The 72,089-nt window shown below is 44.7% G+C and overlaps 3 protein-coding genes across 3 annotated transcripts; 1 reads left to right on the top strand and 2 right to left on the bottom strand.

Moving 5' to 3' along the window:
* Window positions 1–24,538: 24,538 nt before the first annotated feature.
* Window positions 24,539–28,564, bottom strand: LOC140069229 (protein kinase C delta type-like). The gene is made up of 3 exons (XM_072114689.1): window positions 28,401–28,564; window positions 27,540–27,623; window positions 24,539–25,988 (listed from the first exon to the last, which is right to left on the bottom strand). The coding sequence occupies exons 1-3, from the start codon at window positions 28,483–28,485 to the stop codon at window positions 24,802–24,804; spliced, it is 1,356 nt and encodes a 451-aa protein (XP_071970790.1). The 5' UTR covers window positions 28,486–28,564; the 3' UTR covers window positions 24,539–24,801.
* Window positions 28,565–32,145: 3,581 nt separating this feature from the next.
* On the bottom strand, window positions 32,146–39,268 carry LOC140069976 (protein kinase C delta type-like). The gene is made up of 5 exons (XM_072116305.1): window positions 39,199–39,268; window positions 38,816–38,899; window positions 38,458–38,499; window positions 34,709–36,066; window positions 32,146–32,614 (listed from the first exon to the last, which is right to left on the bottom strand). Exons 1-5 carry the CDS (start codon window positions 39,266–39,268, stop codon window positions 32,495–32,497), a joined length of 1,674 nt encoding a protein of 557 aa, XP_071972406.1. The 3' UTR covers window positions 32,146–32,494.
* Window positions 39,269–50,848: 11,580 nt separating this feature from the next.
* LOC140069245 (uncharacterized) lies at window positions 50,849–60,314 on the top strand. The gene is made up of 5 exons (XM_072114709.1): window positions 50,849–50,940; window positions 52,464–52,778; window positions 53,285–53,311; window positions 54,698–55,024; window positions 58,118–60,314. The coding sequence occupies exons 1-5, from the start codon at window positions 50,871–50,873 to the stop codon at window positions 58,240–58,242; spliced, it is 864 nt and encodes a 287-aa protein (XP_071970810.1). The 5' UTR covers window positions 50,849–50,870; the 3' UTR covers window positions 58,243–60,314.
* Window positions 60,315–72,089: the final 11,775 nt, after the last annotated feature.

The raw sequence follows: 72,089 nt of genomic DNA, 5'->3' as shown, positions 1-72,089 counted from the left end.
TAATGGTAGTGGTGTGTGGTATTATTCAGTCATGATGCAGTGGTAATAGTAGTGGTGTGGTGGTATTATTCAGTCATGATGCAGTGGTAATGGTAGTGGTGTGGTGGTATTATTCAGTCATGATGCAGTGGTAATGGTAGTGGTGTGGTGGTAATATTCAGTCATGATGCAGGGGTAATGGTAGTGGTGTGGTGGTATTATTCAGTCATGATGCAGTGGTAATGGTAGTGGTGTGGTGGTATTATTCAGTCATGATGCAGTGGTAATGGTAGTGGTGTGGTGGTATTTTTCAGTCATGATGCAGTGGTAATGGTAGTGGTGTGGTGGTATTATTCAGTCATGATGCAGTGGTAATGGTAGTGGTGTGGTTGTATTATTCAGTCATGATGCAGTGGTAATGGTAGTGGTGTGGTGGTATTATTTAGTCATGATGCAGTGGTAATGGTAGTGGTGTGGTGGCGTTTTTCAGTCATGATGCAGTGGTAATGGTAGTGGTGTGGTTGTATTATTCAGTCATGATACAGTGGTAATGGTAGTGGTGTGGTGGTATTATTCAGTCATGATGCAGTGGTAATAGTAGTGGTGTGGTGGTATTAATCAGTCACAATGCAGTGGTAATGGTAGTGGTGTGGTGGTATTATTCAGTCATGATGCAGTGGTAATAGTAGTGGTGTGGTGGTATTATTCAGTCATGATGCAGTGGTAATGGTAGTGGTGTGGTGGTATTATTCAGTCATGATGCAGTGGTAATGGTAGTGGTGTGGTGGTATTATTCAGTCATGATGCAGTGGTAATGGTATTGGTGTGTGGTATTATTCAGTCATGATGCAGTGGTAATGTTAGTGGTGTGGTGGTATTATTCAGACATGATGCAGGGGTAATAGTAGTGGTGTGATGGTATTATTCAGTCATGATGCAGTGGAAATGGTAGTGGTGTGGTGGTATTATTCAGTCATGATGCCGTGGTAATGGTAGTGGTGTGGTGGTATTATTCAGTCATGATGCAGTGGTAATGGTAGCGGTGTGGTGGTATTATTCAGTCATGATGCAGTAGTAATGGTACTGGTGTGGTGGTATTATTCAGTCATGATGCAGTGGTAATGGTAGTGGTGTGGTGGTATTATTCAGTCATGATGCAGTGGTAATGGTAGTGGTGTGGTGGTATTATTCAGTCATGATGCAGTGGTAATGGTAGTGGTGTGGTGGTATTATTCAGTCATGATGCAGTGGTAATGGTAGTGGTGTGGTGGTATTATTCAGTCATGATGCCGTGGTAATGGTAGTGGTGTGGTGGTATTATTCAGTCATGATGCAGTGGTAATGGTAGCGGTGTGGTGGTATTATTCAGTCATGATGCAGTAGTAATGGTACTGGTGTGGTGGTATTATTCAGTCATGATGCAGTGGTAATGGTAGTGGTGTGGTGGTATTATTCAGTCATGATGCAGTGGTAATGGTAGTGGTGTGGTGGTATTATTCAGTCATGATGCAGTGGTAATGGTAGTGGTGTGGTGGTATTATTCAGTCATGATGCAGTGGTAATGGTAGTGGTGTGGTGGTATTATTTAGTCATGATGCAGTGGTAATGGTAGTGGTGTGGTGGTATTATTCAGTCATGATGCAGTGGAAATGGTAGCGGTGTGGTGGTATTATTCAGACATGATGCAGTGGTAATGGTAGCGGTGTGGTGGTATTATTCCGACATGATGCAGTGGTAATGTTAGTGGTGTGGTGGTATTATTTAGTAATGATGCAGTGGTAATGGTAGCGGTGTGGTGGTGTTATTCAGTCATGATGCAGTGGTAATGGTAGTGGTGTGGTGGTATTATTCAGTCATGATGCAGTGGTAATGGTAGTGGTGTGTTGGTATTATTCAGTCATGATGCAGTGGTAATGGTAGAGGGGTGGTGGTATTATACAGTCATGATGCAGTGGTAATGGTAGAGGGGTGGTGGTATTATACAGTCATGATGCAGTGGTAGTGGTGTGGTGGTATTATTCAGTCATGATGCAGTGGTAAAGGTAGTGGTGTGGTGGTATTATTTAGTAATGATGCAGTGGTAATGTTAGTGGTGTGGTGGTGTTATTCAGACATGATGCAGTGGTAATAGTAGCGGTGTGGTGGTATTATTCAGTCATGATGCAGTGGTAATGGTAGCGGTGTGGTGGTATTATTCAGTCATGATGCAGTGGTAATGGTAGTGGTGTGGTGGTGTTATTCAGGCATGATGCAGTGGTAATGGTAGGTGGTGTGGTGGTATTATTCAGTCATGCTGCAGTGGTAATGGTAGTTGTGTGATTGTATTTTTCAGTCATCATACCGTGGTAATGGTAGTGGTGTGGTGGTATTATTCAGTCATGATGCAGTGGTAATGGTAGTGGTGTGGTGGTATTATTCAGTCATGATGCAGTGGTAATGGTAGTGGTGTGGTGGTATTATTCAGTCATGATGCAGGGGTAATGGTAGTGGTGTGGTGGCGTTATTCAGTCATGATGCAGTGGTAATGGTAGTGGTGTGGTTGTATTATTCAGTCATGATGCAGTGGTAATGGTAGTGGAGTGGTGGTATTATTCAGTCATGATGCAGTGGTAATAGTAGTGGTGTGGTGGTATTAATCAGTCACAATGCAGTGGTAATGGTAGTGGTGTGGTGGTATTATTCAGTCATGATGCATTGGTAATGGTAGTGGTGTGGTGGTATTATTCAGTCATGATGCAGTGGTAATGGTAGTGGTGTGGTGGTATTATTCAGTCATGATGCAGTGGTAATGGTAGTGGTGTGGTGGTATTATTCAGTCATGATGCACTGGTAATGGTAGCGGTGTGGTGGTATTTTTCAGTCATGATGCAGTAGTAATGGTAGTGGTGTGATGGTATTATTCAGTCATGATGCAGAGGTAATGGTAGTGGTGTGGTGGTATTTTTCAGTCATGATGCAGTGGTAATGGTAGTGGTGTGGTGGTATTTTTCAGTCATGATGCAGTGGTAATGGTAGTGGTGTGGTGGTATTTTTCAGTCATGATGCAGGGGTAATGGTAGTGGTGTGGTGGTATTATTCAGTCATGATGCAGTGGTAATTGTAGTGGTGTGGTGGTATTATTCAGTCATGATGCAGTAGTAATGGTAGTGGTGTGGTGGTATTATTCAGTCATGATGCATTGGTAATGGTAGTGGTGTGGTGGTATTATTCAGTCATGATGCAGTGGTAATGGTAGTGGTGTGGTGGTATTATTCAGTCATGATGCAGTGGTAATGGTAGTGGTGTGGTGGTATTTTTCAGTCATGATGCAGTAGTAATGGTAGTGGTGTGATGGTATTATTCAGTCATGATGCAGTGGTAATAGTAGTGGTGTGGTGGTATTAATCAGTCACAATGCAGTGGTAATGGTAGTGGTGTGGTGGTATTATTCAGTCATGATGCAGTGGTAATGGTAGTGGTGTGGTGGTATTATTCAGTCATGATGCAGTGGTAATGGTAGTGGTGTGGTGGTATTATTCAGTCATGATGCAGTGGTAATGGTAGTGGTGTGGTGGTATTTTTCAGTCATGATGCAGTGGTAATGGTAGTGGTGTGGTGGTATTATTCAGTCATGATGCAGTGGTAATGGTAGTGGTGTGGTGGTATTATTCAGTCATGATGCAGTGGTAATGGTAGTGGTGTGGTTGTATTATTCAGTCATGATGCAGTGGTAATGGTAGTGGTGTGGTGGTATTATTTAGTCATGATGCAGTGGTAATGGTAGTGGTGTGGTTGTATTATTCAGTCATGATGCAGTGGTAATGGTAGTGGTGTGGTGGTATTATTCAGTCATGATGCAGTGGTAATAGTAGTGGTGTGGTGGTATTAATCAGTCACAATGCAGTGGTAATGGTAGTGGTGTGTGGTATTATTCAGTCATGATGCAGTGGTAATAGTAGTGGTGTGGTGTTATTATTCAGTCATGATGCAGTGGTAATGGTAGTGGTGTGGTGGTATTATTCAGTCATGATGCAGTGGTAATGGTAGTGGTGTGGTGGTAATATTCAGTCATGATGCAGGGGTAATGGTAGTGGTGTGGTGGTATTATTCAGTCATGATGCAGTGGTAATGGTAGTGGTGTGGTGGTATTATTCAGTCATGATGCAGTGGTAATGGTAGTGGTGTGGTGGTATTATTCAGTCATGATGCAGGGGTAATGGTAGTGGTGTGGTGGTATTATTTAGTCATGATGCAGTGGTAATGGTAGTGGTGTGGTGGCGTTATTCAGTCATGATGCAGTGGTAATGGTAGTGGTGTGGTTGTATTATTCAGTCATGATGCAGTGGTAATGGTAGTGGTGTGGTGGTATTATTCAGTCATGATGCAGTGGTAATAGTAGTGGTGTGGTGGTATTAATCAGTCACAATGCAGTGGTAATGGTAGTGGTGTGGTGGTATTATTCAGTCATGATGCAGTGGTAATGTTAGTGGTGTGGTGGTATTATTCAGACATGATGCAGGGGTAATAGTAGTGGTGTGATGGTATTATTCAGTCATGATGCAGTGGAAATGGTAGTGGTGTGGTGGTATTATTCAGTCATGATGCCGTGGTAATGGTAGTGGTGTGGTGGTATTATTCAGTCATGATGCAGTGGTAATGGTAGCGGTGTGGTGGTATTATTCAGACATGATGCAGTAGTAATGGTACTGGTGTGGTGGTATTATTCAGTCATGATGCAGTGGTGATGGTAGTGGTGTGGTGGTATTATTCAGTCATGATGCAGTGGTAATGGTAGTGGTGTGGTGGTATTATTCAGTCATGATGCAGTGGTAATGGTAGTGGTGTGGTGGTATTATTCAGTCATGATGCAGTGGTAATGGTAGTGGTGTGGTGGTATTATTCAGTCATGATGCAGTGGAAATGGTAGCGGTGTGGTGGTATTATTCAGACATGATGCAGTGGTAATGGCAGCGGTGTGGTGGTATTATTCAGACATGATGCAGTGGTAATGTTAGTGGTGTGGTGGTATTATTTAGTAATGATGCAGTGGTAATGGTAGCGGTGTGGTGGTGTTATTCAGTCATGATGCAGTGGTAATGGTAGTGGTGTGGTGGTATTATTCAGTCATGATGCAGTGGTAATGGTAGTGGTGTGTTGGTATTATTCAGTCATGATGCAGTGGTAATGGTAGAGGGGTGGTGGTATTATACAGTCATGATGCAGTGGTAGTGGTGTGGTGGTATTATTCAGTCATGATGCAGTGGTAATGGTAGTGGTGTGGTGGTGTTATTCAGACATGATGCAGTGGTAATAGTAGCGGTGTGGTGGTATTATTCAGTCATGATGCAGTGGTAATGGTAGCGGTGTGGTGGTATTATTCAGTCATGATGCAGTGGTAATGGTAGTGGTGTGGTGGTGTTATTCAGACATGATGCAGTGGTAATAGTAGCGGTGTGGTGGTATTATTCAGTCATGATGCAGTGGTAATGGTAGCGGTGTGGTGGTATTATTCAGTCATGATGCAGTGGTAATGGTAGTGGTGTGGTGGTATTATTCAGATATGATGCAGTGGTATTGGTGTGGTGGTATTATTCAGTCATGATGCAGTGGTAATGGTAGTGGTGTAGTGGTATTATTCAGTCATGTTGCAGTGGTAATGGTAGTGGTGTGGTGGTATTATTCAGTCATGATGCAGTGGTAATGGTAGTGGTGTGGTGTTATTATTCAGATATGATGCAGTGGTATTGGTGTGGTGGTATTATTCAGTCATGATGCAGTGGTAATGGTAGTGGTGTGGTGGTGTTATTCAGTCATGATGCAGTGGTAATGGTAGTGGTGTGGTGGTTTTTTTCAGTCATGATGCAGTGGTAATGGTAGTGGTGTGGTGGTGATATTCAGTCATGATGCAGTGGTAATGGTAGTGGTGTGGTGGTGTTATTCAGTCATGATGCAGTGGTTGTGGTGTGGTGGTATTATTCAGTCATGATGCAGTGGTAATGGTAGTGGTGTGGTGGTATTATTCAGTCATGATGCAGTGGTAATGGTAGTGGTGTGGTGGTATTAGTCAGTCATGATGCAGTGGTAATGGTAGTGGTGTGGTGGTATTATTCAGTCATGATGCAGTGGTAATGGTAGTGGTGTGGTGGTATTATTCAGTCATGATGCAGTGGTAATGGTAGTGGTGTGGTGGTATTATTCAGTCATGATGCAGTGGTAATGGTAGTGGTGTGGTGGTGTTATTCAGTGATGATGCAGTGGTAATGGTAGTGGTGTGTTGGTATTATTCAGTCATGATGCAGTGGTAATGGTACTGGTGTGGTGGTGTTATTCAGTCATGATGCAGTGGTAATGGTAGTGGTGTGTTGGTATTAGTCAGTCATGATGCAGTGGTAATGGTAATGGTGTGGTAGTATTATTCAGTCATGATGCAGTAGTAATGCTAGTAGTGTGGTGGTATTATTCAGTCATGATGCAGTGGGAATGGTAGCGGTGTGGTAATATTATTCAGTCATAATGCAGTGGTAATGGTAGTGGTGTGGTGGTATTATTCAGTCATGATGCAGTGGTAATGGTAGTGGTGTGGTGGTGTTATTCAGTCATGATGCAGTGGTAATGGTAGTGGTGTGGTGGCGTTATTCAGTCATGATGCAGTGGGAATGGTAGTGGTGTGGTGGTATTATTCAGTCATGATGCAGTGGTAATGGTAGTGGTGTCGTGGCGTTATTCAGTCATGATGCAGTGGGAATGGTAGCGGTGTGGTGGTATTATTCAGTCATGATGCAGTGGTAATAGTAGTGGTGTGGAGGTGTTATTCAGTCATGATGCAATGGTAATGGTAGCGGTGTCATTCAGTCATGATGCAGTGGTAATGGTAGTGGTGTGGTGGTGTTATTCAGTCATGATGCAGTGGTAATGGTAGCGGTGTCATTCAGTCATGATGCAGTGGTAATGGTAGTGGTGTGGTGGTGTTATTCAGTCATGATGCAGTGGTAATGGTAGTGGTGTGGTGGTATTATTCAGTCATGATGCAGTGGTAATGGTAGTGGTGTGGTGGTATTATTCAGTCATGATGCGGTGGTAATAGTAGTGGTGTGGTGATTTTATTCAGTCATGATGCAGTGGTAATGGTAGTGGTGTGGTGGTGATATTCAGTCATGATGCAGTGGTAATGGTAGTGGTGTGGTGGTATTATTCAGTCATGATGCAGTGGTAATGGTAGTGGTGTGGTGGTATTATTCAGTCATGATGCAGTGGGAATGGTAGCGGTGTGGTGGTATTATTCAGTCATGATGCAGTGGTAATAGTAGTGGTGTGGTGGTGTTATTCAGTCATGATGCAATGGTAATAGTAGTGGTGTGGTGGTATTATTCAGTCATGATGCAGTGGTAATGGTAGTGGTGTGGTGGTGTTATTCAGTCATGATGCAGTGGTATTGGTGTGGTGGTGTTATTCAGTCATGATGCAGTGGTAATGGTAGTGGTGTGGTGGTATTATTCAGTCATGATGCAGTGGTAATGGTAGTGGTGTGGTGGTATTATTCAGTCATGATGCGGTGGTAATAGTAGTGGTGTGGTGGTGATATTCAGTCATGATGCAGTGGTAATGGTAGTGGTGTGGTGGTGATATTCAGTCATGATGCAGTGGTAATGGTAGTGGTGTGGTGGTATTATTCAGTCATGATGCAGTGGTAATGGTAGTGGAGTGTTGGTGTTATTCAGTCATGATGCAGTGGTAATGGTAGTGGTGTGGTGGTATTATTCAGTCATGATGCAGTGGTAATGGTATTGGTGTGGTGGTGTTATTCAGTGATGATGCAGTGGTAATGGTAATGGTGTGGTAGTATTATTCAGTCATGATGCAGTAGTAATGCTAGTAGTGTGGCGGTATTATTCAGTCATGATGCAGTGGGAATGGTAGTGGTGTGGTGATTTTATTCAGTCATGATGCAGTGGTAATGGTAGTGGTGTGGTGGTATTATTCAGTCATGATGCAGTGGTAATGGTAGTGGTGTGGTGGTGTTATTCAGTCATGATGCAGTGGTAATGGTAGCGGTGTGTTGGTGTTAGTCAGACATGATGCAGTGGTAATGGTAGTGGTGTGGTGGTATTATTCAGTCATGATGCAGTGGTAATGGTAGCGGTGTGTTGGTGTTAGTCAGACATGATGCAGTGGTAATGGTAGTGGTGTGGTGGTATTATTCAGTCATGATGCAGTGGTAATGGTAGTGGTGTGTGGTATTATTCAGTCATGATGCAGTGGAAATGGTAGCGGTGTGGTGGTATTATTCAGTCATGATGCAGTGGTAATGGTAGTGGTGTGGTGGTGTTATTCAGTGATGATGCAGGGGTAATGGTAGCGGTGTGGTGGTATTATTCAGTCATGGTGCAGTGGTAATAGTAGTGGTGTGGTGGTATTATTCAGTCATGATGCAGTGGGAATGGTAGTGGTGTGGTGATTTTATTCAGTCATGATGCAGTGGTAATGGTAGTGGTGTGGTGGTATTATTCAGTCATGATGCAGTGGTAATGGTAGTGGTGTGGTGGTATTATTCAGTCATGATGCTGTGGTAATGGTAGTGGTGTGGTGGTGTTATTCAGTGATGATGCAGGGGTAATGGTAGCGGTGTGGTGGTATTATTCAGTCATGATGCAGTGGTAATAGTAGTGGTGTGGTGGTATTATTCAGTCATGATGCAGTGGTAATAGTAGTGGTGTGGTGGTGTTATTCAGTCATGATGCAGTGGTAATGGTAGTGGTGTGGTGATATTATTCAGTCATGATGCAGTGGTAATGGTAGTGGTGTGGTGATTTTATTCAGTCATGATGCAGTGGTAATGGTAGTGGTGTGGTGGTGATATTCAGTCATGATGCAGTGGTAATGGTAGTGGTGTGGTGGTATTATACAGTCATGATGCATTGGTAATGGTAGTGGTGTGGTGGTGTTATTCAGTGATGATGCAGTGGTAATAGTAATGGTGTGGTAGTATTATTCAGTCATGATGCAGTAGTAATGCTAGTAGTGTGGCGGTATTATTCAGTCATGATGCAGTGGGAATGGTAGTGGTGTGGTGGTGTTATTCAGTCATGATGAAGTGGTAATGGTAGTGGTGTGGTGGTATTATTCAGTCATGATGCAGTGGTAATGGTAGTGGTGTGGTGGTATTATTCAGTCATGATGCAGTGGTAATGGTAGTGGTGTGGTGGTGTTATTTAGTCATGATGCAGTGGTAATTGTAGTGGTGTGGTGGTATTATTCAGTCATGATGCAGTGGTAATGGTAGTGGTGTGGTGGTATTATTCAGTTATGATGCAGTGGTAATGGTAGTGGTAGTGGTGGTATTATTCAGTCATGATGCACTGGTAATGGTAGTGGTGTGGTCATATTATTCAGTCATGATGCAGTGGTAATTGTAGTGGTGTGGTGGTATTATTCAGTCATGATGCAGTGGTAATGGTAGTGGTGTGGTGGCGTTATTCAGTCATGATGCAGTGGTAATGGTAGTGGTGTGGTGGTATTATTCAGTCATGATGCAGTGGTAATGGTAGTGGTGTGGTGGTATTATTCAGTCATGATGCAGTGGTAATGGTAGTGGTGTGGTGGTATTATTCAGTCATGATGCAGTGGTAATGGTAGTGGTGTGGTGGTATTATTCAGTCATGATGCAGTGGTAATGGTAGTGGTGTGGTGGTATTATTCAGTAATGATGCAGTGGTAATGGTAGTGGTGTGGTGGTGTTATTCAGTCATGATGCAGTGGTAGTGGTGTGGTGGTATTATTCAGTCATGATGCAGTGGTAATGGCAGTGGTGTGGTAGTATTATTCAGTCATGATGCAGTAGTAATGGTAATGGTGAGGTAGTTTTATTCAGTCATGATGCAGTAGTAATAGTAGTGGTGTGGTGGTGTTATTCAGTCATGATGCAGTGGGAATGGTAGCGGTGTGGTGGTATTATTCAGTCATGATGCAGTGGTAATGGTAGTGGTGTGGTGGTATTATTCAGTCATGATGCAGTGGGAATGGTAGCGGTGTGGTGGTATTATTCAGTCATGATGCAGTGGTAATGGTAGTGGTGTGGTGGTATTATTCAGTTATGATGCAGTGGTATTGGTAGTGGTGTAGTGGTATTATTCAGTCATGTTGCAGTGGTAATGGTAGTGGTGTGGTGGTATTATTCAGTCATGATGCAGTGGTAATCAGGGCCGGCTCCAGGTTTTAGTGGGCCCCTGGGCGACAGAGCCTTAGTGGGCCCCTCCGTGGACCGCCCTCCATTGGCACACTGCGCCCCCTCCCCCTGCGGACACACTGACCCTGGGGACACACTGATCCCTGCCCCCACCCCCCCGGCAGCACACTGAACCCCCCCTCCCCTGCGGAAACACTGAACCCCCCCTCCCCTGCGGACACACTGAGCCCGGACACACTGAAACCCCCCTGCCGACACAATGACCCCCTCCAGACACATTGAACCCCCCCCCCTTCCCCCTGTGGACACAATGACCCCCCCCTACTGACACACTAACACCCCCCCCCCTCTCCCCCTGTATACACACTGACCCCCCCGCCCCCCGTGGACACCCTCACTCCCCTCCGGAAAAGAAAAAAGAAAAAATTCACCTTTCCTGGTTCCCACGGAGCAGCGCCTGCAGCTGTCTCTGCCTGGGCCTCCCGTACGCGCCGGCTCTGAAGCCGGCACACGTGATCCGATGACGTCATCATGTGCGCCGGCTTCAAAGCCGTCGCATACCCTGCGGAGCGCTGCATCGTGGGAACCGGGAAAGGTGAGTTTTAGATTCTTCCTCAAGTTTTAGATTCTGCCTCTATGCTGCGCTCCCGACCAGCGCAGCATAGAGGCAGAAAAGCGATCGTTCCAGATGGTGATCAATTGTACCAGTGTCTTATAGCGACACTGGTACAATTGATCCGGGGGCCTGAGTGGGCCCCTCCAGTACCCCGGGGCCCCGGCACTTGCCCGGGTTGGCCGGGTGCTGGCGCCGGGCCTGGTGGTAATGGTAGTGGTGTGGTGGTATTATTCAGTCATGATGCAGTTTTAATGGTAGTGGTGTGGTGGTATTATACAGTCATGATGCAGTGATAATGGTAGTGGTGTGGTGGTGTTATTCAGTCATGATGCAGTGGTAATGGTAGTGGTGTGGTGGTATTATTCAGTCATGATGCAGTGGTAATGGTAGTGGTGTGGTGGTATTATTCAGTCATGATGCAGTGGTAATGGTAGTGGTGTGGTGGTATTATTCAGACATGATGCAGTGGTAATGATAGTGGTGTGGTGGTATTATTCAGACATGATGCAGTGGTAATGGTAGTGGTGTGGTGATATTATTCAGTCATGAAGCAGTGGTAATGGTAGCAATGTGGTGGTATTATTCAGTCATGTTGCAGTGGTAATGGTAGTGGTGTGGTGGTATTATTCAGTCATGATACAGTGGTAATGGTAGTGGTGTGGTGGTATTATTCAGTCATGATGCAGTGGTAATGGTAGTGGTGTGGTGGTATTATTCAGTCATGATGCAGTGGTAATGGTAGTGGTGTGGTGGTATTATTCAGTCATGTTGCAGTGGTAATGGTAGTGGTGTGGTGGTATTATTCAGTCATGATGCAGTGGTAATGGTAGTGGTGTGGTGGTATTATTTAGTCATGATGCAGTGGTAATGGTAGTGGTGTGGTGGTATTATTCAGTCATGTTGCAGTGGTAATGGTAGTGGTGTGGTGGTATTATTCAGTCATGATGCAGTGGTAATGGTAGTGGTGTGGTGGTATTATTCAGTCATGATGCAGTGGTAATGGTAGTGGTATGTGGTATTATTCAGTCATGATGCAGTGGTAATGGTAGTGGTGTGTTGGTATTATTCAGTCATGATGCAGTGGTAATGTTAGTGGTGTGGTGGTATTATTCAGACATGATGCAGGGGTAATGGTAGTGGTGTGGTGGTATTATTCAGTCATGATGCAGTGGTAATGGCAGTGGTGTGGTGGTATTATTCAGTCATGATGCAGTGGTAATGGAAGTGGTGTGGTGGTATTATTCAGTCATGATGCAGTGGTAATGGTAGTGGTGTGGTGGTATTATTCAGTCATGATGCAGTGGTAATAGTAGTGGTGTGGTGGTATTAATCAGTCACAATGCAGTGGTAATGGTAGTGGTGTGTGGTATTATTCAGTCATGATGCAGTGGTAATAGTAGTGGTGTGGTGGTATTATTCAGTCATGATGCAGTGGTAATGGTAGTGGTGTGGTGGTATTATTCAGTCATGATGCAGTGGTAATGGTAGTGGTGTGGTGGTAATATTCAGTCATGATGCAGGGGTAATGGTAGTGGTGTGGTGGTATTATTCAGTCATGATGCAGTGGTAATGGTAGTGGTGTGGTGGTATTATTCAGTCATGATGCAGTGGTAATGGTAGTGGTGTGGTGGTATTTTTCAGTCATGATGCAGTGGTAATGGTAGTGGTGTGGTGGTATTATTCAGTCATGATGCAGTGGTAATGGTAGTGGTGTGGTTGTATTATTCAGTCATGATGCAGTGGTAATGGTAGTGGTGTGGTGGTATTATTTAGTCATGATGCAGTGGTAATGGTAGTGGTGTGGTGGCGTTTTTCAGTCATGATGCAGTGGTAATGGTAGTGGTGTGGTTGTATTATTCAGTCATGATACAGTGGTAATGGTAGTGGTGTGGTGGTATTATTCAGTCATGATGCAGTGGTAATAGTAGTGGTGTGGTGGTATTAATCAGTCACAATGCAGTGGTAATGGTAGTGGTGTGGTGGTATTATTCAGTCATGATGCAGTGGTAATAGTAGTGGTGTGGTGGTATTATTCAGTCATGATGCAGTGGTAATGGTAGTGGTGTGGTGGTATTATTCAGTCATGATGCAGTGGTAATGGTAGTGGTGTGGTGGTATTATTCAGTCATGATGCAGTGGTAATGGTAGTGGTGTGTGGTATTATTCAGTCATGATGCAGTGGTAATGTTAGTGGTGTGGTGGTATTATTCAGACATGATGCAGGGGTAATAGTAGTGGTGTGATGGTATTATTCAGTCATGATGCAGTGGAAATGGTAGTGGTGTGGTGGTATTATTCAGTCATGATGCCGTGGTAATGGTAGTGGTGTGGTGGTATTATTCAGTCATGATGCAGTGGTAATGGTAGCGGTGTGGTGGTATTATTCAGTCATGATGCAGTAGTAATGGTACTGGTGTGGTGGTATTATTCAGTCATGATGCAGTGGTAATGGTAGTGGTGTGGTGGTATTATTCAGTCATGATGCAGTGGTAATGGTAGTGGTGTGGTGGTATTATTCAGTCATGATGCAGTGGTAATGGTAGTGGTGTGGTGGTATTATTCAGTCATGATGCAGTGGTAATGGTAGTGGTGTGGTGGTATTATTCAGTCATGATGCAGTGGTAATGGTAGTGGTGTGGTGGTATTATTCAGTCATGATGCAGTGGAAATGGTAGCGGTGTGGTGGTATTATTCAGACATGATGCAGTGGTAATGGTAGCGGTGTGGTGGTATTATTCAGACATGATGCAGTGGTAATGTTAGTGGTGTGGTGGTATTATTTAGTAATGATGCAGTGGTAATGGTAGCGGTGTGGTGGTGTTATTCAGTCATGATGCAGTGGTAATGGTAGTGGTGTGGTGGTATTATTCAGTCATGATGCAGTGGTAATGGTAGTGGTGTGTTGGTATTATTCAGTCATGATGCAGTGGTAATGGTAGAGGGGTGGTGGTATTATACAGTCATGATGCAGTGGTAGTGGTGTGGTGGTATTATTCAGTCATGATGCAGTGGTAAAGGTAGTGGTGTGGTGGTATTATTTAGTAATGATGCAGTGGTAATGTTAGTGGTGTGGTGGTATTATTTAGTAATGATGCAGTGGTAATGTTAGTGGTGTGGTGGTGTTATTCAGACATGATGCAGTGGTAATAGTAGCGGTGTGGTGGTATTATTCAGTCATGATGCAGTGGTAATGGTAGCGGTGTGGTGGTATTATTCAGTCATGATGCAGTGGTAATGGTAGTGGTGTGGTGGTGTTATTCAGGCATGATGCAGTGGTAATGGTAGGTGGTGTGGTGGTATTATTCAGTCATGATGCAGTGGTAATGGTAGTGGTGTGATTGTATTTTTCAGTCATCATACTGTGGTAATGGTAGCGGTGTGGTGGTATTATTCAGTCATGATGCAGTGGTAATGGTAGTGGTGTGGTGGTGTTATTCAGGCATGATGCAGTGGTAATGGTAGGTGGTGTGGTGGTATTATTCAGTCATGCTGCAGTGGTAATGGTAGTTGTGTGATTGTATTTTTCAGTCATCATACCGTGGTAATGGTAGTGGTGTGGTGGTATTATTCAGTCATGATGCAGTGGTAATGGTAGTGGTGTGGTGGTATTATTCAGTCATGATGCAGTGGTAATGGTAGTGGTGTGGTGGTATTATTCAGTCATGATGCAGGGGTAATGGTAGTGGTGTGGTGGCGTTATTCAGTCATGATGCAGTGGTAATGGTAGTGGTGTGGTTGTATTATTCAGTCATGATGCAGTGGTAATGGTAGTGGAGTGGTGGTATTATTCAGTCATGATGCAGTGGTAATAGTAGTGGTGTGGTGGTATTAATCAGTCACAATGCAGTGGTAATGGTAGTGGTGTGGTGGTATTATTCAGTCATGATGCATTGGTAATGGTAGTGGTGTGGTGGTATTATTCAGTCATGATGCAGTGGTAATGGTAGTGGTGTGGTGGTATTATTCAGTCATGATGCAGTGGTAATGGTAGTGGTGTGGTGGTATTATTCAGTCATGATGCACTGGTAATGGTAGCGGTGTGGTGGTATTTTTCAGTCATGATGCAGTAGTAATGGTAGTGGTGTGATGGTATTATTCAGTCATGATGCAGAGGTAATGGTAGTGGTGTGGTGGTATTTTTCAGTCATGATGCAGTGGTAATGGTAGTGGTGTGGTGGTATTTTTCAGTCATGATGCAGTGGTAATGGTAGTGGTGTGGTGGTATTTTTCAGTCATGATGCAGGGGTAATGGTAGTGGTGTGGTGGTATTATTCAGTCATGATGCAGTGGTAATTGTAGTGGTGTGGTGGTATTATTCAGTCATGATGCAGTAGTAATGGTAGTGGTGTGGTGGTATTATTCAGTCATGATGCATTGGTAATGGTAGTGGTGTGGTGGTATTATTCAGTCATGATGCAGTGGTAATGGTAGTGGTGTGGTGGTATTATTCAGTCATGATGCAGTGGTAATGGTAGTGGTGTGGTGGTATTAATCAGTCACAATGCAGTGGTAATGGTAGTGGTGTGGTGGTATTATTCAGTCATGATGCAGTGGTAATAGTAGTGGTGTGGTGGTATTATTCAGTCATGATGCAGTGGTAATGGTAGTGGTGTGGTGGTATTATTCAGTCATGATGCAGTGGTAATGGTAGTGGTGTGGTGGTATTATTCAGTCATGATGCAGTGGTAATGGCAGTGGTGTGGTGGTATTAGTCAGACATGATGCAGTGGTAATGGTAGTGGTGTGGTGGTATTTTTCAGTCATGATGCAGTGGTAATGGTAGTGGTGTGGTGGTATTATTCAGTCATGATGCAGTGGTAATGGTAGTGGTGTGGTTGTATTATTCAGTCATGATGCAGTGGTAATGGTAGTGGTGTGGTGGTATTATTTAGTCATGATGCAGTGGTAATGGTAGTGGTGTGGTGGCGTTATTCAGTCATGATGCAGTGGTAATGGTAGTGGTGTGGTTGTATTATTCAGTCATGATGCAGTGGTAATGGTAGTGGTGTGGTGGTATTATTCAGTCATGATGCAGTGGTAATAGTAGTGGTGTGGTGGTATTAATCAGTCACAATGCAGTGGTAATGGTAGTGGTGTGTGGTATTATTCAGTCATGATGCAGTGGTAATAGTAGTGGTGTGGTGTTATTATTCAGTCATGATGCAGTGGTAATGGTAGTGGTGTGGTGGTATTATTCAGTCATGATGCAGTGGTAATGGTAGTGGTGTGGTGGTAATATTCAGTCATGATGCAGGGGTAATGGTAGTGGTGTGGTGGTATTATTCAGTCATGATGCAGTGGTAATGGTAGTGGTGTGGTGGTATTATTCAGTCATGATGCAGTGGTAATGGTAGTGGTGTGGTGGTATTATTCAGTCATGATGCAGGGGTAATGGTAGTGGTGTGGTGGTATTATTTAGTCATGATGCAGTGGTAATGGTAGTGGTGTGGTGGCGTTATTCAGTCATGATGCAGTGGTAATGGTAGTGGTGTGGTTGTATTATTCAGTCATGATGCAGTGGTAATGGTAGTGGTGTGGTGGTATTATTCAGTCATGATGCAGTGGTAATAGTAGTGGTGTGGTGGTATTAATCAGTCACAATGCAGTGGTAATGGTAGTGGTGTGGTGGTATTATTCAGTCATGATGCAGTGGTAATAGTAGTGGTGTGGTGGTATTATTCAGTCATGATGCAGTGGTAATGGTAGTGGTGTGGTGGTATTATTCAGTCATGATGCAGTGGTAATGGTAGTGGTGTGGTGGTATTATTCAGTCATGATGCAGTGGTAATGGTGGTGGTGTGTGGTATTATTCAGTCATGATGCAGTGGTAATGTTAGTGGTGTGGTGGTATTATTCAGACATGATGCAGGGGTAATAGTAGTGGTGTGATGGTATTATTCAGTCATGATGCAGTGGAAATGGTAGTGGTGTGGTGGTATTATTCAGTCATGATGCCGTGGTAATGGTAGTGGTGTGGTGGTATTATTCAGTCATGATGCAGTGGTAATGGTAGCGGTGTGGTGGTATTATTCAGTCATGATGCAGTAGTAATGGTACTGGTGTGGTGGTATTATTCAGTCATGATGCAGTGGTGATGGTAGTGGTGTGGTGGTATTATTCAGTCATGATGCAGTGGTAATGGTAGTGGTGTGGTGGTATTATTCAGTCATGATGCAGTGGTAATGGTAGTGGTGTGGTGGTATTATTCAGTCATGATGCAGTGGTAATGGTAGTGGTGTGGTGGTATTATTCAGTCATGATGCAGTGGAAATGGTAGCGGTGTGGTGGTATTATTCAGACATGATGCAGTGGTAATGGCAGCGGTGTGGTGGTATTATTCAGACATGATGCAGTGGTAATGTTAGTGGTGTGGTGGTATTATTTAGTAATGATGCAGTGGTAATGGTAGCGGTGTGGTGGTGTTATTCAGTCATGATGCAGTGGTAATGGTAGTGGTGTGGTGGTATTATTCAGTCATGATGCAGTGGTAATGGTAGTGGTGTGTTGGTATTATTCAGTCATGATGCAGTGGTAATGGTAGAGGGGTGGTGGTATTATACAGTCATGATGCAGTGGTAGTGGTGTGGTGGTATTATTCAGTCATGATGCAGTGGTAATGGTAGTGGTGTGGTGGTGTTATTCAGACATGATGCAGTGGTAATAGTAGCGGTGTGGTGGTATTATTCAGTCATGATGCAGTGGTAATGGTAGCGGTGTGGTGGTATTATTCAGTCATGATGCAGTGGTAATGGTAGTGGTGTGGTGGTGTTATTCAGACATGATGCAGTGGTAATAGTAGCGGTGTGGTGGTATTATTCAGTCATGATGCAGTGGTAATGGTAGCGGTGTGGTGGTATTATTCAGTCATGATGCAGTGGTAATGGTAGTGGTGTGGTGGTATTATTCAGTCATGATGCAGTGGTAATGGTAGGTGGTGTGGTGGTATTATTGAGTCATGATGCAGTGGCAATGGTAGTGGTGTGATTGTATTTTTCAGTCATCATACTGTGGTAATGGTAGCGGTGTGGTGGTATTATTCAGTCATGATGCAGTGGTAATGGTAGTGGTGTGGTGGTGTTATTCAGGCATGATGCAGTGGTAATGGTAGGTGGTGTGGTGGTATTATTCAGTCATGATGCAGTGGTAATGGTAGTGGTGTGGTGGTATTATTCAGACATGATGCAGTGGTAATGTTAGTGGTGTGGTGGTATTATTTAGTAATGATGCAGTGGTAATGGTAGCGGTGTGGTGGTGTTATTCAGTCATGATGCAGTGGTAATGGTAGTGGTGTGGTGGTATTATTCAGTCATGATGCAGTGGTAATGGTAGTGGTGTGTTGGTATTATTCAGTCATGATGCAGTGGTAATGGTAGAGGGGTGGTGGTATTATACAGTCATGATGCAGTGGTAGTGGTGTGGTGGTATTATTCAGTCATGATGCAGTGGTAATGGTAGTGGTGTGGTGGTGTTATTCAGACATGATGCAGTGGTAATAGTAGCGGTGTGGTGGTATTATTCAGTCATGATGCAGTGGTAATGGTAGCGGTGTGGTGGTATTATTCAGTCATGATGCAGTGGTAATGGTAGTGGTGTGGTGGTGTTATTCAGACATGATGCAGTGGTAATAGTAGCGGTGTGGTGGTATTATTCAGTCATGATGCAGTGGTAATGGTAGCGGTGTGGTGGTATTATTCAGTCATGATGCAGTGGTAATGGTAGTGGTGTGGTGGTATTATTCAGTCATGATGCAGTGGTAATGGTAGGTGGTGTGGTGGTATTATTGAGTCATGATGCAGTGGCAATGGTAGTGGTGTGATTGTATTTTTCAGTCATCATACTGTGGTAATGGTAGCGGTGTGGTGGTATTATTCAGTCATGATGCAGTGGTAATGGTAGTGGTGTGGTGGTGTTATTCAGGCATGATGCAGTGGTAATGGTAGGTGGTGTGGTGGTATTATTCAGTCATGATGCAGTGGTAATGGTAGTGGTGTGGTGGTATTATTCAGTCATGATGCAGTGGTAATGGTAGTGGTGTGATTGTATTTTTCAGTCATCATACCGTGGTAATGGTAGTGGTGTGGTGGTATTATTCAGTCATGATGCAGTTGTAAAGGTAGTGGTGTGGTGGTATTATTCAGTCAAGATGCAGTGGTAATGGTAGTGGTGTGGTGGTATTATTCAGTCATGATGCAGGGGTAATGGTAGTGGTGTGGTGGTATTATTCAGTCATGATGCAGTGGTAATGGTAGTGGTGTGGTGGTATTATTCAGTCATGATGCAGTGGTAATGGTAGTGGTGTGGTGGTATTATTCAGTCATGATGCAGTGGTAATGGTAGTGGTGTGGTGGTATTATTCAGTCATGATGCAGTGGTAATGGTAGTGGTGTGGTTGTATTATTCAGTCATGATGCAGTGGTAATGGTAGTGGTGTGGTAATATTATTAAGTCATGATGCAGTGGTAATGGTAGTGGTGTGGTGGCGTTATTCAGTCATGATGCAGTGGTAATGGTAGTGGTGTGGTTGTATTATTCAGTCATGATGCAGAGGTAATGGTAGTGGAGTGGTGGTATTATTCAGTCATGATGCAGTGGTAATAGTAGTGGTGTGGTGGTATTAATCAGTCACAATGCAGTGGTAATGGTAGTGGTGTGGTGGTATTATTCAGTCATGATGCATTGGTAATGGTAGTGGTGTGGTGGTATTATTCAGTCATGATGCAGTGGTAATGGTAGTGGTGTGGTGGTATTATTCAGTCATGATGCAGTGGTAATGGTAGTGGTGTGGTGGTATTATTCAGTCATGATGCACTGGTAATGGTAGCGGTGTGGTGGTATTTTTCAGTCATGATGCAGTAGTAATGGTAGTGGTGTGATGGTATTATTCAGTCATGATGCAGAGGTAATGGTAGTGGTGTGGTGGTATTTTTCAGTCATGATGCAGTGGTAATGGTAGTGGTGTGGTGGTATTTTTCAGTCATGATGCAGTGGTAATGGTAGTGGTGTGGTGGTATTTTTCAGTCATGATGCAGGGGTAATGGTAGTGGTGTGGTGGTATTATTCAGTCATGATGCAGTAGTAATGGTAGTGGTGTGGTGGTATTATTCAGTCATGATGCATTGGTAATGGTAGTGGTGTGGTGGTATTATTCAGTCATGATGCAGTGGTAATGGTAGTGGTGTGGTGGTATTATTCAGTCATGATGCAGTGGTAATGGTAGTGGTGTGGTGGTATTTTTCAGTCATGATGCAGTGGTAATGGTAGTGGTGTGGTGGTATTTTTCAGTCATGATGCAGTAGTAATGGTAGTGGTGTGATGGTATTATTCAGTCATGATGCAGTGGTAATGGTAGTGGTGTGGTGGTATTTTTCAGTCATGATGCAGTGGTAATGGTAGTGGTGTGGTGGTATTTTTCAGTCATGATGCAGTGGTAGTGGTAGTGGTGTGGTGGTGTTATTCAGTCATGATGCAGTGGTAATGGTAGTGGTGTGGTGGTATTATTCAGTCATGATGCAGGGGTAATGGTAGTGGTGTGGTGGTGTTATTCAGTCATGATGCAGTGGTAATGGTAGTGGTGTGGTGGTATTATTCAGTCATGATGCAGTGGTAATGGTAGTGGTGTGGTGGTATTATTCAGTCATGATTCAGTGGTAATAGTAGTGGTGTGGTGGTATTTTTCAGTCATGATGCAGTGGTAATGGTAGTGGTGGTATTTTTCAGTCATGATGCAGTGGTAATGGTAGTGGTGTGGTGGTATTTTTCAGTCATGATGCAGTGGTAGTGGTAGTGGTGTGGTGGTGTTATTCAGTCATGATGCAGTGGTAATGGTAGTGGTGTGGTGGTATTATTCAGTCATGATGCAGGGGTAATGGTAGTGGTGTGGTGGTGTTATTCAGTCATGATGCAGTGGTAATGGTAGTGGTGGTATTATTCAGTCATGATGCAGTGGTAAAGGTAGTGGTGTGGTGGTATTATTCAGTCATGATGCAGGGGTAATGTTAGTGGTGTGGTGGTATTATTTAGTAATGATGCAGTGGTAATGGTAGTGGTGTGGTGGTATTATTCATTCATGATGCAGTGGTAATGGTAGTGGTATGGTGGTATTATTCAGTCATGATGCAGTGGTAATGGTAGTGGTGTGGTGGTATTATTTAGTAATGATGCAGTGGTAATGGTAGTGGTGTGGTGGTATTATTCAGTCATGATGCAGTGGTAATGGTAGTGGTATGGTGGTGATATTCAGTCATGATGCGGTGGTAATAGTAGTGGTGTGGTGGTGTTATTCAGTCATGATGCAGTGGTAATGGTAGTGGTGTGGTGGGTATTCAGTTATGGTGGTGGTATTATTCAGTGTGGTCAGTTGTGGTCATCACGTGCATACCGGCACCTATTTGCCACAATCTGATCAAAAACCCGGGGCAATTCAGGGAAAATGGGTGCAAATCAGAAATATTCTGGTATCACGCCGTAAAAACACGATTCAGGCCCTTAGTAACTGACCCCCAATGTGTTTTTACATTTTTTTTTTAATTTTGTTTTTTTTATGGTCAAGTCCGGTAGATGTCTCTGGCTGCGAGGAGTGTGAAGCTGCCGTCAAACAGGCCATTTGCGGTAATGGCAGGCGCACAAGGCAACCTTCTCAAGTGTCTATGGGCTGCAAAGAGCACAAAGCTGCCATCAAGCAGGCCATTTGCGGTAATGGAAGGCGCTCAAGACAACCTTCTCAAGTGTCTATGGCTGCAAGGAGAGCAAAGCTGCCTTCAAGCACGCCATTTGCGGTAATGGAAGGCATTCAAGACAACCTTCTCAAGTGTCTATGGCTGCGAGGAGCAGAAAGCCGCAATCAAGCAGGCCATTTGCGGTAATGGAAGGCACACAAGACAACCTTTACAAGTTTCTATGGCTGCGAGGAGCGCAAAGCTGCCTTCAAGAAGGCCATTTGTGGTAATGGAAGGCGTTCAAGACAACCTTCACAAGTTTCTATGGCTGCAGGGAGCGCGAAGCTGCCATCAAGCAGGCCATTTGTGGTAATGGAAGGCTTTCAAGACAACCTTCTCAAGTGTCTATGGCTGCGAGGAGCAAGAAGCTGCCTTCAAGCAGGCCACTTGCGGTAATGAAAGGCGTTCAAAACAACCTTCACAAGTTTCTATGGCTGCGAGGAGCATGAAGCTGCCATCAAGAAGGCCATTTGCGGTTATGGAAGGCATTCAAGACAACCTTCTCAAGTGTCTATGGGCTGCAAAGAGCACAAAGCTGCCATCAAGCAGGCCATTTGTGGTAATGGAAGGTGTTCAAGACAACCTTTACAAGTGTCTATGGCTGCGAGGAGCGCGAAGCTGCCATCAAGCAGGCCATTTGTGGTAATGGAAGGTGTTCAAGACAACCTTTACAAGTGTCTATGGCTGCGAGGAGCGCAAAGCTGCCTTCATGCACGCCATTTGCGGTAATGGAAGGCATTCAAGACAACCTTCTCACGTGTCTATGGCTGCGAGGAGCAGAAAGCCGCAATCAAGCAGGCCATTTGCGGTAATGGAAGGCACACAAGACAACCTTCTTAAGTGTCTATGGGCTGCAAAGAGCACAAAGCTGCCATCAAGCAGACCATTTGTGGTAATGGAAGGCGTTCAAGACAACCTTTACAAGTGTCTATGGCTGCGAGGAGCGCAAAGCTGTCTTCAAGAAGGCCATTTGCGGTAATGGAAGGCGTTCAAGACAACCTTCACAAGTTTCTATGGCTGCGAGGAGCATGAAGCTGCCGTCAAGCAGGCCATTTGCGGTAATGGAAGGCTTTCAAGACAACCTTCACAAATGTCTATGGCTGTGAGGAACGTGAAGCTGCCGTCAAGAAGGACATTTGCGGTTATGGAAGGCGTTCAAGACAACCTTCTCAAGTGTCTATGGCTGTGAGGAGCGCGAAGCTGCCGTCAATCAGGTCATTTGCAGTATTGGAAGCCAGGCCATTTGCGGTAATGGAAGGTGCACAAGACAAAGTTCTCAAGTGTCTATGGGCTGCGAGGAGCACGAAGCTGCCGTCAAGCAGGCCATTTGCGGTAATGGAAGGCGCCCAAGACAACCTTCACAAGTGTCTATGGCTGCCAGGAGCACACGCTGCCTTCAAGCAGGCCATTTGCGGTAATGGAAGGCGTTCAAGACAACCTTTACAAGTGTCTATGGTTGCGAGGAGCGCAAAGCTGCCTTCAAGAAGGCCATTTGCGGTAATGGAAGGCGTTCAAGACAACCTTAATAAGTTTCTATGGCTGCAAAGAGCGTGAAGCTGCCGTCAAGCAGGCTATTTGCGGTAATGGAAGGTGTTCAAGAGAACCTTTACAAGTGTCTATGGCTGCGAGGAGCGCGAAGCTACCTTCAAGCAGGCCATTTGCGATAATGGAAGGCGCACAAGACAACCTTCACAAGAGTCTATGGCTGCGAGGAGCGCGAAGCTACCTTCAAGCAGGCCATTTGCGGTAATGGAAGGCATTCAAGACAACCTTTACAAGTGTCTATGGCTGCGAGGAGCGCAAAGCTGCCTTCAAGAAGGCCATTTGCGGTAATGGAAGGCACACAAGACAACCTTTACAAGTGTCTATGGCTGCGAGGAGCGAAAAGCTGCCTTCAAGAAGGCCATTTGCGGTAATAGAAGGCATTCAAGACAACCTTTACAAGTGTCTATGGCTGCGAGGAGCACAAAGCTGCCGTCAAGCAGGCCATTTGCGGTAATGGAAGGCACACAAGGCAACCTTTACAAGTGTCTATGGCTGCGAGGAGCATAAAGCCGCAATCAAGCAGGCCATTTGCGGTAATGGAAGGCACACAAGACAACCTTTACAAGTTTCTATGGCTGCGAGGGGCGCAAAGCTGCCTTCAAGAAGGCCATTTGCGGTAATGGAAGGCGTTCAAGACAACCTTCACAAGTTTCTATGGCTGCGAGGAGCACAAAGCTGCCGTCAAGCAGGCCATTTGCGGTAATGGAAGGCGCACAAGGCAACCTTCACAAGTGTCTATGGCTGCAGGGAGCGCGAAGCTGCCATCAAGCAGGCCATTTGTGGTAATGGAAGGCTTTCAAGACAACCTTCTCAAGTGTCTATGGCTGCGAGGAGCAAGAAGCTGCCTTCAAGCAGGCCATTTGCGGTAATGAAAGGCGTTCAAAACAACCTTCACAAGTTTCTATGGCTGCGAGGAGCATGAAGCTGCCATCAAGAAGGCCATTTGCGGTTATGGAAGGCATTCAAGACAACCTTCTCAAGTGTCTTTGGCTGCAAGGAGCATGAAGTTGCCGTCAAGCAGGCCATTTGCGGTAATGGAAGGCGTTCAAGACAACCTTCTCAAGTGTCTATGGCTGCGAGGAGAGCGAAGCTGCCGTCAATCAGGTCATTTGCAGTATTGGAAGCCAGGCCATTTGCGGTAATGGAAGGCGCACAAGACAATGTTCTCAAGTGTCTATGGGCTGCGAGGAGCACGAAGCTGCCGTCAAGCAGGCCATTTGCGGTAATGGAAGGCTTTCAAGACAACCTTCACAAGTGTCTATGACTGCGAAGAGAGCGAAGCTGCCTTCAAGAAGGCTGTTTGCAGTAATGGAAGGCGTTCAAGACAACCTTCTCAAGTGTCTATGGCTGCGAGGAGCGTGAAGCTGCCGTCAAGCAGGCCATTTGCGGTAATAGAAGGCGTTCAAGACAACCTTCTCAAGTGTCTATGGCTGCGAGGAGCGCGAAGCTGCCTTCAAACAGGCCATTTGCGGTAATGGAAGGCGTTCAAGACAACCTTCTCAAGTGTCTATGGCTGTGAGGAGCGCGAAGCTGCCTTCAAACAGGCCATTTGCGGTAATGGAAGGCGTTCAAGACAACCTTCTCAAGTGTCTATGGCTGCGAGGAGCGCGAAGCTGCCTTCAAACAGGCCATTTGCGGTAATGGAAGGCGTTCAAGACAACCTTCTCAACAGTCTATGGCTGCGGGGAGCGTGGGGCTATCTTCAAGCAGGCCATTAGCATTGATGGAAGACACACTGGGAACCTTCTCAAGTGTCTATGGCTGCGAGGAGCAAAAAGCCGCAATCAAGCAGGCCATTTGCGGTTATGGAAGACGCACAGACAACCTTCTGGTGGTTCTATTCTCCCGGCATCTGCATCTTCCCAGTCTATAAAGGAGAAGTATGGATGTCTCCGTAAGCTTTGCTTGACTCCCAGGCGTTGGTATTGGTCTTTACACAGCAGGCCTTCTAAGACGCTGACTTGGTTGAATGTCAGAAACTTTGGTAAGAGCGGAGTGTGGTTTAGGACAGCTTGCTCACATTCACCAGGATTTTCTCCGGGAAAAGCCATTTCCAAAGTCATCAGTCTGTAGAGAATAGCGCCGATGGAAAAGAAGTCAGCTCCTCTCCCATGGGACAAGCCACGGACTATTTCGGCGGCTGCATATCCAGGGATACCTTGGCAAAAGCTTATGGATTGGGGATATAAGCTGGTCATAGCATGGCCAAAGTCTGCAATTTTGATGTGGCCTTTAGAGGTCAGTAAGATGTTTTTTGGTGTCAGATCACGATGGAGGATACCTTGTTTGTGTAGGTACTGAGCGCCACACACCATTTCTACCGCTATGAATTTTTCAGCCTCCCTGTCAGGGCTATGCAAGGTATTTTGGATGAAAGTTTCCAAGTCCCCTCTATTGGCTAGCTCCATAACATAGTACACATAGCCGTTAGTGTGGAAAGCGGCCAGTCCATGGATTAGGTATGGGCTTCCATAGGAGTTCTGGAGGATTTGGCGCTCTACAAAACTGTAGCCACGTGACTTATACAGCAGTTTGTCCATGACTTTGACGGCGACTTGCTCTTTTCTGCGGATGTCTGTTGCCTGGTAGACTTGCCCGAAGCTTCCTTTAGCAATCTCCCGATGGAAGGTGAAGCATGAGTGCGATAGTGGCATTGGTGTTACTAATCGTCCGAAAGCCATGGTGTCTTCCTGCGCCGGTGCACTTTCAGCAGCTGATGATGCTGGACTCTCAAGCTCTTGTGGTTGGGTTATGTCCAGAGAGCTCGGATCAATGGAGATGGTGCTGTGGCTGCTGAGCTGATACAGAACAAAACTGTTTAGCACCTCTCGTCGATGGCTGCTGCTCCACTGACATGATGGTAGATATGACGGAGGAAGAATCTCTGCTGGGTTTGGGGCCAAAGAGAATTGCATGCGGAGGCCATGGCATCTTCTCTTTCGTTCGGCCTCTAGATCCCTGAAGCTGTGTCCTGTATTAGGGTGAAGAGAGAGCAGGTTAATATATCGCGTCAATGGAGAGGGTCAAGGCATATTATAGCGGGACAAAAACAATAGCAACAATCATTCTTTGCTGACCAATCACAGCTTAGCTGTCATTTTCCCAAGGTATTTTTACCCCTTTATGGCATATGATGCGTGTGTCCATCAGATTTCTATTCAGGGTGTATGGAGGGGGCTCAGTGGTTGCGCCCGCTCTATGCTCGGTCGGCATTGGATGCCTTATGCACCTATCACCTACAGCTGACAATCAGTTGAACTACACTCAAATACCCATCCAGGTCATGGAATACCTGAATAAATCTCTCCTGACCAAACACCTTAGCGAGAAAGGGATTCAACAGATTCATCAAATTTCCCCAGAAGGGAACACCCTGCCAATAACAGATATGATACCACATTCCAAGTACCAGATAACATGTAAAACCTTGTATCTCAACTAAGGAAAACTATTATAGACATGGCAGGATTAAGGTTGGTGGGGGCCCCTGGGCGCAAAATCTGGTGGGGACCCCGATTGAATTTAGTCCAGACAGGGAAAAGCCCCAAGTAATTACTATGTGCATCCTCCTCAGCAATAACTATATACAGCTGCCCAGTATTCACTATGTACAGCGTCCAGTAATCACTATATACAGCCCCTCAGCAATCACTATATACACTCCCCCAGTAATCACTATATACAGCTTCCAGTAATCACTATATACAGCCCCTCAGCAATCACTATATACACTCCCCCAGTAATCACTATATACAGCTTCCAGTAATCACTATATACAGCCCCTCAGCAATCACTATATACACTCCCCTTTGAAAATGGCTACATTGAGATAGCTGAAACGTTGTACTCTTCCCACTGGTGAAATAAAACATTTTCACGGAGTGCTGCTTCCTTGTTTTGGATTTTGGATTATATACAGCTTCCCTATATATCGCCCCAGTAATCACTATATAGAGCCCGAAGTAATCCCTATATACAGGCCCCAGTAATCACTCTATACAGCCCCCCAGAAATCACTGAATACAGCCCCAAGTAATCACTATATACAGCCCTCCAATAATTTCTATATACACCTTCCAGTAATCACTATATTCAAACTCCAGTAATCACTATATACAGCCACCCAGCAATTACTATATATAGCTCCCCAGTAATCACTATATATAGCTCCCCAGTAATCACTATATACAGCCCCCCAGCAATCACTGTATACAGCTCCCCAGCAATCACTATATACAGCTCTGCAGTAATCACTATATACAGCTTCCCAGCAATAATTATATAAAGTTCCACAGCATTACCTATATACATACAGCCCCTATAATAACTATATACACAGCCTCCCTATAACTATATATACAGCCCCCCTATAACTATTTATAGTCTCCCCATAATAACTATATATACAGCCTTTCTATAAATATATACAGCCCCCTATAATAGCTATATACACCCCAGTGACGTAACTGAGTGACATTATAGAAGCTCAGCACATAGAATACGTTTTATTCGACTGACTTACCACTGATACTTTGATGGGGTCTTTCTCCTTCCCTGTCAGGTCTTCCAGACTGCTTCTTCCGGTCATCACTCTCTGTAGGGCGAGCTAAACAGACACACTTGTTATTATCATAGTTTATCCATCAAACCCTTTATGTGCCTTTCAGAATAATAATCCCATGTTATTCCCTGCTGCCTCCGCCCTCTTGGTAATGTATAACACCCCCTGCTTTCCCTATCACATATGTTTTGCCCTTATGTTTCCTCTCTTAGGGTGCGGTCACAAGGCGCGTTCTTGGACAGTTCTTGGACTGGTTTTTATATGTTTCCTTATGTTTGGCGGCTTTGGATCCGTTTAAAATCTGCTTACACTTTCAGAAATGAAGAAAAACCGATCAAACCAGCCAAACGCATTGCATTTAAAAAACGGTTCAAGAACGTCATAAAAAGTAATGAAAAGGTCGTACAGTCCCCAAAGTGGTATCAATAAAAACCAAAATGAAAACCTGGCACCTTACACACTGAGCCATGAAAACGTTACTGGCCTCAGAATACGGCAAAACTAAGAATTTTTTTCAGGGACAAAACATTAAGACATTTTTTAGAACTGTAAGATCTACAAATAAAACCTATATAAATTTGGTATCTCCGTGACCGTACAGACCAGGAATAAAGGGGAGAAATGATTTATACATCAGAGGAAAAGATGTAAAAACTAAACAATTTGTCCGTCAGATAATAAGACTCATAAATAAAATAATAAAGATCCGGCTTGTGGGAGGAGGGGAGCAGAGAACAGAAACTCAAAAATAGAAAAAAGACCAATAAGTGGCTAAAAAAATCAGAAGATAGATTGATCTCCGAAATAAAGGCGACCTCTTACCTCTGGGAGGGCGGAGACAAGAAATCCATTGGGATGCGATGTCTATGGGCTGCGAGGAGCGCGAAGCTGCCGTCAAACAGGCCATTTGCGGTAATGGAAGGCGCACAAGGCAACCTTCTCAAGTGTCTATGGCTGCGAGGAGCGCGAAGCTGCCGTCAAGCAGGCCATTTGCGGTAATGGAAGGCGCACAAGACAACCTTCTCAAGTGTCTATGGCTGCGAGGAGCGCAAAGCTGCCGTCAAGCAGGCCATTTGCGGTAATGGAAGGTGCACAAGGCAACCTTCTCGAGTGTCTATGGCTGCGAGGAGCGCGAAGCTGCCGTCAAGCAGGCCATTTGCGGTAATGGAAGGTGCACAAGGCAACCTTCACAAGAGTCTATGGCTGCGAGGAGCGCGAAGCTGCCTTCAAGCAGGCCATTTGCGGTAAAGGAAGGCGTTCAAGACAACCTTCACAAGTGTCTATGGCTGCGAGGAGCGCGAAGCTGCCGTCAAGCAGGCCATTTGCGGTAATGGAAGGCGCAAAAGACAACCTTCACAAGTGTCTATGACTGCGAGGAGCGCGAAGCTGCCTTCAAGCAGGCCATTTGCGGTAATGGAAGGCGCACAGGGCAACCTTCTCAAGTGTCTATGGCTGCGAGGAGCACGAAGCTGCCTTCAAGCAGGCCATTTGCGGTAATGGAAGGCGCACAAGGCAACCTTCACAAGTGTCTATGGCTGCGAGGAGCATGAAGCTGCCTTCAAGCAGGCCATTTGCGGTAATGGAAGGCGTTCAAGACAACAACCTTCACAAGTGTCTATGGCTGCGAGGAGCGCAAAGCTGCCGTCAAGCAGGCCATTTGCGGTAATGGAAGGCGCACAAGAAAACCTTCACAAGAGTCTATGGCTGCGAGGAGCACGAAGCTGCCTTCAAGCAGGCCATTTGCGGTAATAGAAGGCGCACAAGGCAACCTTCTCAAGTGTCTATGGCTGGGAGGAGCGTGGGGCTATCTTCGAGCAGGCCATTAGCATTGATGAAAGACACACTGGGAACCTTCTCAAGTGTCTTTGGATGTGAGAAGCACGGGGCTACCTTCGAGCGGACCATTTGTGGCGATGGAAGATGCACAGGGCAATCTTCTCCACAGGTGATGCAGTAGTCACGTATTACGGTGCTTAGTCTTTCCATCAATCTGCTGGTGCAGGATATGTTCCTGACAGGATGATAATGCTCTGACCACTCCGCACACACAAAGCTGAAATCTAGAAACTTCTTCTGATCTACAAATCTACAATTGAAGAATGGTTCTTTGAAGTGCAGGGTCTCTTCAGTGTTTGGGTCAGCAGCATCTGTCTTCATGATAGCTGGTGGTTCTATTCTCCCGGCATCTGCATCTTCCCAGTCTATAAAGGAGAAGTATGGATGTCTCCATAGGCTTTGCTTGACTCCCAGACGCTGGTATTGGTCTTTACACAGCAGGCCTTCTAAGACGCTGACTTGGTTAAACGTCAGAAACTTTGGGAAGAGCGGAGTGTGGTTTAGGACAGCTTGCTCACATTCACCAGGATTTTCTCCGGGAAAAGCCATTTCCAAAGTCATCAGTCTGTAGAGAATAGCGCCGATGGAAAAGAAGTCAGCTCCTCTCCCATGGGACAAGCCACGGACTATTTCAGGGGCTGCATATCCAGGGGTACCTTGGCAAAAGCTTATGGATTGGGGATATAAGCTGGTCATAGCGTGGCCAAAGTCTGTGATTTTGATGTGGCCTTTAGAGGTCAGTAAGATGTTTTTTGGCGCCAGATCACGATGGAGGATACCTTGTTTGTGTAGGTACTGAGCGCCACACACCATTTCTACCGCTATGAATTTTTCAGCCTCCCTGTCAGGGCTATGCAAGGTATTTTGGATGAAAGTATCCAAGTCCCCTCTATTGGCTAGCTCCATAACATAGTACACATAGCCGTTAGTGTGGAAAGCGGCCAGTCCATGGATTAGGTATGGGCTTCCATAGGAGTTCCGGAGGATTTGGCGCTCTACAAAACTGTAGCCATGTGACTTATACAGCAGTTTGTCCATGACTTTGATGGCGACTTGCTCTTTGCGGCGGATGTCTGTTGCCTGGTAGACTTGCCCGAAGCTTCCTTTAGCAAGCTCCCGATGGAAGGTGAAGCATGAGAGCGATAGTGGCATTGGTGTTACTAATCGTCCTAAAGCCATGGTGTCTTCCTGCGCCGGTGCACTTTCAGCAGCTGATGACGCCAAACTCTCAAGCTCTTGTGGTTGGGTTATGTCCAAAGAACTCGGATCAGTGGAGATGGTGCTGTGGCTGCTGAGCTGATACAGAACAAAACTGTTTAGCACCTCTCGTCGATGGCTGCTGCTCCGCTGACATGATGGTAGATATGACGGAGGAAGAATCTCTGCTGGGTTTGGGGCCAAAGAGAATTGCATGCGGAGGCCATGGCATCTTCTCTTTCGTTCGGCCTCTAGATCCCTGAAGCTGTGTCCTGTATTAGGGTGAAGAGAGAGCAGGTTAATATATCACGTCAATGGAGAGGGTCAAGGCATATTATAGCGGGACAAAAACAATAGAAACAATCATTCTTTGCTGCCCAATCACAGCTTAGCTGTCATTTTTCCAAGGTGTTTTTACCCGTTAATGGCATATGATGCGTGTGTACATCAGATTTCTATTCAGGGTGTATGGAGGGGGCTCAGAGGTTGCGCCCGCTCTATGCTCGGTCGGCATTGGATGCCTTATGCACCTATCACCTACAGCTGACAATCAGTTGAACTACACTCAAATACCCATCCAGGTCATGAAATACCTGAATAAATCTCTCCTGACCAAACACCTTAGCGAGAAAGGGATTCAACAGATTCATCAAATTTCCCCAGAAGGGAACACCCTGCCAATAACAGATATGATACCACATTCCAAGTACCAGATAACATGTAAAACCTTGTATCTCAACTAAGGAAAACTATTATAGACATGGCAGGATTAAGGTTGGTGGGGGCCCCTGGGCGCAAAATCTGGTGGGGACCCCGATTGAATTTAGTCCAGACAGGGAAAAGCCCCAAATAATTACTATGTGCATCCTCCTCAGCAATAACTATATACAGCTGCCCAGTATTCACTATGTACAGCGTCCAGTAATCACTATATACAGCCCCTCAGCAATCACTATATACTGCTCCCCAGCAATAACTATATACACCCCCCCCAGTTATCACTATATACAGCTTCCCGTAATCACTATATACAGCCCCTCAGCAATCACTATATACACTCCCCCAGTAATCACTATATACCGCTTCCAGTAATCACTATATACAGCCCCTCAGCAATCACTATATACACTCCCCCAGTAATCACTATATACAGCTTCCAGTAATCACTATATACAGCCCCTCAGCAATCACTATATACACTCCCCTTTGAAAATGGCTACATTGAGATAGCTGAAACGTTGTACTCTTCCCACTGGTGAAATAAAACATTTTCACGGAGTGCTGCTTCCTTGTTTTGGATTTTGGATTATATACAGCTTCCCTATATATCGCCCCAGTAATCACTATATAGAGCCCGAAGTAATCCCTATATACAGGCCCCAGTAATCACTCTATACAGCCCCCCAGAAATCACTGAATACAGTCCCAAGTAATCACTATATACAGCCCTCCAATAATTTCTATATACACCTTCCAGTAATCACTATATTCAAACTCCAGTAATCACTATATACAGCCACCCAGCAATTACTATATATAGCTCCCCAGTAATCACTATATATAGCTCCCCAGTAATCACTATATACAGCCCCCCAGCAATCACTGTATACAGCTCCCCAGCAATCACTATATACAGCTCTGCAGTAATCACTATATACAGCTTCCCAGCAATAATTATATAAAGTTCCACAGCATTACCTATATACATACAGCCCCTATAATAACTATATACACAGCCTCCCTATAACTATATATACAGCCCCCCTATAACTATTTATAGTCTCCCCATAATAACTATATATACAGCCTTTCTATAAATATATACAGCCCCCTATAATAGCTATATACACCCCAGTGACGTAACTGAGTGACATTATAGAAGCTCAGCACATAGAATACGTTTTATTCGACTGACTTACCACTGATACTTTGATGGGGTCTTTCTCCTGCCCTGTCAGGTCTTCCAGACTGCTTCTTCCGGTCATCACTCTCTGTAGGGCGAGCTAAACAGACACACTTGTTATTATCCTAGTTTATCCATCAAACCCTTTATGTGCCTTTCAGAATAATAATCCCATGTTATTCCCTGCTGCCTCCGCCCTCTTGGTAATGTATAACACCCCCTGCTTTCCCTATCACATATGTTTTGCCCTTATGTTTCCTCTCTTAGGGTGCGGTCACAAGGCGCGTTCTTGGACAGTTCTTGGACTGGTTTTTATATGTTTCCTTATGTTTGGCGGCTTTGGATCCGTTTAAAATCTGCTTACACTTTCAGAAATGAAGAAAAACAGATCAAACCAGCCAAACGCATTGCATTTAAAAAACGGTTCAAGAACGTCATAAAAAGTAATGAAAAGGTCGTACAGTCCCCAAAGTGGTATCAATAAAAACCAAAATGAAAACCTGGCACCTTACACACTGAGCCATGAAAACGTTACTGGCCTCAGAATACGGCAAAACTAAGAATTTTTTTCAGGGACAAAACATTAAGACATTTTTTAGAACTGTAAGATCTACAAATAAAACCTATATAAATTTGGTATCTCCGTGACCGTACAGACCAGGAATAAAGGGGAGAAATGATTTATACATCAGAGGAAAAGATGTAAAAACTAAACAATTTGTCCGTCAGATAATAAGACTCATAAATAAAATAATAAAGATCCGGCTTGGGGAAGGAGGGGAGCAGAGAACAGAAACTCAAAAATAGAAAAAAGACCAATAAGTGGCTAAAAAAATCAGAAGATAGATTGATCTCCGAAATAAAGGCGACCTCTTACCTCTGGGAGGGCGGAGACAAGAAATCCATTGGGATGCGATGTCTATGGGCTGCGAGGAGCGCGAAGCTGCCGTCAAACAGGCCATTTGCGGTAATGGAAGGCGCACAAGGCAACCTTCTCAAGTGTCTATGGCTGCGAGGAGCGCGAAGCTGCCGTCAAGCAGGCCATTTGCGGTAATGGAAGGTGCACAAGGCAACCTTCTCGAGTGTCTATGGCTGCGAGGAGCGCGAAACTGCCGTCAAGCAGGCCATTTGCGGTAATGGAAGGTGCACAAGGCAACCTTCACAAGAGTCTATGGCTGCGAGGAGCGCGAAGCTGCCGTCAAGCAGGCCATTTGCGGTAATGGAAGGCGTTCAAGACAACCTTCACAAGTGTCTATGGCTGCGAGGAGCGCGAAGCTGCCGTCAAGCAGGCCATTTGCGGTAAAGGAAGGCGTTCAAGACAACCTTCACAAGTGTCTATGGCTGCGAGGAGCGCGAAGCTGCCGTCAAGCAGGCCATTTGCGGTAATGGAAGGCGCAAAAGACAACCTTCACAAGTGTCTATGACTGCGAGGAGCGCGAAGCTGCCTTCAAGCAGGCCATTTGCGGTAAAGGAAGGCGTTCAAGACAACCTTCACAAGTGTCTATGGCTGCGAGGAGCGCGAAGCTGCCGTCAAGCAGGCCATTTGCGGTAATGGAAGGCGCAAAAGACAACCTTCACAAGTGTCTATGACTGCGAGGAGCGCGAAGCTGCCTTCAAGCAGGCCATTTGCGGTAATGGAAGGCGCACAGGGCAACCTTCTCAAGTGTCTATGGCTGCGAGGAGCACGAAGCTGCCTTCAAGCAGGCCATTTGCGGTAATGGAAGGCGCACAAGGCAACCTTCACAAGTGTCTATGGCTGCGAGGAGCATGAAGCTGCCTTCAAGCAGGCCATTTGCGGTAATGGAAGGCGTTCAAGACAACAACCTTCACAAGTGTCTATGGCTGCGAGGAGCGCAAAGCTGCCGTCAAGCAGGCCATTTGCGGTAATGGAAGGCGCACAAGGAAACCTTCACAAGAGTCTATGGCTGCGAGGAGCACGAAGCTGCCTTCAAGCAGGCCATTTGCGGTAATAGAAGGCGCACAAGGCAACCTTCTCAAGTGTCTATGGCTGCGAGGAGCGCGAAGCTGCCTTCAAGCAGGCCATTTGCGGTAATAGAAGGCGCACAAGGCAACCTTCTCAAGTGTCTATGGCTGGGAGGAGCGTGGGGCTATCTTCGAGCAGGCCATTAGCATTGATGAAAGACACACTGGGAACCTTCTCAAGTGTCTTTGGATGTGAGAAGCACGGGGCTACCTTCGAGCGGACCATTTGTGGCGATGGAAGATGCACAGGGCAATCTTCTCCACAGGTGATGCAGTAGTCACGTATTACGGTGCTTAGTCTTTCCATCAATCTGCTGGTGCAGGATATGTTCCTGACAGGATGATAATGCTCTGACCACTCCGCACACACAAAGCTGAAATCTAGAAACTTCTTCTGATCTACAAATCTACAATTGAAGAATGGTTCTTTGAAGTGCAGGGTCTCTTCAGTGTTTGGGTCAGCAGCATCTGTCTTCATGATAGCTGGTGGTTCTATTCTCCCGGCATCTGCATCTTCCCAGTCTATAAAGGCGAAGTATGGATGTCTCCGTAGGCTTTTCTTGACTCCCAGACGCTGGTATTGGTCTTTACACAGCAGGCCTTCTAAGACGCTGACTTGGTTGAACGTCAGAAACTTTGGGAAGAGCGGAGTGTGGTTTAGGACAGCTTGCTCACATTCACCAGGATTTTCTCCGGGAAAAGCCATTTCCAAAGTCATCAGTCTGTAGAGAATAGCGCCGATGGAAAAGAAGTCAGCTCCTCTCCCATGGGACAAGCCACGGACTATTTCAGGGGCTGCATATCCAGGGGTACCTTGGCAAAAGCTTATGGATTGGGGATATAAGCTGGTCATAGCGTGGCCAAAGTCTGTGATTTTGATGTGGCCTTTAGAGGTCAGTAAGATGTTTTTTGGCGCCAGATCACGATGGAGGATACCTTGTTTGTGTAGGTACTGAGCGCCACACACCATTTCTACCGCTATGAATTTTTCAGCCTCCCTGTCAGGGCTATGCAAGGTATTTTGGATGAAAGTATCCAAGTCCCCTCTATTGGCCAGCTCCATAACATAGTACACATAGCCGTTAGTGTGGAAAGCGGCCAGTCCATGGATTAGGTATGGGCTTCCATAGGAGTTCCGGAGGATTTGGCGCTCTACAAAACTGTAGCCACGTGACTTATACAGCAGTTTGTCCATGACTTTGATGGCGACTTGCTCTTTGCGGCGGATGTCTGTTGCCTGGTAGACTTGCCCGAAGCTTCCTTTAGCAAGCTCCCGATGGAAGGTGAAGCATGAGAGCGATAGTGGCATTGGTGTTACTAATCGTCCTACCGGCTCTTGTGGTTGGGTTATGTCCAAAGAACTCGGATCAGTGGAGATGGTGCTGTGGCTGCTGAGCTGATACAGAGCAAAACTGTTTAGCACCTTTCGTCGATGGCTGCTGCTCCGCTGACATGATGGTAGATATGACGGAGGAAGAATCTCTGCTAGGTTTGGGTCCAAAGACAATTGCATGCGGAGGCCATGGCATCTTCTCTTTCGTTCGGCCTCTAGATCCCTGAAGCTGTGTCCTGTATTAGGGTGAAGAGAGCGGAGGTTAATATATCACGTCAATGGAGAGGGTCAAGGCATATTATAGCAGGACAAAAACAATAGCAACAATCATTCTTTGCTGCCCAATCACAGCTTAGCTGTCATTTTTCCAAGGTATTTTTACCCGTTAATGGCATATGATGCGTGTGTACATCAGATTTCTATTCAGGGTGTATGGAGGGGGCTCAGAGGCTGCGCCCGCTCTATACACGATTGGCATTGGATGCCTTATGCACCTATCACCTACAGCTGACACTCAGTTGAACTACACTCAAATACCCATCCAGGTCATGAAATACCTGAATAAATCTCATCCGACCAAACACCTTAGCGAGAAAGGGATTCAACAGATTCATCAAATTTCCCCAGAAGGGAACACCCTGCCAATAACAGATATGATTCCACATTCCAAGTACCAGATAACATGTAAAATCTTGTATCTCAACTAAGGAAAACTATTACAGACATGGCAGGATTAAGGTTGGTGGGGGCCCCTGGGCGCAAAAAAAGCCCCAAGTAATTACTATATGCAGTCCCCCCCCAGCAATCACTATATACAGCCCCCAGTATTCACTATGTACATCATCCAGTAATCATTATATACAGCCCCCAGTATTCAATAAATACTGCTCCCCATTAATAACTATAATACAGACTCCCCAGTAATCAGTATATACAGCCCCCAGCAATCACTATATACAGCCCCCAGTGTTCACTATATACCACATCCAGTAATCACTATTTACTGCTCACTAGCAATAACTATATACAGTGTCCCCAGCAATCACTATATACAGCTCCCCCAGCAATCACTGTATACAGTTCCCCAGCAAGCACTATATACAGCTCCCCAGTGATCACTATATACAGCTCCCCCAGCAATCACTATATACAGCTCCCCCAGCAATCACTGTATACAGTTCCCCAGCAAGCACTATATACAGCTCCCCCAGCAATCACTGTATACAGTTCCCCAGCAAGCACTATATACAGCTCCCCAGTGATCACTATATACAGCTCCCCCAGCAATCACTATATACAGTTCCCCAGCAAGCACTATATACAGCTCCCCCAGCAATCACTGTATACAGTTCCCCAGCAAGCACTATATACAGCTCCCCCAGCAATCACTGTATACAGTTCCCCAGCAAGCACTATATACAGCTCCCCAGTGATCACTATATATAGATTCCCCAAGTAATCACTATATACAGATCCCCCAGCAAGCACTATATACAGCTCCCCAGTGATCACTATATACAGCTCCCCCAGCAATCACTATATACAGTTCCCCAGCAATCACTATATACAGCTCCCCCAGCAATCACTGTATACAGTTCCCCAGCAAGCACTATATACAGCTCCCCCAGCAATCACTGTATACAGTTCCCCAGCAAGCACTATATACAGCTCCCCAGTGATCACTATATATAGATTCCCCAAGTAATCACTATATACAGATCCCCCAGCAATCACTATATACAGCTCCCCCGGCAATAACTTTATAGTACTCCACAGCAATAACTATATACAGTCCCCTTTTATAACTATATACAGCTCCTATAATAAATATATATACAGCCTCCGTATAACTATATACACCCCCCCCCCCCATAATTACTATATACAGCCCCCCTATAATAACTTTATATAGTTCCCAATAGCAGTAATGGTGAACCTTTTAGGGACTGAGTGCCAAAACTACAAGCAAAAGCCACATATTTTTCACAAAGTGCCAAATGCCAATTTAAAGTAATTTACAGGTTTCAAACATATCGGTTCCCTGAGGACACCAATACAGGAGTAAGGAGGAAAAATTTGGATTATTATTGTAGTTTCCTTCCAAAGTCTCCTTAACAGGTTGACTGGGTCAGGATCAAGGGTCCGGAGAAGGGGCTACAATGATAATCAAGTTCTTTCCACACCTCCTTGATTTAGGTCTTGAGTCCTGAATGGTGGGTGACCATTGGCTGGTTGATAGCCCGGGTGCCCACAGACAGGGCTCTGAGTGCCTCCAAATAAAGCCCCCCCTATAACTTTATATAGCCCCCTTTAATAACTATATACAGCCTCCCTATAATAATTATATATACTGCCCCCTAAAATACCTATATATAGCCCCCTATAATAACTATATACAGCCTTCCTATAATAACTATATAACGCACCCCTATAACTATATATATATAGTCCCCCTATAATAACAATAACAACTATAATAACCAGTGGGGTAACTAGTGTCCTCTGAGGCACGGGGCAAAATTCCTAGTGGGGCCCCACCAACCATTACCACCATTACTGCAACAAAAATGACTGAGTGACATTGTAGCAGCTCAGCGCATAGAATACAACTTATTCCACTGACTTACCACTGTCAGGTCTTCCAGACTGGTTCTTCCGGTCATCACTCTCTGTAGGGGGAGCAAAACAGACACATTTGTTATTATCCTAGTAATCACTATATACAGCTTCCCAGCAATAATTATATAAAGTTCCACAGCATTACCTATATACATACAGCCCCTATAATAACTATATACACAGCCTCCCTATAACTATATATACAGCCCCCCTATAACTATTTATAGTCTCCCCATAATAACTATATATACAGCCTTTCTATAAATATATACAGCCCCCTATAATAGCTATATACACCCCAGTGACGTAACTGAGTGACATTATAGAAGCTCAGCACATAGAATACGTTTTATTCGACTGACTTACCACTGATACTTTGATGGGGTCTTTCTCCTTCCCTGTCAGGTCTTCCAGACTGCTTCTTCTGGTCATCACTCTCTGTAGGGGGAGCTAAACAGACACATTTGTTATTATCCTAGTAATCACTATATACAGCTTCCCAGCAATAATTATATAAAGTTCCACAGCATTACCTATATACATACAGCCCCTATAATAACTATATACACAGCCTCCCTATAACTATATATACAGCCCCCTATAACTATTTATAGTCTCCCCATAATAACTATATATACAGCCTTTCTATAAATATATACAGCCCCCTATAATAGCTATATACACCCCAGTGACGTAACTGAGTGACATTATAGAAGCTCAGCACATAGAATACGTTTTATTCGACTGACTTACCACTGATACTTTGATGGGGTCTTTCTCCTTCCCTGTCAGGTCTTCCAGACTGCTTCTTCTGGTCATCACTCTCTGTAGGGGGAGCTAAACAGACACATTTGTTATTATCCTAGTAATCACTATATACAGCTTCCCAGCAATAATTATATAAAGTTCCACAGCATTACCTATATACATACAGCCCCTATAATAACTATATACACAGCCTCCCTATAACTATATATACAGCCCCCCTATAACTATTTATAGTCTCCCCATAATAACTATATATACAGCCTTTCTATAAATATATACAGCCCCCTATAATAGCTATATACACCCCAGTGACGTAACTGAGTGACATTATAGAAGCTCAGCACATAGAATACGTTTTATTCGACTGACTTACCACTGATACTTTGATGGGGTCTTTCTCCTTCCCTGTCAGGTCTTCCAGACTGCTTCTTCCGGTCATCACTCTCTGTAGGGGGAGCTAAACAGACACATTTGTTATTATCCTAGTAATCACTGTATACAGCTCCCCAGCAATCACTATATACAGCTCTGCAGTAATCACTATATACAGCTCCCCAGCAATAATTATATAAAGTTCCACAGCATTACCTATATACATACAGCCCCTATAATAACTATATACACAGCCTCCCTATAACTATATATACAGCCCCCCTATAACTATTTATAGTCTCCCCATAATAACTATATATACAGCCTTTCTATAAATATATACAGCCCCCTATAATAGCTATATACACCCCAGTGACGTAACTGAGTGACATTATAGAAGCTCAGCACATAGAATACGTTTTATTCGACTGACTTACCACTGATACTTTGATGGGGTCTTTCTCCTTCCCTGTCAGGTCTTCCAGACTGCTTCTTCCGGTCATCACTCTCTGTAGGGGGAGCTAAACAGACACACTTGTTATTATCATAGTTTATCCATCAAACCCTTTATGTGCCTTTCAGAATAATAATCCCATGTTATTCCCTGCTGCCTCCGCCCTCTTGGTAATGTATAACACCCCCTGCTTTCCCTATCACATATGTTTTGCCCTTATGTTTCCTCTCTTAGGGTGCGGTCACAAGGCGCGTTCTTGGACAGTTCCTGGACTGGTTTTTATATGTTTACCTTACGTTCCAAGAACGGCATAAAAAGTAATGAAAAGGTCGTACAGTCCCCAACGTGGTGTCAATAAAAACCAAAATGAAAACCTGGCACCTTACACACTGAGCCATGGAAACGTTACTGGCCTCAGAATACGGCAAAACTAAGAATTTCTTTAGGGACAAAACATTAAAACATTTTTTAGAACTGTAAGATCTACAAATAAAACCTATATAAATTTGGTATCTCCGTGACCGCACAGACCAGGAATAAAGGGGAGATATTATTTAGACGGCAGAGGAAAAGATGTAAAAACTAAACAATTTGTCCGTCAGATAATAAGACTCATAAATAAAATAATAAAGATCCGGCTTGTGGAAGGAGGGGAGCAGAGAACAGAAACTCAAAAATAGAAAAAACACCAATAAGTGGCTAAAAAAATCAAAGCTGAGCTGTGATTGGCTGCTATGTACAGATAGATTGATCTCCGAAATGAAGGCGACCTCTTACCTCTGGGAGGGCGGAGATAAGAAATCCATTTAGAGGGAGTGAGGAGCCAGGATAAGACTCGGCGCACTCTCCCTTTCTTAGTCTTCTTCTTCTTCTCTGGTTTTCCATCCATAGGATCCATGGTAGATGTTGTCACTACGATGTCTCCAGAGCAAATGAGGGGAAGGTGCTGCGCGCGCTGCCTTTTATACTCTGGCAAGTCCCGCCCCCCTGGCATTCTTGCTCCTGATTGGTCAGTTTTCTATTGTGACATCATCAGCCATGCTGGAGGTTCTATGTCATTGTGACATCATCAGCCATGCTGGAGGTTCTATGTCATTGTCACATCATCAGACATGCTGGAGGTTCTATGTCATTGTGACATCATCAGCCATGCTGGAGGTTCTGTGTCATTGTCACATCATCAGCCATGCTGGAGGTTCTATGTCATTGTCACATCATCAGACATGCTGGAGGTTCTATGTCATTGTCACATCATCAGCCATGCTGGAGGTTCTATGTCATTGTCACATCATCAGACATGCTGGAGGTTCTATGTCATTGTCACATCATCAGACATGCTGGAGGTTCTATGTCATTGTGACATCATCAGCCATGCTGGAGGTTCTGTGTCATTGTGACTTCATCAGCCATGCTGGAGGTTCTATGTCATTGTGACATCATCAGACATGACCAAAATATTACATTTACATCAATGTTATAAATTTTTTGTCATTATATATTTATTTATATATTTATCAGCTGTGCTGGTTACCGCAGATAAGGAAATACCTTGTAATCAAAGATTCATGGAGAGTTTGCACACAGCACTAAAATAACATTTACCCATAGGCCTAAGTATAAAAAGATCTTTGCAGAGATCCTTGTGCAGCTTGTTCAGGTATTTGTACATTGTAATGAGGTCTCCCCTCAGTCATCTTTTTTCTAAACTGAATAATCCCAAATTTAGTATCTAAATCATTGTATCATTGTATTCTACAGTAGTTCCCCCATTCCCCTGATAATCTTGGTTGCTCTTCCCTGCACCTGTTGCAGTTTTACTATGTTCTTTTATACACTGGTGCCCAATACTGTCCATCAATCTGGAGCTACAATTATATAATATACCAGTTCCAAATTACATACAAATTCAACTTAGGTACAAACCAAAAGAACCAATCTTGTACCCAACCAAGGGACTTCCTGTGTACCTGTATATGAAGGCGGTCGGATGGGGGATGAGCATCTTATAATTTGGGTGCAGTGCTGTATATATTAATGGGGTACACACTATATCATGATTTGGGGGCAGTGCTGTATATATTAATGGGGTACACACTATATCATGATTTGGGGGCAGTGCTGTATATATTAATGGGGTACACACTATATCATGATTTGGGGGCAGTGCTGTATATATTAATGGGGTACACACTATATCATGATTTGGGGGCAGTGCTGTATATATTAATGGGGTACACACTATATCATGATTTGGGGGCAGTGCTGTATATATTAATGGGGTACACACTATATCATGATTTGGGGGGAGTGCTGTATATATTAATGGGGTACACACTATATTATAATTTGGGGGCAGTGCTGTATATATTAATGGGGTACACACTATATCATGATTTGGGGGCAGTGCTGTATATATTAATGGGGTACACACTATATCATGATTTGGGGGCAGTGCTGTATATATTAATGGGGTACACACTATATCATGATTTGGGGGCAGTGCTGTATATATTAATGGGGTACACACTATATTATAATTTGGGGGCAGTGCTGTATATATTAATGGGGTACACACTATATCATGATTTGGGGGCAGTGCTGTATATATTAATGGGGTACACACTATATCATGATTTGGGGGGAGTGCTGTATATATTAATGGGGTACACACTATATCATGATTTGGTGGCAGTGCTGTATATATTAATGGGGTACACACTATATTATAATTTGGGGGCAGTGCTGTATATATTAATGGGGTACACACTATATCATGATTTGGGGGCAGTGCTGTATATATTAATGGGGTACACACTATATCATGATTTGGGGGCAGTGCTGTATATATTAATGGGGTACACACTATATCATGATTTGGGGGGAGTGCTGTATATATTAATGGGGTACACACTATATTATAATTTGGGGGCAGTGCTGTATATATTAATGGGGTACACACTATATCATGATTTGGGGGCAGTGCTGTATATATTAATGGGGTACACACTATATCATGATTTGGGGGCAGTGCTGTATATATTAATGGGGTACACACTATATCATGATTTGGGGGCAGTGCTGTATATATTAATGGGGTACACACTATATTATAATTTGGGGGCAGTGCTGTATATATTAATGGGGTACACACTATATCATGATTTGGGGGCAGTGCTGTATATATTAATGGGGTACACACTATATCATGATTTGGGGGCAGTGCTGTATATATTAATGGGGTACACACTATATCATGATTTGGGGGCAGTGCTGTATATATTAATGGGGTACACACTATATTATAATTTGGGGGCAGTGCTGTATATATTAATGGGGTACACACTATATCATGATTTGGGGGCAGTGCTGTATATATTAATGGGGTACACACTATATCATGATTTGGGGGGAGTGCTGTATATATTAATGGGGTACACACTATATCATGATTTGGGGGCAGTGCTGTATATATTAATAGGGTACACACTATATCATGATTTGGGGGCAGTGCTGTATATATTAATGGGGTACACACTATATCATGATTTGGGGGCAGTGCTGTATATATTAATAGGGTACACACTATATCATGATTTGGGGGCAGTGCTGTATATATTAATGGGGTACACACTATATCATGATTTGGGGGCAGTGCTGTATATATTAATGGGGTACACACTATATCATGATTTGGGGGCAGTGCTGTATATATTAATGGGGTACACACTATATCATGATTTGGGGGCAGTGCTGTATATATTAATAGGGTACACACTATATCATGATTTGGGGTCAGTGCTGTATATATTAATGGGGTACACACTATATCATGATTTGGGGGCAGTGCTGTATATATTAATGGGGTACACACTATATCATGATTTGGGGGGAGTGCTGTATATATTAATGGGATACACACTATATTATAATTTGGGTGCAGTGCTGTATATATTAATGGGGTACACACTATATTATAATTTGGGTGCAGTGCTGTATATATTAATGGGGTATACACTATATCATGATTTGGGGGCAGTGCTGTATATATTAATGGGGTACACACTATATCATGATTTGGGGGCAGTGCTGTATATATTAATGGGGTACACACTATATCATGATTTGGGGGCAGTGCTGTATATATTAATGGGGTACACACTATATCATGATTTGGGTGCAGTGCTGTATATATTAATGGGATACACACTATATTATAATTTGGGTGCAGTGCTGTATATATTAATGGGGTACACACTATATCATGATTTGGGTGCAGTGCTGTATATATTAATGGGATACACACTATATTATAATTTGGGGGCAGTGCTGTATATATTAGTGGGATACACAATATATCATGATTTGGGTGCAGTGCTGTATATTTTAATGGGATACACACTATATTATAATTTGGGTGCAGTGCTGTATATATTAATGGGATACACACTATATCATGATTTGGGGGCAGTGCTGTATATATTAATGGGGTACACACTATATCATGATTTGGGGGCAGTGCTGTATATATTAATGGGATACACACTATATCATGATTTGGGGGCAGTGCTGTATATATTAATGGGGTACACACTATATCATGATTTGGGGGCAGTGCTGTATATATTAATGGGGTACACACTATATTATAATTTGGGTGCAGTGCTGTATATATTAATGGGGTACACACTATATCATGATTTGGGGGCAGTGCTGTATATATTAATGGGGTACACACTATATTATAATTTGGGTGCAGTGCTGTATATATTAATGGGGTACACACTATATTATAATTTGGGTGCAGTGCTGTATATATTAATGGGGTACACACTATATCATGATTTGGGGGCAGTGCTGTATATATTAATGGGGTACACACTATATCATGATTTGGGGGCAGTGCTGTATATATTAATGGGATACACACTATATCATGATTTGGGGGCAGTGCTGTATATATTAATGGGGTACACACTATATTATAATTTGGGTGCAGTGCTGTATTTATTAATGGGGTACACACTATATCATGATTTGGGGGCAGTGCTGTATATATTAATGGGGTACACACTATATTATAATTTGGGTGCAGTGCTGTATATATTATAACAACAATGGTGGACACTAGAAAATAACATGGATTTGGTGAAAGTGCTCCGGGTTATGTGGCTGCATTTATAAACCAATTAGAGGGGGGGCTCTGCGTCAGGGCCGGCGCTATGGGTAGGCAAAGTGGGCAACTGCCCCCCTCCCTGAAAGGGATGATTCTCTTCTTTTAGATGAATCTTGAATTGTGTTTCTAGGTGCCATGGATCCAGAGATATTCAGGTTTAAAGTGAGAATATCAGGTGCCATTCTTATATATAAAAATCACTCCCGATGGACATTTAACAGTTATTATCTCCATTTTCCTGACACTTAGAAACATAGATTCATATAAAAGAGGAGAATCTCTTCTTTCATAGGAAAAAATAAGTGCGGTTCTATGCATCACAGAGCCAGAGATACAGTCCTCTGAAATATGCACCCCCCCCACAATCCAGATTCTTAGCCATCAGGCTGCAGGGAGAATTTGCTGCACACAGGAGCTGCTGCACCTCACAGATAATGGAAATATTCACTTTATATGTTACTACATTCTGAGAAGGGATAATATCACCTAATATTCATGTTTTTAACCCTTCTCTGTGCAGAACTATCTAAGCACAAGTAAATGACATAACATAGAAAAGCAAGTGCCATAAGATAACAGGGCACACATCAGTATACAAGCATCCGCTCAGAGAACTGACCATACCAATAAAGAGAGAACAGACTGAGCACTAATGGTAATAGTAATAAAACCGCAATTTTATTCAATGCAATTAAAAAATAGCGTATGACAAACAAGGTGATTCCATAGCAAGCATGTACAGGTGCCTGGCTATCTAAGAACTATCTGAGAACACGCTTTCTCTCTTATTGCCTTTTAGTTTTTTTTGTGAAAATTGACTGATACGATGAACATCCGATCCTCTTCGCCTGATGTCGCTATTATATATTAACACCACGACCCAGAACAATGTCCATAAAGTTATATGTAACACCAAATACACACACATGTTCTGGAATAAAGTTTTATTTCCCATCATCCCCCATTACTTACACCCATGTTATGACGTTCTCACTCTCATCCTTATGAAGCGCGGAGGGTTCTGTTATTGTGCGGATAATACATTGGCGCACATCTATAAGTGACTTGTATTATCTCATTATATTGGTTTATGGATACATAGTTATTATTAGGGTCACCATTGTGTAAGGGATCATACATGATAGATATTTGTGACGCTCAGTGCAATTTTCTGCACAAATACTTTGGCGCCCCCTGTGGATGTAACGTTCCCTTTGCTGCATATTTTGGTGAATACTGTATATTGGTGTGGGGTCTGTATGATCTCCTCACATCTTACTGGTTTAGGAAAGTACATTTTCTTTATATAAGTATCTGGATTTGTACATATTTTAGAGGAAATTTTGAATGTTGATTGCCGAATGCATCGCCTGGTTGTCTGCTTTCTATTCTATAGGTTTTATGGCGCCTTTACTTTTTATTCTGTTTTATTGATATATTTAGCAGGTTGTGACTGTCTTATTATTTGTAGCTGAAAAGCAGATATCTAGTTATTACATATTAGTGATATTATGTGGATTTATTTATGTGAACATATCAATATGAGGCATTTGTGAGCTCTACACACGTCCATCTATTACATTTTGGAGATGTGAAGGTAAATATTTTCTGTTTGGAGCACATTTTTTGTCATCAAAGTCAAATGTTAAGTATTTTTTTATAAAATGTTTCAGTTTGATTCAAAATTGCATGAAGGCGCCTATGTCTATAAACTCTTTTGTAAATGGGGCAAGTGTCTGCTTTCAGGAAATATGTGGTTTGTTTGGGTTTACTTTAATTCTTTCTTCTGTAATTTCGAGTTAATTTTTAAACGTCAAAATGACAAAAATTGCTCTGGCCAATAACGCGACAAAATATCCATCTTTGCAGATGTTGACCAGCGCTGCAAGGCTGTAGTGCTAACCACCGAGCCACCGTGCTGCCCATCAATCTCCCGATCATCTCCTATTAAATTCTCCCATATTGCAGATTGTTTTACCATATTGAATGGAGCCTCTTACTGACTGTGACTGGTCATAAAATAGTTTTATTTCAGGGCCCCACTTTTAGTTTTGCCCAGGGCCCCACTTTGTCTAGAACCGGCCCTGGGGCTCTGATTATTGTATAATAAGTTTAATAAATTTGGGGGTACATTTTGTATATTTTAATGACATCTACAGGTAAGGGGGGAGGGGATGTCTCCAGATTCTCGTTGTTGGGTTAAATTACCCAGAAACTTCCCTGTTTCTGTATTTCTCGGAGTCTCCTCCGCTTCGTTATTCGGAGTAAGCGGCTTCCGTTTTCCGTGTTGCATCTGTTACAATTTTTGCTATTATTTGTTATTTTTGCTCTTCTCACTTTCCCTGAGATCTGTGCCATCGGCTTCCCTTGTATATGTTTCCATCCTGTTGTGAGCGAGACTTTCCTGTATCTGCGCCGGACGCCTGATAACCCCCTCCCCCACCATGACACATAGCGGTACATGTCGTCCTTCCCTTGTCATTACTATGTACTTATAGACAACAACATTTTCAGGCCTCTCTGCAGGTCCCGTGATGAAACCGAATACCGAATATTTCATCTCTTATTGTTTAATCCACCATCTAGAATTTACCATTTCTTAGTAGATCCAGAGCTAGATTTCCGATGTGTTCCTTATCCCTGAGATTTTTTATTTTATTTTCAGGAATCTTGTCATTTGGTTTTTAAACATTATTACATGTTTATGCAAATTACCCGCAGGGGCTACTCAGGGTGTGGAGTAGCCCTTGTGAGCTACGGGCTCTGAGTAACCTCTGCAGAGACGCCTCCTGCATGTCCATGTCACCTGTGAATGCGCTGGCCCTGGGCTGGAATCCACTGCACCTGCGCGGATCACGCCGCATCTCGTCTGTCACATGACATAAGGCTAATGGGTCTGTGAGATACAGATCCTGAGATACAGGCAGCTAAATGCACCGTTGGAAATGCAAGAAGCAGATAAAGATTCCGTTTTTTTAAAGAATCTCTGTATTTTCAGTCCCGTAGCTCACAGAAACATTATGGGGCACATTTACTTACCCGGTCCCTGCGCAATCCCCGATCCGGACTGTCCGACAAGGATGAACTCTGCTGCGATTCCTGAAGATCGTGCCCCCGATCTCCTGCATGTGCCGCTTCCCTGCTCAGGTCCCCGGAGTTCACCCTCTTCTTCCCGATGCTTGTAAGTGCTTGGCTTGCGACACAATTTTTAAGTTAAATCCTGCGGTTTCTCCGAATCCGTCAGATAGTCCAAAAGCCTGCACCCCCGATTTGTGCCGCATGAAAGTCGGCGCCTAAATCCGATCGTGTGCGCCAAAAAACCCTTTTTAAAACCCTGTCCCAGCGGCGCAAAACGGAAATCGTCGTGATGTCTGACGAAAGTGTGGTCTGCGGGGCCCTTAGTAAATGAGCCCCTATGAGGCTGATGTGCTCTGAAAGATGAGATCTTTTGGGCTTATTTACTAAGGGTCCTCGGATCGCATTTCCGTCTGACTTCCCGATGTTTTCAGGGAATGCACGGCTGGGACAGGCATTTTGAAGGGGATTGTGTCGCACGCGATCGGATTTGGGCAGAATCGCAGCGGCTTTCATGCGACAAAAATCAGGGGATGTGGCCGTCGGATGATCCGATGGATTCGGACTGAGTGCGGGATTTAACTTTAAAATTGTCTCGCAACCAATGCACTTACATGCACCAGGAAGAAGAAGGTGAACTCCGGGGACCTGAGCGGGGAAGCGACACATGCAGGATATCAGGCGCCTGAGCTACAGTGCATGATCGTCGGAACAATGCACTTCGGGTGATCTCCATCGGCCGGATAAGTAAATGTGCCCCTTTATCTTTAATATGAATCAGGAACATGTCTCTGGGTGCTATAGAACAGAAGATCGAGGCTTGTAAAGTAACACCCCACTGCAACCACTTAACTAACCACTAAACTTGACTCATCCCATGTGAGAAAGAGGTGAGAAGAGTCATTTTTCACTGACTTTGGAAGAGATTTTTTATAGGTAAAAGGGGAGATTTTACATAAAATAATGAATTCTAGAAAGGAAATTTTATACCTGACCTAAGGGGACTAGTAGTTTAGTGGGGTAAAACCTGGCAACAGGTTTCCTTTATAGAGAAGTCCAATGAAGCAGGAGAAATGATTGTTATGATCACTGGGATGGATGTAGTCTAACCTATAGATCTATAGATCCACTAAGCTTCAAATCATCCCAATGGGGAGCCCTGGTTTTGGACGTCTGATTCATTCTGGTTCCTAGAAAGGAAGGGTTTTGTGTTCCTCCATGTTTTTCCCGAACAGGAAACACAACTGGAGTGTCAGGTTTATTGTGATCTCTAATGTGGTGGAGAACCAGGCGAATGGTTTTTGGCTACATATTACATATTATTTTATGTTTGTGTAACATTTCTAACAAAGTTCTGCAATTTGTTACATTTATCATTCGAGGAAACTGCCCTCTAGGGTCGCTCTGGTGAGGACAACTCTCCCACCGCAGAAGGCTGTATGTAGTTTTTTCTCACTACGAGTGTATTGTACAGTCCATAATGTACCATCCTCCATCTTGTGGATTTTGAGGTCCAGGAAAGTCAGTGAGTCTTTTTTTTAGTTTAACTGGTGAACCTAAGTCCAAGCTCATTGATGTTTAGCTCTAGGACATCATCTATATCCATAGCATGTGGCATCCACCAGCAGAGGTAAGATGTAATATGTGGGGTCATCGCGGACCCCATGGCAGTACCTCTCACCAGAAGGAGACACAGGATCAGCTTGTTGTGTGCTACATGGTGTAACCCTTGAAGTGCACAACTGATGAGCAAAAGGCTTCCACATCCAAGCCAGCAGCAGTGTCCCTAGAGCAGTGATGGAGAACCTTTTAGAGCCTGAGTGCCCAAACCTCAACCAAAAGCCACTTATTTATTGCAAAGTGCCAGCACAGCAATTTAAGCAGTAATTTATTTCTCCTTGTTCTTTGACAACTTTCAATCGTTCAGCCTCCTAAGGACACCAACGCAGTTGGAAGGAGGAGGGCAAATTCGCCTATCATTGTAGGAAAATTCTGTAGGAACTCTTTGAGTCCTATCTGGTGAACTTCATGCTGGGGTGATGGCCTGGGTGCCCACAGAAAGGGCTCTGAGTGCCGCCTCTGGCACCAGTGCCATAGGTTCGCCACCACTGCCCTAGAGTATCCCCTTAAATAGTTTTAGGACATTGGTTTTGTCTTGTACAAAGAAGTGGCTACAGCTTTAGATACCCAGTATTGGGCAGCATTCGGCTGGGCACTCGTGACCATAACTATCATTAAGAGACCCTTCTCGTCACCCTGATCCCTGATGTAAGTGTTGATTACTAGAAATGCATAGTGTCCTATCTGCAGGCAGCATGTTATAGAGCAGATTGTACCTAGAGAGATGTGCATGTGTTTGGTACATTCCCTTATCTAGAGTTTTGTGTTTGGTAGAGCCAACCATTTGGGCTGATTCAATCTCAAGAATGTTTTTATAAAAATCCCCCATGACGTTGTTGATGCCATCTGTGATGGAGCATTTGGTTGGTCCCTACAGCCGGGGGGCAGGATCATCTGGGCTGGTGACGTTTAGGTGTAATATATAAACCAGAGGGAAGTGGCGGCTCCTGGAGGTGGAGATGTCTCTCCAGAGGATGAGTAACGTCTTCTCGCTCTACTGCTGGATTCTCCTTCTGTGTTTCATGAAATGTAAGTTTTTTATTTTAGAATTTTTCATGTTGTTTTGTGAGGAATATTAGTCGGTGATAACTTGTCTCCGAGTGTTTCATATTAGGAAGACGCTGCCTGTGTTACGTCTGCTTAAGAAAAGTCATTGTGAAACCACCTTTTAGGGAAGTAACTAGAAAGAAATCCTTCATCAAAGGCGAAGCATCGAACTATAGACTTCATTGGTCACTGTGCTATACTTAGATTGTCCTGCGGGGGCACTGCAGACAAACTGGACACTAGGATAATAGATATCCCAAGGGATGGGGGAAGGGGACAAAGATGGTAGATGTCCAGTGGTAAGATCATTGTTGGGAGTCACGTCTAAGAAGAAAGGGATTGACCAAGGAAGACGACCCCTTTCACTATAAAATGTTCATGTTTTTTCATTTGTTTTTAACTTTCCTTTTACAGAACTGCATGGGGGCTTATTTTTTTGTGGGACTAAATGTACTTCCTAATATCACTATTCAATATATTGTGCAATGTACTAGGAAGCTGGAAAAAAATTCCAAATGTCTTGAAATTGAAAAAAATCATAAAAGTTGCACTAATTTCTTACAATTTTTAGGAAAAAGGGGTCCCCAGACTTTACCATGTATATATTTTATACAGTGGAATGGAATATTTCTGTAGTGGAAGCCTTTGTCACCCGATCCCTGACCTGGGGGCAGTGACCATTGAAAGGAAATGAAGCCTGATAACCAGGGACATTACTCATAGATCCCGGCACCGGGACTGTGGGAATCTTCTTCTATCTGTTATGCATGGCTTCCTCCCTTCTAATATCAACTTGTATAATTATGCTAATGAGACAGAAAGGCTATGGGTGTGTTATCAGAGCCCCTTCATGCTGTAGCTTCACAGGATGTTATCAGGGATAAACTTTAACTTTCTTCTGCCCCTCTGTCCCATCCAGTAGTTATATCAAATTAGTGGATGGGTCCTTCATGCAATGTCTCACTCCTGAAATCGGATGTGAAGAGACTTTGGGGCTCATTTATGTCGGGTTTCCCGAATATTTCTCTTATGCCCTGAATCGCCCCGGGTTTTTGGCGCATGCAATCGGATTGTGGCGCTTCGTTGCCGGCTTGTATGAGACAGAAATCGTGGGGCGTAGCCGCCGGACAACCCGACGGATTCGGATAATCCGCGGAATTTAAAAAAGGAAATGTGTCACAAGATTAGCACCGGAAAGAAGAAGGTGAACTCCGGTGGACCTCGGCGCAGAAGCCACACATCCAGGAACTCGGACGCACGATCCTAGTGAATCGCGCCGGACCTGAATCCTCGTCGGACAACGCACCGCGGGATCGCGACAGGACCGGGTAAGTAAATCTGCCCCATTTGTTTTAAGTATCCGGTCCTGCTTTGTAGAAGATGACTGTGCCCCTGATCCTACCCCACAATTATTCCAGAATACTGGCATCAGATAACCCCATCACCACCACTCACACTATTCTGAAGGTCCTGAAGTTTTACCTAAACCAATGTTCTGATTCTAGATATTTCCGGTTGTGGATCGACAACGTCTCTCACTTTGGATGAAGGAGAAGATGTCGTACTACGAGTTAACCGGACTCAGACTCTCTCGTACGTCGTGTGGGAGTTTAAGAATCATATCATTGCGGTTACAAGACCAGGACAAAAACTAGAGCTGGGGCAATACAGCTACAAATACCCTGGAAGACTCTTCAGCATAAGCGATGGCTCCTTAGTGATTGCACAGCTAAGGGTGGAGGATGTGCGGGTCTACAGAGCTGAGCTGTATGATAGCAAGCGCTTTCTCTGCATACAACTCTATGATCTCAGGATTGATGGTGAGTAGTGAAGAGCGGGACCGTCAGAATCGGGGTTTGGATGATTAACAAACCTGTTTGGGTCTGGGTTTCGGTTCTCCAAGCAGTAACACTTGCAATCGGTCCTGCTGGCGACTTTGCCAGTTATACCGGAGCCACAAAGTTTGATATGAACCCAAACTTTGCTATTTTCTGTTACAAATTTTAAAGGTGGCACAAGACAATTCTCCTAATCTGGTCCATGAGCTGATCTGCACTTCTTATTGGTCATCTATAGACAGCTTTGTATTTTAAAAACTCTCCTTCCTGCTGATGACTATGGCCAAACCGAGCTGAACCTCGGAAACGGGATGTAGTGGTCAGGAGATCTGAGGGGACCTGGTCTACACGGACTAATAGAGGGGGGAACATAAAAAGTTATAATATTAGTGTGATATCATAAAGCGGCAGCCTCGTTGTGTGTACTATAAAAAAAAAGGAAGTTTCACTTCATAAAAAATTCTAAACTTTGCTTCTCCAATTTATAGAGCGCCCTGGAATCTCCCCAAGTGTTGGTAAGTCTGGATTCACTTACTTCCTCTTTCATAATCGCCACCAATGTATCTATTTGATTCACAATTAGTGATGAGCAGACCCATCAATATTCGGGTTTGGGTGCAGCCAAATCGAAATTTTAAAACCTCATTGTGGTCCGGGACTCCCCACCAGTGACATCTAGTCAGCACCGACACGGAGCCAATGGTGGCATGGGGTTTAGGTATTTAAATGCTGATGGGGTCTTTCACAGCTGCATTTAAATAGTTAACACCCACAATTAGTTCCAGCACTGATCATAGGCGCCAACAGGGTGTGTGGGGGGGGGGGGGGATGATCCAAACCCAAACCTGGTGCTGGGGGACCCAAACTTTGTGCTTAGTGATGAGTTAACCCAAAGCCCAAATTTTTTGTACATGCCTGAACTTTGCGGTTTGGGTCCACTCATCACTAGTATCTATCTATCTATGCACACACTAGAGCCAATTTTATTGGAAGCCACTGATCTCTCTTTATATTTTTTTTAATACAAAGTCTTCTTTTTGTGACTTTAATTTCTTCTACGGTCATGGTTGGTCTGCGAATTTCGGACCATGTGGTGGCCGAATTTCATGGTGCAAATTAACTTAATTGTTCAGAGTACTCTAAGTGTAATAGTTATAAATGGAAGTCCCTTCTTCCCAGCAGAACATCAGTAGGGCTGTTGTGCTATGCAGCACTGCTGTTCCAAGGGGAAGAAGGGACTCCTTGCATCTTATATAACTACTTATATAACTATGATGATTGGAGTCCTGTCCCTGGAACAATTTTTGGTCACTACATGGAAAAAGGAAAAATGTTAAAATTCCTCTTTTCTGTAGACTCCTCCTTAGAATCCGCCCCTTCAGTCGTCTCCCTAACTTACTCTGCCACCTTTATATAGCCCTCGGTTAATGACCTGATTTCTGATTGACACATGGTGGTCAGGGTATAGATGTCTTCTCATGGGCTCAGTGGCTCCGCCACTTTAGCAAAAATAGGTTTCGGAAAATGGACAATCTTGCCCTGTACCATCTTGAATTACTCTGGGGCCAAACCATTATACTAAGGCTCGCCTTACCTCACAAGTGGAACAGTTCAAACCTCCTTGAAACTCCACAAATCAACCATCCCCAGGATTGAGAACCACAATTTAGGAGCTCCTCCACCTCCTCCCCTAGTGTCTGCTCTCCTTTCCGTTGCACTTTGCTGTAGATCCTCAGGGATTGGCTGGGAGGAATCACATGGCTCATGTACCATCACAAATACCCGTTGACTCGCCTTGTGATCTCTTTCAGATGATTGGCTAAGATCTTAGCTCTGGTCTTAGGCCTGGGTTTTGTGTAGTTGTGAGTTGCTATGCTGATACTTACCTTTGTATTTTATAGTTCCTGAAGAAGCCTGCAGTCCCACCATACAATTATTACAATTATCTAGTCGTCTGGGACAGGATGTTATTTTGAACCTGGCGAGACGATCGAGCGTTGTAAGAGTTACCTGGGACATTAATAACATCGATCACATAGCAATAACACAACCAGGAGGCGTTATGTATCGCCAAAGCTCCAGCTATCTCGGGAGAGTCTCCGCCATGGACGATGGATCGCTAAGATTTATCAACCTGACCAGTAAAGATCAGAACGACTACAAAGCGGAACTCTTCACCAGCCAATGGGGCCACCTATGTACTCAACATTACCAAGTCCGACTGAAAAGTAAGGAGGATTCTATCGTAACGATACAATTTATCTAGACGATCGATAGTAGTGAATGTCATGGGTCCTAAGAGAGGATTTAGGTATCTCCAATGGTTATTTATACAACACCAAACTATGGGGATCAGGATTGTACGAGTCGTCCAGAGCCAATGGGGATCCTCTAAAGGTCCCATCATAATGGAGCCTAAAAATCTTGCAGAAAATGGTTTCATAAGGAGGCAACTTGAGAGCAACACCTTGAAACTAGGGTCAGCTCCTTCTCAGACGGTTCACAAATATTATGGATTTTATGATCTATTCTTATGGATGAAGCATCTTACATGTACATCCACAAGCACTGTACAGATGGATGGTGGGACCTCAGTGGCATCACCCATGGTAGGTCCATGTAGGTCTAATCTTACATTAGTGATGATGGATAATAAATTCCAATGTTATGTAAGTAAAATAATTGCTTCCTAATTTTACTGCTTCACTATGGTCAAGCTTAGGGCGCCAAACCAGGTCAACACCTGGGGGTACTAGTAGATCATAAATTGAATAACAGTATGCAATGTCAATCAGCTGCCTCTAAAGCTAGTAGGATCTTGTCATGTATCAGCAGTGGTCTGGACTCTCGTGATAGGGATGTAATATTACCACTGTACAAGGCATTGGTACCGGGCACCGGTCCATAAAAAGGAGGTTCTGGAGCTGGAGAGGGTTCATCATAGAGCCACAAAGATGATAAGGGGTATGGAGGGTCTTAGTTATGAGGAAAGATCAAAACAACTAGATTTATTTAGTCTGGAAAAGCGACGACTACGAGGGGACATGATTAATGTATATAAATATATGAATGGTCCATACAAAAAATTATGGTGGTAAGTTGTTTCAGATTAAATCAAATCAAAAGATGAGGGGGCACTGTCTCCGTCTGGAGAAAACAAGGTTTAATTACCGGAGGCGACAGGGCTTCTTTACTGTCAATCTGTGGAATAGCCGAGCTCAGGCGCTGGTCACAGCAGGGACAGCAGAGAGCTCAGGCGCTGGTCACAGCAGGGACAGCAGAGAGCTCAGGCGCTGGTCACAGCAGGGACAGCAGAGAGCTCAGACGCTGCTCACAGCAGGGACAGCAGAGAGCTCAGGCGCTGGTCACAGCAGGGACAGCAGAGAGCTCAGGCGCTGGTCACAGCAGGGACAGCAGAGAGCTCAGGCGCTGGTCACGGCAGGGACAGCAGAGAGCTCAGGCGCTGGTCACGGCAGGGACAGCAGAGAGCTCAGGCGCTGGTCACAGCAGGGACAGCAGAGAACTCAGGCGCTGGTCACAGCAGGGACAGCAGAGAGCTCAGGCGCTGGTCACAGCAGGGACAGCAGAGAGCTCAGGCGCTGGTCACAGCAGGGACAGCAGAGAGCTCAGGCGCTGGTCACAGCAGGGACAGCAGAGAGCTCAGGCGCTGGTCACAGCAGGGACAGCAGAGAGCTCAGGAGCACAGCAGGGACAGCAGAGAGCTCAGGCGCTGGTCACGGCAGGGACAGCAGAGAGCTCAGGCGCTGGTCACGGCAGGGACAGCAGAGAGCTCAGGCGCTGGTCACAGCAGGGACAGCAGAGAACTCAGGCGCTGGTCACAGCAGGGACAGCAGAGAGCTCAGGCGCTGGTCACAGCAGGGACAGCAGAGAGCTCAGGCGCTGGTCACAGCAGGGACAGCAGAGAGCTCAGGCGCTGGTCACAGCAGGGACAGCAGAGAGCTCAGGCGCTGGTCACAGCAGGGACAGCAGAGAGCTCAGGCGCTGGTCACAGCAGGGACAGCAGAGAGCTCAGGGGCCGGTCACAGCAGGGACAGCAGAGAGCTCAGGGGCCGGTCACAGCAGGGACAGCAGAGAGCTCAGGCGCTGGTCACAGCAGAGAGCTCAGGCGCTGGTCACAGCAGGGACAGCAGAGAGCTCAGGTGCTGGTCACAGCAGGGACAGCAGAGAGCTCAGGCGCTGGTCACAGCAGGGACAGCAGAGAGCTCAGGCGCTGGTCACAGCAGGGACAGCAGAGAGCTCAGGCGCTGGTCACAGCAGGGACAGTAGAGAGCTCAGGCGCTGGTCACAGCAGGGACAGCAGAGAGCTCAGGCGCTGGTCACAGCAGGGACAGCAGAGAGCTCAGGTGCTGGTCACAGCAGGGACAGCAGAGAGCTCAGGCGCTGGTCACAGCAGGGACAGTAGAGAGCTCAGGCGCTGGTCACAGCAGGGACAGCAGAGAGCTCAGGCGCTGATCACAGCAGGGACAGCAGAGAGCTCAGGTGCTGGTCACAGCAGGGACAGCAGAGAGCTCAGGCGCTGGTCACAGCAGGGACAGCAGAGAGCTCAGGCGCTGATCACAGCAGGGACAGCAGAGAGCTCAGGTGCTGGTCACAGCAGGGACAGCAGAGAGCTCAGGCGCTGGTCACAGCAGGGACAGCAGAGAGCTCAGGCGCTGGTCACAGCAGGGACAGCAGAGAGCTCAGGCGCTGATCACAGCAGGGACAGCAGAGAGCTCAGGCGCTGGTCACAGCAGGGACAGCAGAGAGCTCAGGCGCTGGTCACAGTAGGGACAGCAGAGAGCTCAGGCGCTGGTCACAGCAGGGACAGCAGAGAGCTCAGGCGCTGGTCACAGCAGGGACAGCAGAGAGCTCAGGCGCTGGTCACAGCAGGGACAGCAGAGAGCTCAGGCACTGGTCACAGCAGGGACAGCAGAGAGCTTCAAGAAGGGTCTAGATGCCTTTTTACACCTAAATAACATTGCTGGTTATGTTATATAGAATTGTTTCCCCTAAATCCCTTCCTCATCCAATCCCTTCCTTGTCCAATCCCTTCCCTTCCTTGGTTGCACTTGATGGACATTTGTCTCTTTATTCAACCGTATAAACTATGATACTATGAACACAAGGAGTTCTCTGCATTACATTCAGCCGTGAGATATGGGGCCATGTGTAAAGGGAGGGAGATACCTAGTGAGGAGGAGAACATCTGCGATGGTCTGTCCTGTCTGCAGGACATTACTGTAGATAAGAAAATGAACAATCTTGTAGATAAATCTCAAATTTTATTACTAGTAAAAAGTAAAATATTTCTCTCTCTCCAGGAAGTTCTGAAAACCCTCCGAGCATCTCAGATCTTCAGACTGTCATCCGCCTGGGGCTGTCGGTCACCATCCTGCTGGCCGCTCTCTCCATACTTATCCATCATTGCAAGACAGAGATTTTCTGAACTCCCGAGTGATGTCACATTTGGAGATAAGAATCCTCACAAAACCAAAATAATGGACAATCCAGAGATGACCGAGCTGATGGAACTGAAGGAAGAAAGGAATATCTGCGGAGAAGACTTAAATACAATGGGGCAGATTTACTTACCCGGTCCAGTCACGATCCAGCGGCGCGTTCTCCGACACTGATTCGGGTCCGGCCAGGATTCACTAAGGTCGTGCACCCAACGTCCACCAGGTGTCGCTGCTGCGCTGAAGTCCGCCGGAGCTCACCTCCTCCGTCTCGGTGTATGTGAGTGCTATTTTTACGACACAATTTTTTTTTTTTTTAATTCCGCGGCTTATCCGAATCCGTCGGGTTTTTGACTGACACGCCTCACGATTTCTGTTGCGTGAAAGCCGGCGCCGATGTGCCACAATCTGATTGCGTGCACCAAAATCCCGGGGCAATTTGGCGCAAATCAGAAACATTCGGGAAACCCGGCTGAAAAAACACGATTCGAACCTTTAGTATATGTGCCCCATTGTGTTGTCCCGCCTCCAAGAATAATCGAAACAAGACCAGGCACCGCCCAGACCCTTATTGGTAAATCCTCATCCACGCGGTTAGGACGACCTCCAGTCCTACTTCTGAGATATTTTTAATTTAAAAAAAAAAAAACCCAAATTTTAAACCAATTTTAAAACAAACATAAACCCAGGGGGGTTGTAGTAAGACATCAGTTACACGAAAAGATAGGGCGGCACGGTGGCTGAGTGGGCAGCACCTTGCAGCACTGGAGTCCTGGGTTCGAATCCCACCCAGGTCAACATCTGCAAAGAGTTTGTATGTTCTCTCCGTGTTCGCTTGGGTTTCCTCCAGGTACTCCGGTTTCCTCCCACACTCCAAAAACATACTGGTAGGTTGATTAGATTGTGAGCCCCATGGGGACAAGGACCAATTTGACAAGCTCTGTGCAGCGCTGCGTAATCTGTGTGCGCTATATAAATAAAGAATTATTATTAAATTATTAAGATCTTTGACCGTAACTCGGGGAAGACCAGAGGTAGAAAGATGTTTATGACATCATTGGGGGTCATTTACTAAGGGCCCGATTCGCGGTTTCCCGACGTGTTACCCGAATATTTCCGATTTGCGACGATTTTCCCTGTATTGCCCCGGGATTTTGGCGCACACGATTGGATTGTGGCGCAACGGCGCCAGCATGCACGTGACGGAAATCGGGGGGCGTGACCGAACGAAAACCTGACGGATTCGGAGAAACCGACGCATTTTTAAAAAAAAATTGTCGCTGGACACGCCCTTACCTTCACTCAGCCCAGCTCGGTGAACTCCAGTGCGTTCCGATGCTCTTCAGTGCAGCAGCGCCACCTGGTGGACGTCGGAGGAACTGCCTTAGTGAATCGCCGGAAGACCCGAATCCAGTGCAGAGAACGCGCCGCTGGATCGCGAATGGACCGGGTTAGTAAATCTGCCCCAGTATCTTTAGCTATTGGAGACATTGGTGTATAACGTTCCCACCATTTTTTGGATGCTCTTCCTAAAACTTTTTGTTTTCCTGTTACACATAGGACTAGTTCGTAGTTAACATTTTCTATTGGTTTGTTAGAAGAAGAGAAAGAAACGAATAAATGGCGGCTCCCCTGCGTCATACAACCATCTGCACGCCGCGGCGCTGACTTGGGACCAGAGATTGTCATGTATATCCAAAACAAAACAAAAAAAAACTAATCCGGCATCCAGGCAAAACATGGAAGGGAAGATGAAACATATGGACATTAAAGCCACTGACGCGTTTCGCCCACGTGAGACTCTTAGTCATAGAGGGCATCAAGCTGTGACCGAGGATCTCGTTGATGTGAAACGCGTGAGTTGCTATCATGGGGCCGAGTCGTTTTCTAAAGATCTAAGTCACATGACGATTTTGCGCTTCGTTGAACCTAATTAATGGATCTGGTGTTGTGTTCTAATGGTCGCTATGTGTAATATGGGGGTGGCTTTGTTGATGTTTGGCTTTCTTGTGGGCAGGGAGATTTTTTTGATTATTCAAATGTTAATATATATGTAAATTTATGCGTGTGTGTGTTATTTAGTGTTTTTTATTAGTTTTTTTCTGGGGGACATTTAAAAGCACTGTAGTTTCAGGAGGAAACAGCCCCTTTTTGGGGGGTCTTGAGTAGAGCGGAGGATCTGCTTCTCCCTATGGCACCTGGTAATCACTGCCTTTATATGCTACATAGCACTCACTCAACGGTAAGTATGGTGAAGCAGAGTTGGATTGACATAGGTTGGTCCTACAAGAGGCGGTGATCTACCCACCCTTCAACCATAAAATACCATTAAACAAATCATATCATTTAAGATGTATCATCAACAAGATGTAATAATCTACTGTATAATATTGAATATTAAATTATTACTCCACTCATTTCCAAATGAAGATCATTGGGGCCCATTATAAAGTGTTAGAACATGGGGCCCACCGGAGGATTCTCCGATGCTCTGGTGGGCCAGTCCGACACTGTGGTGAAGGACGGAGGAGAAGGACAGAACACATGATTAGTAACTTCAGACTTCTTCACAAGGTCTCCGTCTGTATATACTGTATATATAGCCAGCTGGAGACTAAGGACCGGTATAGAACAAGTACTTTTAGACAAAAAAATAACCATTTTTTCTGCAGGACCCCTCACAGTAGAGGCAAAGTTGCTGACATCACTACTCAAGAAACAAACTTAACCCCTATCCGTAAAACCAATATCATAGTACATCAGCCTGCAGCAAGGGGTGTATGGAGAGGACTCACAGGATGAACCTTCTCCATACAGACTGGGTGTTTGCTGTATATTTCAGTTAACACCAATAGTCAGTGCTGGAAAAGCTGCCAATGTCATGTAACAGATGGTAGACGCCAACTTGGCTGTGATTGTCACTCCCTTGCCAGTGGCACACTGTAACGGATCATGTGCAAAATCCTCAAGAACTGCCATACTGTAGTATGGCAGTACAGGCGGTCCCCTACTTATAGACACTCAACTTACAGACGACACCTAGTTACAGACGGACCTTTTTGCCCACTGTGACCTCTGGTGACCTCTCTGGATGTTACTATAGTCCCAGACTGCAGTGATCAGCTGTAAGGTGTCTGTAATGAAGCTTTTGTGATTAACCTTGTTTTCATTACAGCAAACAATTGTGAAAATCCAAATTGTCACTGGGACAAAACAAAAATTTTCTGGATCTATATTTAAAAAACATACAGTTCCTACTTACATACAAATTCAACTTAAGAACAAACCCAAAAAATCTATCTTGTACTTAACCAAGGGACTGACTTTATATCAAAGGATCAATCAGACAACCTAGGGTTAAAATACCCTAGGGGACACTAAAAACTAAGTCACCCCTAATGCCCTAGAAATTATATAAAAATAAGTAAACAGTGAAATGTTAGGTATTGCCGCACCCCAAATCTCCAGATCTATCAATATATCAAAAAGGTTATTCCTGGTGGTGAACCCGTAATTGAAAATAGCCCCCAAATGTCTGAAATGCATTTTTCAACTCATAAAAAATTTCATAAAAAGTGTTCAAAAGGTTGTATATTCCCACAAATGGCATCAATGTAAACATCATCATATATTGCAAAAAATTACACCCTACACGGCGCCATACGCCAAAGTATGAAAACGTTATTAGCGACAAAATATGGCAAAATTAAGGAATTTTTTTTTATAACAAAAGGTTTTAATTTTTTTTAAAACACAATAAAACTATATAAATTTGGTACCCAAAATCACACCGACCCATAAAATAAAGGTGAAGTGTCATTTGAACAGTGAAAAACATACAAACAGAGAAGAAAATGGCCAAAAGACTTTTTTCATCAAGTTCATTCAATTTGGAATTTTTTTTCCTGCTTCCCAGTACAGGGCATAGAATATAAAATGGTACAACTAGGAAGTACAATTTGTTATGCAGAGAATAAGCCCTTACACCGCTCCGTACACATAAATGTGATGCCAGTAAGACTCATTTCTGTGGGCAGTGAGCGCCCCCTGGTGGTACATGATAAAAGACTCAGACAACGGTGGGAGAACATCGCAGCCAACAAGCAGGTAGGAAGAGATGTCCTTCCCATTCATGTGTCTTCACAAACATTGATTAGGGGCAGCATGGTGGATCAGTGTTTAGCATTACAGCCTTGTAGTACTGGGGTATAATACAGGATGTAACTCAGGATGGCTCAGCGGTTAGCATTGCAGCCTTGCAGCACTGGGGTATAATACAGGATGTAATTCAGGATGGCTTAGTGGTTAGCATTACAGCCTTGCAGTACTGGGGTATAATACAGGATGTAACTCAGGATGGCTCAGTGGTTATCGCTACAGCTTTGCAGTACTGGGGTATAATACAGGATGTAACTCAGGATGACTCAGTGGTTAGCATTACAGCCTTGCAGTACTGGGGTATAATACAGGATGGAACTCAGGATGGCTCAGAGGTTAGCACTACAGCCTTGCAGTACTGGGGTATAATACAGGATGTAACTCAGGATGGCTCAGTGGTTAGCATTATAGCCCTGCAGTACTGGGGTATAATACAGGATGTAACTCAGGATGGCTCAGTGGTTATCGCTACAGCCTTGCAGTACTGGGGTATAATACAGGATGTAACTCAGGATGACTCAGTGGTTAGCATTACAGCCTTGCAGTACTGGGGTATAATACAGGATGTAACTCAGGATGGCTCAGTGGTTAGCATTATAGCCCTGCAGTACTGGGGTATAATACAGGATGTAACTCAGGATGGCTCAGTGGTTATCGCTACAGCTTTGCAGTACTGGGGTATAATACAGGATGTAACTCAGGATGACTCAGTGGTTAGCATTACAGCCTTGCAGTACTGGGGTATAATACAGGATGGAACTCAGGATGGCTCAGTGGTTAGCATTACAGCCTTGCAGCACTGGGGTATAATACAGGATGTAATTCAGGATGGCTCAGTGGTTAGCATTGCAGCCTTGCAGCACTGGGGTCCTGGGTTCAAGTCCCAGGTCAACATCTGGAAAGAGTTTGTATGTTCTCTTCGTGTTTGTGTGGTTTTCCTCCGGGTCCTCCGGTTTCCTCCCACACTCCAAAACATACTGGTAGGTTGATTAGATTGTGAGCCCCATTGGGGACAGGGACTGATTTGGGAAGATCTGTGGAGAGTGCTATATAAATATAAAGGAATTATTATTATTATTATTATTACATTCATAAAAATCCATAATAAAAAAGTCCTTGACTATCCAACAAATCAGAAACATTTACAAAGAATATAAAGACCTTGTGTTGGATATACAGTTGTTTCTTATAAAATGATGTAGTATAAATAATATCTAGATGCTTTTCTAGGAAAAGTAGTACCAAAAAAATCCAGAACCACCTACCGGAGGGGGATCCAATAGGCCTAAATCAAATGTATATAGCAAAATAAAAATAAGGAACAAAAAAAAATCTGGGTACAAACTCAACTTAAGAACAAACCTACAGACCCTATCTTGTATGTAACCCAGGGACTGCCTGTACTTGTACAAATGTCTACGGTGAAAGTTGCAGATCGGGGTTGTCTGTGCAGCGCTGTGTTATCTGCGTGCGATATAGAAATGAAGGAATTATAAACTGTGCATCCTGCAAACTACAACTGGCGGTACAAATCTTCTAGAATACACATCATCGGACGGGTAAATCCATCTGTGTGATCTATGCCAGGACCGGTCCTTGTACCAGGCAATATGTAACCCAGTGAAAACAGGGGTATCATCATCTCTAGATCCCTGCCTCACACACACAGCTAAACTGTGCACATACACATGTGTATCACACTACTACACAGCAACTATAGAGTTAACAAAACAAAGCTGCTGTAGTGACATCACACAATATTGTTACATTTTGCAGAGACCAGTGCAGACCAGGCCTAGTGTCTGAGTTGTTGTAGTGCAGACCAGGCCTAGTGTCTGAGTTGTTGTAGTGCAGACCAGGCCTAGTGTCTGAGTTGTTGTAGTGCAGACCAGGCCTAGTGTCTGAGTTGTTGTAGTGCAGACCAGGCCTAGTGTCTGAGTTGTTGTAGTGCAGACCAGGCCTAGTGTCTGAGTTGTTGTAGTGCAGACCAGGCCTAGTGTCTGAGTTGTTGTAGTGCAGACCAGGCCTAGTGTCTGAGTTGTTGTAGTGCAGACCAGGCCTAGTGTCTGAGTTGTTGTAGTGCAGACCAGGCCTAGTGTCTGAGTTGTTGTAGTGCAGACCAGGCCTAGTGTCTGAGTTGTTGTAGTGCAGACCAGGCCTAGTGTCTGAGTTGTTGTAGTGCAGACCAGGCCTAGTGTCTGAGTTGTTGTAGTGCAGACCAGGCCTAGTGTCTGAGTTGTTGTAGTGCAGACCAGGCCTAGTGTCTGAGTTGTTGTAGTGCAGACCAGGCCTAGTGTCTGAGTTGTTGTAGTGCAGACCAGGCCTAGTGTCTGAGTTGTTGTAGTGCAGACCAGGCCTAGTGTCTGAGTTGTTGTAGTGCAGACCAGGCCTAGTGTCTGAGTTGTTGTAGTGCAGACCAGGCCTAGTGTCTGAGTTGTTGTAGTGCAGACCAGGCCTAGTGTCTGAGTTGTTGTAGTGCAGACCAGGCCTAGTGTCTGAGTTGTTGTAGTGCAGACCAGGCCTAGTGTCTGAGTTGTTGTAGTGCAGACCAGGCCTAGTGTCTGAGTTGTTGTAGTGCAGACCAGGCCTAGTGTCTGAGTTGTTGTAGTGCAGACCAGGCCTAGTGTCTGAGTTGTTGTAGTGCAGACCAGGCCTAGTGTCTGAGTTGTTGTAGTGCAGACCAGGCCTAGTGTCTGAGTTGTTGTAGTGCAGACCAGGCCTAGTGTCTGAGTTGTTGTAGTGCAGACCAGGCCTAGTGTCTGAGTTGTTGTAGTGCAGACCAGGCCTAGTGTCTGAGTTGTTGTAGTGCAGACCAGGCCTAGTGTCTGAGTTGTTGTAGTGCAGACCAGGCCTAGTGTCTGAGTTGTTGTAGTGCAGACCAGGCCTAGTGTCTGAGTTGTTGTAGTGCAGACCAGGCCTAGTGTCTGAGTTGTTGTAGTGCAGACCAGGCCTAGTGTCTGAGTTGTTGTAGTGCAGACCAGGCCTAGTGTCTGAGTTGTTGTAGTGCAGACCAGGCCTAGTGTCTGAGTTGTTGTAGTGCAGACCAGGCCTAGTGTCTGAGTTGTTGTAGTGCAGACCAGGCCTAGTGTCTGAGTTGTTGTAGTGCAGACCAGGCCTAGTGTCTGAGTTGTTGTAGTGCAGACCAGGCCTAGTGTCTGAGTTGCTGTAGTGCAGACCAGGCCTAGTGTCTGAGTTGCTGTAGTGCAGACCAGGCCTAGTGTCTGAGTTGCTGTAGTGCAGACCAGGCCTAGTGTCTGAGTTGCTGTAGTGCAGACCAGGCCTAGTGTCTGAGTTGTTGTAGTGCAGACCAGGCCTAGTGTCTGAGTTGTTGTAGTGCAGACCAGGCCTAGTGTCTGAGTTGTTGTAGTGCAGACCAGGCCTAGTGTCTGAGTTGTTGTAGTGCAGACCAGGCCTAGTGTCTGAGTTGTTGTAGTGCAGACCAGGCCTAGTGTCTGAGTTGTTGTAGTGCAGACCAGGCCCAGTGTCTGAGTTGTTGTAGTGCAGACCAGGCCTAGTGTCTGAGTTGTTGTAGTGCAGACCAGGCCTAGTGTCTGAGTTGTTGTAGTGCAGACCAGGCCTAGTGTCTGAGTTGTTGTAGTGCAGAGCAGGTCTAGTGTCTGAGTTGTTGTAGTGCAGACCAGGCCTAGTGTCTGAGTTGTTGTAGTGCAGACCAGGCCTAGTGTCTGAGTTGTTGTAGTGCAGACCAGGCCTAGTGTCTGAGTTGTTGTAGTGCAGACCAGGCCTAGTGTCTGAGTTGTTGTAGTGCAGAGCAGGTGCAGTGTCTGGGTTGTAGTGCAAGAACCTGCAGCAGAAACACCTCAGCAAAGCTGGGAAGAGATTGCACATTAATTGCACATTAGAAAGAGCTGGAAGCACAAGCTATTTCTGTACAGGACACAGAGAATGAATATATGTAACTGCAGAAGCTACAGAGGATCCAGAGACATGTGCAGAGGGAGGACACTGGAGCACAGAGACACCTCAGCCTCATACATCAGGTACTGAAGTCACTGCCCCAACCCCTAGAACTTGTCTTGGTTTATTATTACTGTGATTACTGTCTGAAGTGTTCAGACTGCTGAGAATAAACTGTTCAAAGAGACTGTGGAACATGTGCTTATCTATCTGGGCCTAATATCCCCTAAACTACACACCCTCAGAATCCTAAAAGAACTCGCCCCTGCTAGCCCATCGTGGTCTGGCGTGTGTGGCTGTTACAAATATGCACCAGCACCAGTCACCGATGTTACTATAAATCATCTAGAAGAGAGACACTGGCTGTTCCCATTATAACCACCTGGTGGCACCAGAGTACACACTGGTCCTTACATCACATACACATTCTTTAACCCCTTCAGGACACAGGCAGTTTGCACGTTAAAGTGGTTTTCACATGAAGGCAAGTTAGGTCCAATCCCGTCGATAGGGCCTACCTTGCTGATCAGTGGTGGTCTCAGTAATGAGACCCCCCACAGATTGCGAAAACGAGAGGTCCGTGCATGACCATTCTGCTTCCGTGGATAGGGCCTAACTTGTGTTCATGGGAAAACCCCTTTAAGTCTCCTGAAAAACAGCATTATGCATTGTTAACTGTTGCCTTACCAGGCAGTAGCTGCAGCTGCAATTACTAAGTATTCAAAGTTCATCTGAGAGTCTACCTGACAGCTCCTGACCTGGAGAGGGCGCTGTTCACAACTACCAGCCTGACTATGCCTTGGCAGGGGTGTTGCATACCCCCTTGGTAATTGAAGCCGCACTTACCCTAAAGCTGGCCAGCAGCATAAAGCTTCCGGATGGTGCACGCACACTACAACGTGTAGGGTTGCAAATAATAAAGTGCAGTTGAGGGTAAGTACTTGGCTATGTGCAGTGTAGGGAAGTCAAACCACCCACAGTCCTGGCTACAGACCCCTGGGGTTGGTGTTGGACTAAATGACATAAGTGAGGACCATACAGTTGGTAGCTAATGCCCTAAAACTAACAGTTTTATTTAGGAAAGGTGTTATGTCCTGTAATCCACTCCTTGCACCAAGGCCTGAAATTTGTCTGAAGACACGTCACCTAGGTGCCATAGTCATAAACACACATGGAGTACATATTATATACAGTATACCTGCCGTCTGACAGTCTTACCTTAGTGTGCGACGTCTAGGTGTCACTGCTTGGACACCCCCGGTCCCCTAAAGACCCGTGGATTACAGAGGCCACACAAGTAATGAGCTCAGGTTTTAGGCGTAAGCCTGCGGTCAGGATTTGACATAAATGCAAAGTCCATGAAAGGGTTAATGCAACACCAACATATAGTAATTGTTACTATAGTTGTGCAAAACATCACATCAGCTTAGTCAGCCCAACGGGGACATCACTTAGAAACGTTACAGAACATGAAGGCCACTGTTAGTAGCGTGGTATGTATACGTGGTATGTATAATAATATGTCTCCGGCTCTTCAGGGATAATGGCCGCAGCCCAACTTGGAGAAAAATGAGTAGAATGTCATATATACAATTTGGTGCAGAACCTTGTTCTTAAAGGTTGCAGCCCTTAAGGGTATCGTCAGCATCTGGTGCTGGAATAGAAGCTGCGGGCATGGGAGCAGGAACAGCAGCATGGACATCGTCAGCCCGGATGGAGGCAGCAGTGGTCGGATCTGTCACCTGGAGACATCTGGTGGTGAAAACTGGAACTGCAGAGGTAGGTGCAGAAACAGCAGGGATGTCATGTGATGACAGGGAAAATCAGGGGGAAGCGATCATTGAAATCAGGGTCCTGTGTCTGGGTCCATGCCCGTGGTGGCAGGTTGTGGTCCTGGGTATTGGTCTCACAGCATCGGGTGCCAATCACTGCATATAATACAGCCTCCTCCTGGGAGGTCCAGGCAGACCCTTCATCATCTCCACCTGGTAAGGAGGATTGGACCTTGAAGACGTCATCTCTGCTGAAAGATAGAAAATAATTATTAATAATGTCACTTCTTGGGCGAATTTAGGAGGAAACTAAAGAACATTGGAGCAGAATTATTAGTCTGTTTACGGCACAATTCATGACAATTTGCCCAAAAAAAAAACTTTGTAAAATGACTCAACAATTATTAAAGTTTTCGGATAGTTTTAGATACTTTTATGGGTAGGGGTCACAGTAAACTTGGCTCACTGACACTCTGTGACTGACAATACGGATACTGAGAGATGTGTCACACATTACAATGTTTGTCAGAGACTACAGAGGCAGCGGTGGCATCTAGTAACTCAAAGGCTTCCCTCAGGTCCAACACTTCATAATGACTTCTCCCAGCAGTCACTTATTGTTGCAGAATGAGCTCCATGATATCTTCCACACTTTGTTCCTAAGTAATATATACCCCTCACACCAAAAGTGACCACACTGTGCTCACATATATCATATATACCCCTCACACAACTGACTACACCGTGCCCCCACATATATCATATATACCCCTCACACCACAACTGACCACACTGTACCCCCACATATATCATATATACCCCTCACACAACTGACTACACCGTGCCCCCACATATATCATATATACCCCTCACACCACAACTGACCACACTGTACCCCCACATATATCATATATATCCCTCACACCACAACTGACCACACTGTGCTCCCACATATATCATATATACCCCTCACACCACAACTGACCACACTGTACCCCCACATATATTATCTATACCCCTCACACCACAACTGACCACACTGTATCCCTACATATATCATATATACCCCTCACACCACAACTGACCACACTGTGCCCCCACATATATCATATATATCCCTCACACCACAACTGACCACACTGTGCCCCCACATGTATCATATATAACCCTCATACCACAACTGACCACACTGTACCCCCACATATATCATATATACTCCTCACACCACAACTGACCACACTGTATCCCCCACATATATCATATATATCCCTCACACCACAACTAAACACACTGTGCCCCCTCATATATCATATATACCTCTCACACCACAACTGACCACACTGTGCCCCCACATGTATCATATATACCCCTCACACCACAACTGACCACACTGTGCCCCCACATATCATATATACCCCTCACACCACAACTGATGACACTGTGCTCCCACATATATCATATATACTCCTCTCACCACAACTGACCACACTGTGCCCCCACATGTATCATATATACCCCTCACACCACAACTGACCACACTGTGCCCCCACATATATCATATATCCCCCTCACACCACAACTGACCACACTGTGCCCCCACATATATCATATATACTCCTCACATAACAACTGACCACTCTGTGCCCCCCACATATATCATATATACCCCTCACACCACAACTGATCACACTGTACCCCCACATATATCATATATACCCCTCATCCCACAACTGACTACACTTTGCCCCCCACATATATCATATAGACCCCTCACACCACAACTGACCACACTGTACCCCCACATATATCATATAGACCCCATACACCACAACTGACCACACTGTGCCCCCACATATATCATATATATTCCTCACACCACAACTGACCACACTGTGCCCCACATGCATCATATATACCCCTCACACCACAACTGACCACACTGTGCCCCACATATATCATATATACCCCTCACACCACAACTAACCACACTGTGCCCCCACATATATCATATATACCCCTCACACCACAACTGACTACACCGTGCCCCCACATATATCATATATACCCCTCACACCACAACTGTCCACACTGTGCCCCCACATATATCATATATACCCCTCACACCACAACTGTCCACACTGAGCCCCCACATATATCATATATACCCCTCACATCACAACTGACCACACTGTGCCCCCACATATATCATATATATCCCTCACACCACAACTGACCACACTGTGCCCCCCACATATATCATATATACTCCTCACACTACAACTGACCACACTGTACCCCCACATATATTATATATACCCCTCACACCACAACTGACCACACTGTGCCCCCACATATATCATATATACCCCTCACAACACAACTGACCACACTGTGCCCCCACATATATCATATATACCCCTTTACACCACAACTGATCACACTGTGCCCCCACATGTATCATATATAACCCTCATACCACAACTGACCACACTGTACCCCCACATATATCATATATACCCCTCACACCACAACTGACCACACTGTGCCCCCACATATATCATATATACTCCTCACACCACAACTGACCACACTGTGCCCCCACATATATCATATATACTCCTCACACCACAACTGACCACACTGTGCCCCCACATATATCATATATACCCCTCACACCACAACTGACCACACTGTGCCCCCACATATATCATATATACCCCTCACACCACAACTGACCACACTGTGCCCCTACATATATCATATATACCCTGCACACCACAACTGACCACACTGTGCCCCCACATATATCATATATACCCCTCACAACACAACTGACCACACTGTGCCCCCACATATATCATATATACCCCTTTACACCACAACTGATCACACTGTGCCCCCACATGTATCATATATAACCCTCATACCACAACTGACCACACTGTACCCCCACATATATCATATATACCCCTCACACCACAACTGACCACACTGTGCCCCCACATATATCATATATACTCCTCACACCACAACTGACCACACTGTGCCCCCACATATATCATATATACTCCTCACACCACAACTGACCACACTGTGCCCCCACATATATCATATATACCCCTCACACCACAACTGACCACACTGTGCCCCCACATATATCATATATACCCCTCACACCACAACTGACCACACTGTGCCCCTACATATATCATATATACCCTGCACACCACAACTGACCACACTGTGCCCCCACATATATCATATATACCCCTCACACCACAACTGACCACACATATTGTAAAAGTTCCATACTATAATACTATACTATAAATGTATATACTTTTAACAACTTTATTATTAGAAGTCATCCAGCACTGATAAGTAACACATCATGTTTCCTACAGAGGTTATCTCACTGACCCTGAGACTCTTCCTGCCTTTTTTTGTTTAGTTTTTTTAGTCCTTTTTCTCTCTAGGATATTTCTAATGAGTAATAAATTCTGGCTTTACTAACAAAGTGAATCAATCCGGGTTATTATGGACTATTCTAGTAATGTAGATTGCAGAACACTAAACCCTTACTTACATCTCCAAATTTTTTAATTTGTCTACAGCAGATCCAGATACTTTACAGGTTAAAGCACTAAATACACACTGCTCAGCTCCTCCTGCTCCATAACATACTACATGCAGATAAAACACTATCTACATTCTCATTTACACCTATATATCATAAGTGAGATAACATCTCCACACTGTGCAACTAAAAATATCAGTCCCACACTGCGCTCCTTAATAATATATAACCCTCACACATAACTGACCACACTGTTCTTACACCTATATCACATTTACTCCCCCCACAATACACTTGGTTGAGCTTTGCTTTCTGCATTCATCCTATAAACTCCAAACAACACAACTGACATTGCTGTTCTACCCACATACATTAAATATACATCTACCCCATAACAAAAGTACAATGTAATCTA

The sequence above is a fragment of the Engystomops pustulosus genome, chromosome 7, assembly GCF_040894005.1.
Source record: "Engystomops pustulosus chromosome 7, aEngPut4.maternal, whole genome shotgun sequence".
Classification (NCBI taxonomy): Eukaryota; Metazoa; Chordata; class Amphibia; order Anura; family Leptodactylidae; genus Engystomops; species Engystomops pustulosus.
The sequence above is the reverse complement of the archived record's forward strand: the minus strand, read 5'-3'. Positions and strand labels throughout refer to the sequence as shown.

Bases quoted from the DNA above. Each gene is read 5' to 3' on its own strand.
- LOC140069229 (XM_072114689.1), bottom strand. From the start codon at position 28,485: ATGGCCTGTTTGACGGCAGCTTCGCGCTCCTCGCAGCCCATAGACATC. The intron at 27,624-28,400 runs GTAAGAGGTCGC...GTGTCTGTTTAG, and splicing joins TTGTCTCCGCCCTCCCAGAG to CTCGCCCTACAGAGAGTGAT. The intron at 25,989-27,539 runs GTAAGTCAGTCG...ACCCTAATACAG, and splicing joins ACCCCATCAAAGTATCAGTG to GACACAGCTTCAGGGATCTA.
- LOC140069976 (XM_072116305.1), bottom strand. From the start codon at position 39,268: ATGACCAGAAGAAGCAGTCTGGAAGACCTGACAGGGAAGGAGAAAGAC. The intron at 38,500-38,815 runs GTAAGTCAGTCG...CTCCCCCTACAG, and splicing joins ACCCCATCAAAGTATCAGTG to AGAGTGATGACCGGAAGAAC. The intron at 32,615-34,708 runs GTAGCCCCGTGC...GTGTCTGTTTAG, and splicing joins CACAAATGGTCCGCTCGAAG to CTCGCCCTACAGAGAGTGAT.
- LOC140069245 (XM_072114709.1), top strand. From the start codon at position 50,871: ATGTCTCTCCAGAGGATGAGTAACGTCTTCTCGCTCTACTGCTGGATT. The intron at 50,941-52,463 runs GTAAGTTTTTTA...TTCTGATTCTAG, and splicing joins CCTTCTGTGTTTCATGAAAT to ATATTTCCGGTTGTGGATCG. The intron at 53,312-54,697 runs GTAAGTCTGGAT...TGTATTTTATAG, and splicing joins TGGAATCTCCCCAAGTGTTG to TTCCTGAAGAAGCCTGCAGT.